The following is a 72,089-nucleotide window of genomic DNA, read 5'->3' on the forward strand; positions in this document are numbered from 1 at the left end:
AACCTCTCCAATCCTATCACTGCTGCGTTTATGCCCCTGTACACACGCTTGATTCTCTTTTGGAGACAGAGCAATCCATAGGTTTTAAGATACTTACTAGTCAGGTACATTCTTAGGCGTTTAATATGGGGTGTTGAGTCCATTTCGTTGAGCAAAGAGTAGCTCTTGTCTATTCCATATTTGGCTTAAGGAACTTTATCTGTGCTCATTTCAATCTCTGGTTTTATGCAGCACCCCAACTCACCTTTCCCCTTAAGCAAGCATAAGTTGCTTTTCTAAATTTGAGACCGTGTTCTGTTTTGTAATTCAGTTCCTGTGTAGCCAAGTTTACATTCCGTGTATTAGTGATATCTTATGATGTTTCTTTTTCGGTGTGACTTATTTCAGTTAGAATCATCATACCTGAATCCACTCATTGTGCTGCTAAGGGCCTGATGACATAGATTTCATTGCTGAGTGATATTGCTTTGTAAGTAAATACCACAACTTCTTTATCCATTTTTCACTTTCTGCGATGTTGAACTTGTACTGTAAACGAGGTTCTTGTAAACAGAGGCGTCCCAAACTTTGGGGTGGCTGTGTCTTTTTGATTTTAATTTCCCTAAGCTATAGGACCATAAGTGGAAGTGCCCTAGGCTCTGTTGCTTTGTTTTTTAGATGTTTCAGGAAACACCATACACTTCTCCCGAGTGTCTGTTGGCAATTTACATCCCGCCCATCAGCATAACAAGGCTCCCAGTTCTCCATGGCCTGTCCTGCCTTTCTGGATTTTACACTTTTTTCAGATGGCCCTTTTGACCGGGGGGAAGTGAGACTTCATTGTAGTGCAGATTTCCTTTGCAAGCTTGCTTGGTTGGCCAAAAAGGGCGTATGCATTTTTTCCTGAATATATTCAGGAACAAACGCATACGCCCTTTTTGGCCAAGTGCATCATTGTGGACGTTCTGCCTCTTTTCCTATGCTTTCAATGCAATTCCAGTCTGCCTCCTGAAATCGGTTTTCTGCAATTCTGCCCCGCTTTCAAGTCCTCTTGGCAGCCTTACTTCAGTATATTTTTGGACGATAGCTGTCATTTATAACTCTGCAGGTTTGTGAATTACAGTGCCCCTGAGCTCCTTTCTTCAACTCGCTTTCTTTTGAGCTGGCCGCAACACCGCAGGATGGCTTCAGGCCCTAATCTGGTTCCGGCACGGCACGCTGAGCCTTTGGTTAATTCCTCTTCCTGGTGGGAAATGAGAGTTAAATTTGCCCGTCCAGACACCTCCAGCTAGTCTCTCATTGGTTCTCGCTATTCCTGTTCATCTTCCGCAGAAATTGCAAACTGGGCCAAACAGGAGGTTAAAGGGACTGACTCTCCAAGTCGGGAGGGTGTTAGTAAAGCGTCTGGAATGTTGCACCCGAGTACCAGGGTACGAAAACTGAGACATATTTGAACACATCTCCCGATCACATGGTTGATCAGACTCTAGGTTCCACATGCATGTTTTAGCTGAAGGAAGAATACCTTAAACCTGGGTAGTTGAAACCCGTGGAATGGGTACCATGCAATATGACTTCAAAGGGTCTTCATTTGCTCAGCGAACCTCTCCAATCCTATCACTGCTGTGTTTATGCCCCTGTACACATGCTTGATTCTCTTTCGGAGACATAGCAATCCATAGGTTTTAAGATACTTACTAGTCAGGTACATTCTTTGGCATTTAATATGCGGTGTTGAGTCCATTTCGTTGAGCAAGAGGTAGCTCTTGTCTATTCCATATTTGGCTTAAGGAACTTTATCTGTGCTCATTTCAATCTCTGGTTTTATGCAGCACCCCAACTCACCTTTCCCCTTAAGCAAGCATAAGTTGGTTTTCTAAATTTGAGACCCTGTTCTGTTCTGTAATTCAGTTCCTGTGTAGCCAAGTTTACATTCCGTGTATTACTGATATCTTATGATGTTTCTTTTTCTGTGTGACTTATTTCAGTTAGAATCATCATACCTGAATCCACTCATTGTGCTGCTAAGGGCCTGATGACATAGATTTCATTGCTGAGTGATATTGCTTTGTAAGTAAATACCACAACTTCTTTATCCATTTTTCACTTTCTGCGATGTTGAACTTGTACTGTAAACGAGGTTCTTGTAAACAGAGGCGTCCCAAACTTTGGGGTGGCTGTGTCTTTTTGATTTTAATTTCCCTAAGCTATAGGACCATAAGTGGAAGTGCCCTAGGCTCTGTTGCTTTGTTTTTTAGATGTTTCAGGAAACACCATACACTTCTCCCGAGTGTCTGTTGGCAATTTACATCCCGCCCATCAGCATAACAAGGCTCCCAGTTCTCCATGGCCTGTCCTGCCTTTCTGGATTTTACACTTTTTTCAGATGGCCCTTTTGACCGGGGGGAAGTGAGACTTCATTGTAGTGCAGATTTCCTTTGCAAGCTTGCTTGGTTGGCCAAAAAGGGCGTATGCGTTTTTTCCTGAATATATTCAGGAAAAAACGCATACGCCCTTTTTGGCCAAGTGCATCATTGTGGACGTTCTGCCTCTTTTCCTATGCTTTCAATGCAATTCCAGTCTACCTCCTGAAATCGGTTTCCTGCAATTCTGCCCCGCTTTCAAGTCCTCTTGGCAGCCTTACTTCAGTATATTTTTGGACGATAGCTGTCATTTATAACTCTGCAGGTTTGTGAATTACAGTGCCCCTGAGCTCCTTTCTTCAACTCGCTTTCTTTTGAGCTGGCCGCAACACCGCAGGATGGCTTCAGGCCCTAATCTGGTTCCGGCACGGCACGCTGAGCCTTTGGTTAATTCCTCTTCCTGGTGGGAAATGAGAGTTAAATTTGCCCATCGAGACACCTCCAGCTAGTCTCTCATTGGTTCTCGCTATTCCTGTTCATCTTCCGCAGAAATTGCAAACTGGGCCAAACAGGAGGTTAAAGGGACTGACTCTCCAAGTCGGGAGGGTGTTAGTAAAGCGTCTGGAATGTTGCACCCGAGTACCAGGGTACGAAAACTGAGACATATTTGAACACGTCTCCCGATCACATGGCTGATCATACTCTAGGTTCCACATGCATGTTTTAGCTGAAGGAAGAATACCTTAAACCTGGGTAGTTGAAACCCGTGGAATGGGTACCATGCAATATGACTTCAAAGGGTCTTCATTTGCTCACCGAACCTCTCCAATCCTATCACTGCTGCATTTATGCCCCTGTACACATGCTTGATTCTCTTTCGGAGACATAGCAATCCATAGGTTTTAAGATACTTACTAGTCAGGTACATTCTGAGGCGTTTAATATGCGGTGTTGAGTCCATTTCGTTGAGCAAGGAGTAGCTCTTGTCTATTCCATATTTGGCTTAAGGAACTTTATCTGTGCTCATTTCAATCTCTGGTTTTATGCAGCACCCCAACTCACCTTTCCCCTTAAGCAAGCATAAGTTGGTTTTCTAAATTTGAGACCCTGTTCTGTTCTGTAATTCAGTTCCTGTGTAGCCAAGTTTACATTCCGTGTATTACTGATATCTTATGATGTTTCTTTTTCTGTGTGACTTATTTCAGTTAGAATCATCATACCTGAATCCACTCATTGTGCTGCTAAGGGCCTGATGACATAGATTTCATTGCTGAGTGATATTGCTTTGTAAGTAAATACCACAACTTCTTTATCCATTTTTCACTTTCTGCGATGTTGAACTTGTACTGTACACGAGGTTCTTGTAAACAGAGGCGTCCCAAACTTTGGGGTGGCTGTGTCTTTTTGATTTTAATTTCCCTAAGCTATAGGACCATAAGTGGAAGTGCCCTAGGCTCTGTTGCTTTGTTTTTTAGATGTTTCAGGAAACACCATACACTTCTCCCGAGTGTCTGTTGGCAATTTACATCCCGCCCATCAGCATAACAAGGCTCCCAGTTCTCCATGGCCTGTCCTGCCTTTCTGGATTTTACACTTTTTTCAGATGGCCCTTTTTACCGGGGGGAAGTGAGTCTTCATTGTAGTGCAGATTTCCTTTGCAAGCTTGCTTGGTTGGCCAAAAAGGGCGTATGCGTTTTTTCCTGAATATATTCAGGAAAAAACGCATACGCCCTTTTTGGCCAAGTGCATCATTGTGGACGTTCTGCCTCTTTTCCTATGCTTTCAATGCAATTCCAGTCTACCTCCTGAAATCGGTTTCCTGCAATTCTGCCCCGCTTTCAAGTCCTCTTGGCAGCCTTACTTCAGTATATTTTTGGACGATAGCTGTCATTTATAAGTCTGCAGGTTTGTGAATTACAGTGCCCCTGAGCTCCTTTCTTCAACTCGCTTTCTTGTGAGCTAGCCGCAACACCACAGGATGTCTTCAGGCCCTAATCTGGGTCCGGCACGGCACGCTGAACCTTTGGTTAATTCCTCTTCCTGGTGGGAAATGAGAGTTAAATTTGCCCGTCCAGACACCTCCAGCTAGTCTCTCATTGGTTCTCCCTATTCCTGTTCATCTTCCGCAGAAATTGCAAACTGGGCCAAACAAGAGGTTAAAGGCGCTGACTCTCCAAGTCGGGAGAGTTTTAGTAAAGCGTCTGGAATGTTGCACCCGAGTACCAGGGTACGAAAACTGAGACATATTTGAACACGTCTCCCAATCACATGGTTGATCATACTCTAGGTTCCACATGCATGTTTTAGCTGAAGGAAGAATACCTTAAACCTGGGTACTTGAAACCCATGGAATGGGTACCATGCAATATGACTTCAAAGGGTCTTCATTTGCTCACCGAACCTCTCCAATCCTATCACGGCTGCGTTTAAGCCCCTGTACACACGCTTCATTCTCTTTTGGAGACATAGCAATCCATAGGTTTTAAGATAGTTACTAGTCAGGTACATTCTTAGGCATTTAATATGGGGTGTTGAGTCCATTTCGTTGAGCAAGGAGTAGCTCTTGTCTATTCCATATTTGGCTTAAGGAATTTTATCTGTGCTCATTTCAATGTCTGGTTTTATGCAGCACCCCAACTCACCTTTCCCCTTAAGCAAGCATAAGTTGGTTTTCTAAATTTGAGACCCTGTTCTGTTTTGGAATTCAGTTCCTGTGTAGCCAAGTTTACATTCCGTGTATTACTGATATCTTATGATGTTTCTTTTTCGGTGTGACTTATTTCAGTTAGAATCATCGTACCTGAATCCAATCATTATGCTTCTACGGGCCTGATGACATAGATTTCATTGCTGAGTGATACTACATTGTACGTAATTACCACAAGTTCTGTATCCATTTTTCACTTTCTGTGATATTGAACTTGTACGGTAAACGAGGTTCTTGTAAACAGAGGCGTCCCAAACTTTGGGGTGGCTGTGTCTTTTTGATTTTAATTTCCCTAAGCTATAGGACCATAAGTGGAAGTGCCCTAGGCTCTGTTGCTTTGTGTTTTAGATGTTTCAGGAAACACCATACACTTCTCCCGAGTGTCTGTTTGCAATTTACATCCCGCCCATCAGCATAACAAGGCTCCCAGTTCTCCATGGCCTGTCCTGCCTTTCTGGATTTTACACATTTTTCAGATGGCCCTTTTGACCGGGGGGAAGTGAGACTTCATTGTAGTGCAGATTTCCTTTGCAAGCTTGCTTGGTTGGCCAAAAAGGGCGTATGCGTTTTTTCCTGAATATATTCAGGAAAAAACGCATACGCCCTTTTTGGCCAAGTGCATCATGGTGGACGTTCTGCCTCTTTTCCTATGCTTTCAATGCAATTCCAGTCTACCTCCTGAAATCGGTTTCCTGCAATTCTGCCCCGCTTTCAAGTCCTCTTGGCAGCCTTACTTCAGTATATTTTTGGACGATAGCTGTCATTTATAACTCTGCAGGTTTGTGAATTACAGTGCCCCTGAGCTCCTTTCTTCAACTCGCTTTCTTTTGAGCTGGCCGCAACACCGCAGGATGGCTTCAGGCCCTAATCTGGTTCCGGCACGGCACGCTGAGCCTTTGGTTATTTCCTCTTCCTGGTGGGAAATGAGAGTTAAATTTGCCCGTTCAGACACCTCCAGCTAGTCTCTGATTGGTTCTCGCTATTCCTGTTCATCTTCCACAGAAATTGCAAACTGGGCCAAACAGGAGGTTAAAGGCGCTGAATCTCCAAGTGGGGAGAGTGTTAGTAAAGCGTCTGGAATGTTGCAGCCGAGTACCAGGGTACGAAAACTGAGACATATTTGAACACGTTTCCCGATCACATGGTTGATCATACTCTGTGTTCCACATGCATGTTTTAGCTGAAGGAGGAATACCTTAAACCTGGGTAGTTGAAACCCGTGGAATGGGTACCATGCAATAAGACTTCAAAGGGTCTTCATTTGCTCACCGAACCTCTCCAATCCTATCACTGCTGCGTTTATGCCCCTGTACACATGCTTGATTCTCTTTCAGAGACATAGCAATCCATAGGTTTTAAGATACTTACTAGTCAGGTACATTCTTAGGCGTTTAATATGGGGTGTTGAGTCCATTTCGTTGAGCAAGGAGTAGCTCTTGTCTATTCCATATTTGGCTTAAGGAACTTTATCTGTGCTCATTTCAATCTCTGGTTTTATGCAGCACCCCAACTCACCTTTCCCCTTAAGCAAGCATAAGTTGGTTTTCTAAATTTGAGACCCTGTTCTGTTCTGTAATTCAGTTCCTGTGTAGCCAAGTTTACATTCCGTGTATTACTGATATCTTATGATGTTTCTTTTTCTGTGTGACTTATTTCAGTTAGAATCATCATACCTGAATCCACTCATTGTGCTGCTAAGGGCCTGATGACATAGATTTCATTGCTGAGTGATATTGCTTTGTAAGTAAATACCACAACTTCTTTATCCATTTTTCACTTTCTGCGATGTTGAACTTGTACTGTAAACGAGGTTCTTGTAAACAGAGGCGTCCCAAACTTTGGGGTGGCTGTGTCTTTTTGATTTTAATTTCCCTAAGCTATAGGACCATAAGTGGAAGTGCCCTAGGCTCTGTTGCCTTGTGTTTTAGATGTTTCAGGAAACACCATACACTTCTCCCGAGTGTCTGTTGGCAATTTACATCCCGCCCATCAGCATAACAAGGCTCCCAGTTCTCCATGGCCTGTCCTGCCTTTCTGGATTTTACACTTTTTTCAGATGGCCCTTTTGACCGGGGGGAAGTGAGACTTCATTGTAGTGCAGATTTCCTTTGCAAGCTTGCTTGGTTGGCCAAAAAGGGCGTATGCGTTTTTTCCTGAATATATTCAGGAACAAACGCATACGCCCTTTTTGGCCAAGTGCATCATGGTGGACGTTCTGCCTCTTTTCCTATGCTTTCAATGCAATTCCAGTCTACCTCCTGAAATCGGTTTCCTGCAATTCTGCCCCGCTTTCAAGTCCTCTTGGCAGCCTTACTTCAGTATATTTTTGGACGATAGCTGTCATTTATAACTCTGCAGGTTTGTGAATTACAGTGCCCCTGAGCTCCTTTCTTCAACTCGCTTTCTTTTGAGCTGGCCGCAACACCGCAGGATGGCTTCAGGCCCTAATCTGGTTCCGGCACGGCACGCTGAGCCTTTGGTTAATTCCTCTTCCTGGTGGGAAATGAGAGTTAAATTTGCCCGTCCAGACACCTCCAGCTAGTCTCTCATTGGTTCTCGCTATTCCTGTTCATCTTCCGCAGAAATTGCAAACTGGGCCAAACAGGAGGTTAAAGGGACTGAATCACCAAGTCGGGAGGGTGTTAGTAAAGCGTCTGGAATGTTGCACCCGAGTACCAGGGTACGAAAACTGAGACATATTTGAACACGTCTCCCGATCACATGGTTGATCATACTCTAGGTTCCACATGCATGTTTTAGCTGAAGGAAGAATACCTTAAACCTGGGTAGTTGAAACCCGTGGAATGGGTACCATGCAATATGACTTCAAAGGGTCTTCATTTGCTCACCGAACCTCTCCAATCCTATCACTGCTGCGTTTATGCCCCTGTACACATGCTTGATTCTCTTTCGGAGACATAGCAATCCATAGGTTTTAAGATACTTACTAGTCAGGTACATTCTTAGGCGTTTAATATGCGGTGTTGAGTCCATTTCGTTGAGCAAGGAGTAGCTCTTGTCTATTCCATATTTGGCTTAAGGAACTTTATCTGTGCTCATTTCAATGTCTGGTTTTATGCAGCACCCCAACTCACCTTTCCCCTTAAGCAAGCATAAGTTGGTTTTCTAAATTTGAGACCCTGTTCTGTTCTGTAATTCAGTTCCTGTGTAGCCAAGTTTACATTCCGTGTATTACTGATATCTTATGATGTTTCTTTTTCTGTGTGACTTATTTCAGTTAGAATCATCATACCTGAATCCACTCATTGTGCTGCTAAGGGCCTGATGACATAGATTTCATTGCTGAGTGATATTGCTTTGTAAGTAAATACCACAACTTCTTTATCCATTTTTCACTTTCTGCGATGTTGAACTTGTACTGTAAACGAGGTTCTTGTAAACAGAGGCGTCCCAAACTTTGGGGTGGCTGTGTCTTTTTGATTTTAATTTCCCTAAGCTATAGGACCATAAGTGGAAGTGCCCTAGGCTCTGTTGCTTTGTGTTTTAGATGTTTCAGGAAACACCATACACTTCTCCCGAGTGTCTGTTGGCAATTTACATCCCGCCCATCAGCATAACAAGGCTCCCAGTTCTCCATGGCCTGTCCTGCCTTTCTGGATTTTACACTTTTTTCAGATGGCCCTTTTGACCGGGGGGAAGTGAGACTTCATTGTAGTGCAGATTTCCTTTGCAAGCTTGCTTGGTTGGCCAAAAAGGGCGTATGCATTTTTTCCTGAATATATTCAGGAAAAAACGCATACGCCCTTTTTGGCCAAGTGCATCATTGTGGACGTTCTGCCTCTTTTCCTATGCTTTCAATGCAATTCCAGTCTACCTCCTGAAATCGGTTTTCTGCAATTCTGTCCCGCTTTCAAGTCCTCTTGGCAGCCTTACTTCAGTATATTTTTGGACGATAGCTGTCATTTATAACTCTGCAGGTTTGTGAATTACAGTGCCCCTGAGCTCCTTTCTTCAACTCGCTTTCTTTTGAGCTGGCCGCAACACCGCAGGATGGCTTCAGGCCCTAATCTGGTTCCGGCACGGCACGCTGAGCCTTTGGTTAATTCCTCTTCCTGGTGGGAAATGAGAGTTAAATTTGCCCGTCCAGACACCTCCAGCTAGTCTCTCATTGGTTCTCGCTATTCCTGTTCATCTTCCGCAGAAATTGCAAACTGGGCCAAACAGGAGGTTAAAGGGACTGACTCTCCAAGTCGGGAGAGTGTTAGTAAAGCGTCTGGAATGTTGCACCCGAGTACCAGGGGAGGAAAACTGAGACATATTTGAACACGTCTCCCGTTCACACGGTTGATCATACTCTGGGTTCCACATGCATGTTTTAGCTGAAGGAAGAATACCTTAAACCTGGAGAGTTGAGACCCGTGTAATGGGTACCATGCAATATGACTTCAAAGGGTCTTCATTTGCTCACCGAACCTCTCCAATCCTATCACTGCTGCTTTTATGCCCCTGTACACACGCTTGATCCTCTTTTGGAGACATAGCAATCCGTAGGTTTTAAGATACTTACTAGTCAGGTACATTCTTAGGCGTTTAATATGCGGTGTTGAGTCCATTTCGTTGAGCAAGGAGTAGCTCTTGTCTATTCCATATTTGGCTTAAGGAACTTTATCTGTGCTCATTTCAATCGCTGGTTTTATGCAGCACCCCAAATCACCTTTACCCTTAAGCAAGCATAAGTTGGTTTTCTAAATTTGAGACCCTGTTCTGTTTTGGAATTCAGTTCCTGTGTAGCCAAGTTTACATTCCGTGTATTACTGATATCTTATGATGTTTCTTTTCCTGTGTGACTTATTTCAGTTAGAATCATCATACCTGAATCCACTCATTGTGCTGCTAAGGGCCTGATGACATAGATTTCATTGCTGAGTGATATTGCTTTGTAAGTAAATACCACAACTTCTTTATCCATTTTTCACTTTCTGCGATGTTGAACTTGTACTGTAAACGAGGTTCTTGTAAACAGAGGCGTCCCAAACTTTGGGGTAGCTGTGTCTTTTTGATTTTAATTTCCCTAATCTATACGACCATAAGTTAAAGTGCCCTATGCTCTGTTGCTTTGTTTTTTAGATGTTTCAGGAAACACCATACACTTCTCCCGAGTGTCTGTTGGCAATTTACATCCCGCCCATCAGCATAACAAGGCTCCCAGTTCTCCATGGCCTGTCCTGCCTTTCTGGATTTTACACTTTTTTCAGATGGCCCTTTTGACCGGGGGGAAGTGAGACTTCATTGTAGTGCAGATTTCCTTTGCAAGCTTGCTTGGTTGGCCAAAAAGGGCGTATGCGTTTTTTCCTGAATATATTCAGGAAAAAACGCATACGCCCTTTTTGGCCAAGTGCATCATTGTGGACGTTCTGCCTCTTTTCCTATGCTTTCAATGCAATTCCAGTCTACCTCCTGAAATCGGTTTCCTGCAATTCTGCCCCGCTTTCAAGTCCTCTTGGCAGCCTTATTTCAGTATATTTTTGGACGATAGCTGTCATTTATAAGTCTGCAGGTTTGTGAATTACAGTGCCCCTGAGCTCCTTTCTTCAACTCGCTTTCTTTTGAGCTGGCCGCAACACCGCAGGATGGCTTCAGGCCCTAATCTGGTTCCGGCACGGCATGCTGAGCCTTTGGTTATTTCCTCTTCCTGGTGGGAAATGAGAGTTAAATTTGCCCGTCCAGACACCTCCAGCTAGTCTCTCATTGGTTCTCGCTATTCCTGTTCATCTTCCGCAGAAATTGCAAACTGGGCCAAACAGGAGGTTAAAGGCGCTGACTCTCCAAGTGGGGAGAGTGTTAGTAAAGCATCTGGAATGTTGCACCCGAGTACCAGGGGAGGAAAACTGAGACATATTTGAACACGTCTCCCATTCACACGGTTGATCATACTCTGGGTTCCACATGCATGTTTTAGCTGAAGGAAGAATACCTTAAACCTGGAGAGTTGAGACCCGTGTAATGGGTACCATGCAATATGATTTCAAAGGGTCTTCATTTGCTCACCGAACCTCTCCAATCCTATCACTGCTGCGTTTATGCCCCTGTACACACGCTTCATTCTCTTTTGGAGACATAGCAATCCATAGGTTTTAAGATACTTACTAGTCAGGTACATTCCTAGGCGTTTAATATGGGGTGTTGAGTCCATTTCGTTGAGCAAGGAGTAGCTCTTGTCTATTCCATATTTGGCTTAAGGAATTTTATCTGTGCTCATTTCAATGTCTGGTTTTATGCAGCACCCTAACTCACCTTTCCCCTTAAGCAAGCATAAGTTGGTTTTCTAAATTTGAGACCCTGTTCTGTTTTGGAATTCAGTTCCTCTGTAGCCAAGTTTACATTCCGTGTATTACTGATATCTTATGATGTTTCTTTTTCAGTGTGACTTATTACAGTTAGAATCATCGTACCTGAATCCACTCATTATGCTGCTACGGGCCTGATGACATAGATTTCATTGTTGAGTGATACTGCATTTTACGTAAGTACCACAAGTTCTTTATCCATTTTTCACTTTCTGTGATATTGAACTTGTACGGTAAACGAGGTTCTTGTAAACAGAGGCGTCCCAAACTTTGGGGTGGCTGTGTCTTTTTGATTTTAATTTCCCTAAGCTATAGGACCATAAGTGGAAGTGCCCTAGGCTCTGTTGCTTTGTTTTTTAGATGTTTCAGGAAACACCATACACTTCTCCCGAGTGTCTGTTGGCAATTTACATCCCGCCCATCAGCATAACAAGGCTCCCAGTTCTCCATGGCCTGTCCTGCCTTTCTGGATTTTACACTTTTTTCAGATGGCCCTTTTTACCGGGGGGAAGTGAGTCTTCATTGTAGTGCAGATTTCCTTTGCAAGCTTGCTTGGTTGGCCAAAAAGGGCGTATGCGTTTTTTCCTGAATATATTCAGGAAAAAACGCATACGCCCTTTTTGGCCAAGTGCATCATTGTGGACGTTCTGCCTCTTTTCCTATGCTTTCAATGCAATTCCAGTCTACCTCCTGAAATCGGTTTCCTGCAATTCTGCCCCGCTTTCAAGTCCTCTTGGCAGCCTTACTTCAGTATATTTTTGGACGATAGCTGTCATTTATAAGTCTGCAGGTTTGTGAATTACAGTGCCCCTGAGCTCCTTTCTTCAACTCGCTTTCTTGTGAGCTAGCCGCAACACCACAGGATGTCTTCAGGCCCTAATCTGGGTCCGGCACGGCACGCTGAACCTTTGGTTAATTCCTCTTCCTGGTGGGAAATGAGAGTTAAATTTGCCCGTCCAGACACCTCCAGCTAGTCTCTCATTGGTTCTCCCTATTCCTGTTCATCTTCCGCAGAAATTGCAAACTGGGCCAAACAAGAGGTTAAAGGCGCTGACTCTCCAAGTCGGGAGAGTTTTAGTAAAGCGTCTGGAATGTTGCACCCGAGTACCAGGGTACGAAAACTGAGACATATTTGAACACGTCTCCCGATCACATGGTTGATCATACTCTAGGTTCCACATGCATGTTTTAGCTGAAGGAAGAATACCTTAAACCTGGGTACTTGAAACCCATGGAATGGGTACCATGCAATATGACTTCAAAGGGTCTTCATTTGCTCACCGAACCTCTCCAATCCTATCACGGCTGCGTTTAAGCCCCTGTACACACGCTTCATTCTCTTTTGGAGACATAGCAATCCATAGGTTTTAAGATAGTTACTAGTCAGGTACATTCTTAGGCATTTAATATGGGGTGTTGAGTCCATTTCGTTGAGCAAGGAGTAGCTCTTGTCTATTCCATATTTGGCTTAAGGAATTTTATCTGTGCTCATTTCAATGTCTGGTTTTATGCAGCACCCCAACTCACCTTTCCCCTTAAGCAAGCATAAGTTGGTTTTCTAAATTTGAGACCCTGTTCTGTTTTGGAATTCAGTTCCTGTGTAGCCAAGTTTACATTCCGTGTATTACTGATATCTTATGATGTTTCTTTTTCGGTGTGACTTATTTCAGTTAGAATCATCGTACCTGAATCCAATCATTATGCTTCTACGGGCCTGATGACATAGATTTCATTGCTGAGTGATACTACATTGTACGTAATTACCACAAGTTCTGTATCCATTTTTCACTTTCTGTGATATTGAACTTGTACGGTAAACGAGGTTCTTGTAAACAGAGGCGTCCCAAACTTTGGGGTGGCTGTGTCTTTTTGATTTTAATTTCCCTAAGCTATAGGACCATAAGTGGAAGTGCCCTAGGCTCTGTTGCTTTGTGTTTTAGATGTTTCAGGAAACACCATACACTTCTCCCGAGTGTCTGTTTGCAATTTACATCCCGCCCATCAGCATAACAAGGCTCCCAGTTCTCCATGGCCTGTCCTGCCTTTCTGGATTTTACACATTTTTCAGATGGCCCTTTTGACCGGGGGGAAGTGAGACTTCATTGTAGTGCAGATTTCCTTTGCAAGCTTGCTTGGTTGGCCAAAAAGGGCGTATGCGTTTTTTCCTGAATATATTCAGGAAAAAACGCATACGCCCTTTTTGGCCAAGTGCATCATGGTGGACGTTCTGCCTCTTTTCCTATGCTTTCAATGCAATTCCAGTCTACCTCCTGAAATCGGTTTCCTGCAATTCTGCCCCGCTTTCAAGTCCTCTTGGCAGCCTTACTTCAGTATATTTTTGGACGATAGCTGTCATTTATAACTCTGCAGGTTTGTGAATTACAGTGCCCCTGAGCTCCTTTCTTCAACTCGCTTTCTTTTGAGCTGGCCGCAACACCGCAGGATGGCTTCAGGCCCTAATCTGGTTCCGGCACGGCACGCTGAGCCTTTGGTTATTTCCTCTTCCTGGTGGGAAATGAGAGTTAAATTTGCCCGTTCAGACACCTCCAGCTAGTCTCTGATTGGTTCTCGCTATTCCTGTTCATCTTCCACAGAAATTGCAAACTGGGCCAAACAGGAGGTTAAAGGGACTGAATCTCCAAGTGGGGAGAGTGTTAGTAAAGCGTCTGGAATGTTGCAGCCGAGTACCAGGGTACGAAAACTGAGACATATTTGAACACGTTTCCCGATCACATGGTTGATCATACTCTGGGTTCCACATGCATGTTTTAGCTGAAGGAGGAATACCTTAAACCTGGGTAGTTGAAACCCGTGGAATGGGTACCATGCAATAAGACTTCAAAGGGTCTTCATTTGCTCACCGAACCTCTCCAATCCTATCACTGCTGCGTTTATGCCCCTGTACACATGCTTGATTCTCTTTCAGAGACATAGCAATCCATAGGTTTTAAGATACTTACTAGTCAGGTACATTCTTAGGCGTTTAATATGGGGTGTTGAGTCCATTTCGTTGAGCAAGGAGTAGCTCTTGTCTATTCCATATTTGGCTTAAGGAATTTTATCTGTGCTCATTTCAATGTCTGGTTTTATGCAGCACCCCAACTCACCTTTCCCCTTAAGCAAGCATAAGTTGGTTTTCTAAATTTGAGACCCTGTTCTGTTCTGTAATTCAGTTCCTGTGTAGCCAAGTTTACATTCCGTGTATTACTGATATCTTATGATGTTTCTTTTTCTGTGTGACTTATTTCAGTTAGAATCATCATACCTGAATCCACTCATTGTGCTGCTAAGGGCCTGATGACATAGATTTCATTGCTGAGTGATATTGCTTTGTAAGTAAATACCACAACTTCTTTATCCATTTTTCACTTTCTGCGATGTTGAACTTGTACTGTAAACGAGGTTCTTGTAAACAGAGGCGTCCCAAACTTTGGGGTGGCTGTGTCTTTTTGATTTTAATTTCCCTAAGCTATAGGACCATAAGTGGAAGTGCCCTAGGCTCTGTTGCTTTGTGTTTTAGATGTTTCAGGAAACACCATACACTTCTCCCGAGTGTCTGTTGGCAATTTACATCCCGCCCATCAGCATAACAAGGCTCCCAGTTCTCCATGGCCTGTCCTGCCTTTCTGGATTTTACACTTTTTTCAGATGGCCCTTTTGACCGGGGGGAAGTGAGACTTCATTGTAGTGCAGATTTCCTTTGCAAGCTTGCTTGGTTGGCCAAAAAGGGCGTATGCATTTTTTCCTGAATATATTCAGGAAAAAACGCATACGCCCTTTTTGGCCAAGTGCATCATTGTGGACGTTCTGCCTCTTTTCCTATGCTTTCAATGCAATTCCAGTCTACCTCCTGAAATCGGTTTTCTGCAATTCTGTCCCGCTTTCAAGTCCTCTTGGCAGCCTTACTTCAGTATATTTTTGGACGATAGCTGTCATTTATAACTCTGCAGGTTTGTGAATTACAGTGCCCCTGAGCTCCTTTCTTCAACTCGCTTTCTTTTGAGCTGGCCGCAACACCGCAGGATGGCTTCAGGCCCTAATCTGGTTCCGGCACGGCACGCTGAGCCTTTGGTTAATTCCTCTTCCTGGTGGGAAATGAGAGTTAAATTTGCCCGTCCAGACACCTCCAGCTAGTCTCTCATTGGTTCTCGCTATTCCTGTTCATCTTCCGCAGAAATTGCAAACTGGGCCAAACAGGAGGTTAAAGGGACTGACTCTCCAAGTCGGGAGAGTGTTAGTAAAGCGTCTGGAATGTTGCACCCGAGTACCAGGGGAGGAAAACTGAGACATATTTGAACACGTCTCCCGTTCACACGGTTGATCATACTCTGGGTTCCACATGCATGTTTTAGCTGAAGGAAGAATACCTTAAACCTGGAGAGTTGAGACCCGTGTAATGGGTACCATGCAATATGACTTCAAAGGGTCTTCATTTGCTCACCGAACCTCTCCAATCCTATCACTGCTGCTTTTATGCCCCTGTACACACGCTTGATCCTCTTTTGGAGACATAGCAATCCGTAGGTTTTAAGATACTTACTAGTCAGGTACATTCTTAGGCGTTTAATATGCGGTGTTGAGTCCATTTCGTTGAGCAAGGAGTAGCTCTTGTCTATTCCATATTTGGCTTAAGGAACTTTATCTGTGCTCATTTCAATCGCTGGTTTTATGCAGCACCCCAAATCACCTTTACCCTTAAGCAAGCATAAGTTGGTTTTCTAAATTTGAGACCCTGTTCTGTTTTGGAATTCAGTTCCTGTGTAGCCAAGTTTACATTCCGTGTATTACTGATATCTTATGATGTTTCTTTTCCTGTGTGACTTATTTCAGTTAGAATCATCATACCTGAATCCACTCATTGTGCTGCTAAGGGCCTGATGACATAGATTTCATTGCTGAGTGATATTGCTTTGTAAGTAAATACCACAACTTCTTTATCCATTTTTCACTTTCTGCGATGTTGAACTTGTACTGTAAACGAGGTTCTTGTAAACAGAGGCGTCCCAAACTTTGGGGTAGCTGTGTCTTTTTGATTTTAATTTCCCTAATCTATACGACCATAAGTTAAAGTGCCCTATGCTCTGTTGCTTTGTTTTTTAGATGTTTCAGGAAACACCATACACTTCTCCCGAGTGTCTGTTGGCAATTTACATCCCGCCCATCAGCATAACAAGGCTCCCAGTTCTCCATGGCCTGTCCTGCCTTTCTGGATTTTACACTTTTTTCAGATGGCCCTTTTGACCGGGGGGAAGTGAGACTTCATTGTAGTGCAGATTTCCTTTGCAAGCTTGCTTGGTTGGCCAAAAAGGGCGTATGAGTTTTTTCCTGAATATATTCAGGAAAAAACGCATACGCCCTTTTTGGCCAAGTGCATCATTGTGGACGTTCTGCCTCTTTTCCTATGCTTTCAATGCAATTCCAGTCTACCTCCTGAAATCGGTTTCCTGCAATTCTGCCCCGCTTTCAAGTCCTCTTGGCAGCCTTATTTCAGTATATTTTTGGACGATAGCTGTCATTTATAAGTCTGCAGGTTTGTGAATTACAGTGCCCCTGAGCTCCTTTCTTCAACTCGCTTTCTTTTGAGCTGGCCGCAACACCGCAGGATGGCTTCAGGCCCTAATCTGGTTCCGGCACGGCATGCTGAGCCTTTGGTTATTTCCTCTTCCTGGTGGGAAATGAGAGTTAAATTTGCCCGTCCAGACACCTCCAGCTAGTCTCTCATTGGTTCTCGCTATTCCTGTTCATCTTCCGCAGAAATTGCAAACTGGGCCAAACAGGAGGTTAAAGGCGCTGACTCTCCAAGTGGGGAGAGTGTTAGTAAAGCATCTGGAATGTTGCACCCGAGTACCAGGGGAGGAAAACTGAGACATATTTGAACACGTCTCCCATTCACACGGTTGATCATACTCTGGGTTCCACATGCATGTTTTAGCTGAAGGAAGAATACCTTAAACCTGGAGAGTTGAGACCCGTGTAATGGGTACCATGCAATATGACTTCAAAGGGTCTTCATTTGCTCACCGAACCTCTCCAATCCTATCACTGCTGCGTTTATGCCCCTGTACACACGCTTCATTCTCTTTTGGAGACATAGCAATCCATAGGTTTTAAGATACTTACTAGTCAGGTACATTCCTAGGCGTTTAATATGGGGTGTTGAGTCCATTTCGTTGAGCAAGGAGTAGCTCTTGTCTATTCCATATTTGGCTTAAGGAATTTTATCTGTGCTCATTTCAATGTCTGGTTTTATGCAGCACCCTAACTCACCTTTCCCCTTAAGCAAGCATAAGTTGGTTTTCTAAATTTGAGACCCTGTTCTGTTTTGGAATTCAGTTCCTCTGTAGACAAGTTTACATTCCGTGTATTACTGATATCTTATGATGTTTCTTTTTCGGTGTGACTTATTACAGTTAGAATCATCGTACCTGAATCCACTCATTATGCTGCTACGGGCCTGTTGACATAGATTTCATTGTTGAGTGATACTGCATTTTACGTAAGTACCACAAGTTCTTTATCCATTTTTCACTTTCTGTGATATTGAACTTGTACGGTAAACGAGGTTCTTGTAAACAGAGGCGTCCCAAACTTTGGGGTGGCTGTGTCTTTTTGATTTTAATTTCCCTAAGCTATAGGACCATAAGTGGAAGTGCCCTAGGCTCTGTTGCTTTGTTTTTTAGATGTTTCAGGAAACACCATACACTTCTCCCGAGTGTCTGTTGGCAATTTACATCCCGCCCATCAGCATAACAAGGCTCCAAGTTCTCCATGGCCTGTCCTGCCTTTCTGGATTTTACACTTTTTACAGATGGCCCATTTGACCAGGGGGAAGTGAGTCTTCATTGTAGTGCAGATTTCCTTTGCAAGCTTGCTTGGTTGGCCAAAAAGGGCGTATGCGTTTTTTCCTGAATATATTCAGGAAAAAACGCATACGCCCTTTTTGGCCAAGTGCATCATTGTGGACGTTCTGCCTCTTTTCCTATGCTTTCAATGCAATTCCAGTCTACCTCCTGAAATCGGTTTCCTGCAATTCTGCCCCGCTTTCAAGTCCTCTTGGCAGCCTTACTTCAGTATATTTTTGGACGATAGCTGTCATTTATAACTCTGCAGGTTTGTGAATTACAGTGCCCCTGAGCTCCTTTCTTCAACTCGCTTTCTTGTGACCTGGCCGCAACACCACAGGATGTCTTCAGGCCCTAATCTGGTTCCGGCACGGCACGCTGAACCTTTGGTTAATTCCTCTTCCTGGTGGGAAATGAGAGTTAAATTTGCCCGTCCAGACACCTCCAGCTCGTCTCTCATTGGTTCTCCCTATTCCTGTTCATCTTCAGCAGAAATTGCAAACTGGGCCAAACAGGAGGTTAAAGGCGCTGACTCTCCAAGTCGGGAGAGTTTTAGTAAAGCGTCTGGAATGTTGCACCCGAGTACCAGGGTACGAAAACTGAGACATATTTGAACACATCTCCCGATCACATGGTTGATCATACTCTAGGTTCCACATGCATGTTTTAGCTGAAGGAAGAATACCTTAAACCTGGAGAGTTGAGACCCGTGTAATGGGTACCATGCAATATGAATTCAAAGGGTCTTCATTTGCTCACCGAACCTCTCCAATCCTATCACTGCTGCGTTTATGCCCCTGTACACACGCTTGATTCTCTTTTGGAGACAAAGCAATCCATAGGTTTTAAGATACTTACTAGTCAGGTACATTCTTAGGCGTTTAATATGGGGTGTTGAGTCCATTTCGTTGAGCAAGGAGTAGCTCTTGTCTATTCCATATTTGGCTTAAGGAACTTTATCTGTGCTCATTTCAATCTCTGGTTTTATGCAGCACCCCAACTCACCTTTCCCCTTAAGCAAGCATAAGTTGCTTTTCTAAATTTGAGACCGTGTTCTGTTTTGTAATTCAGTTCCTGTGTAGCCAAGTTTACATTCCATTTATTAGTGATATCTTATGATGTTTCTTTTTCGGTGTGACTTATTTCAGTTTGAATCATCGTATCTGAATCCACTCATTATGCTGCTACGGGCCTGATGACATAGATTTCATTGCTGAGTGATGCTGCATTGTACGTAAGTACCACAACTTCTTTATCCATTTTTCACTTTCTGCGATATTGAACTTGTACCGTAAACGAGGTTCTTGTAAACAGAGCTGTCCCAAACTTTGCGGTGGCTGTGTCTCTTTGATTTTAATTTCCCTAAGCTATAGGACCATAAGTGGAAGTGCCCTAGGCTCTGTTGCTTTGGTTTTTAGATGTTTCAGGAAACAACATACACTTCTCCCAAGTGGCTGTTGGAAATTTACATCCCGCCCATCAGCATAACAAGGCTCCCAGTTCTCCATGGCCTGTCCTGCCTTTCTGGATTTTACACTTTTTTCAGATGGCCCTTTTGACCGGGGGGAAGTGAGTCTTCATTGTAGTGCAGATTTCCTTTGCAAGCTTGCTTGGTTGGCCAAAAAGGGCGTATGCGTTTTTTCCTGAATATATTCAGGAAAAAACGCATACGCCCTTTTTGGCCAAGTGCATCATTGTGGACGTTCTGCCTCTTTTCCTATGCTTTCAATGCAATTCCAGTCTACCTCCTGAAATCAGTTTCCTGCAATTCTGCCCCGCTTTCAAGTCCTCTTGGCAGCCTTACTTCAGTATATTTTTGGACGATAGCTGTCATTTATAACTCTGCAGGTTTGTGAATTACAGTGCCCCTGAGCTCCTTTCTTCAACTCGCTTTCTTGTGACCTGGCCGCAACACTGCAGTATGGCTTCAGGCCCTAATATGGGTCCGGCACGGCACGCTGAACCTTTGGTTAATTCCTCTTCCTGGTGGGAAATGAGAGTTAAATTTGCCCGTCCAGACACCTCCAGCTAGTCTCTCATTGGTTCTCCCTATTCCTGTTCATCTTCCGCAGAAATTGCAAACTGGGCCAAACAAGAGGTTAAAGGCGCTGACTCTCCAAGTCGGGAGAGTTTTAGTAAAGCGTCTGGAATGTTGCACCCGAGTACCAGGGTACGAAAACTGAGACATATTTGAACACGTCTCCCGATCACATGGTTGATCATACTCTAGGTTCCACATGCATGTTTTAGCTGAAGGAAGAATACCTTAAACCTGGGTACTTGAAACCCATGGAATGGGTACCATGCAATATGACTTCAAAGGGTCTTCATTTGCTCACCGAACCTCTCCAATCCTATCACTGCTGCGTTTATGCCCCTGTACACATGCTTGATTCTCTTTCGGAGACATAGCAATCCATAGGTTTTAAGATACTTAGTAGTCAGGTACATTCTTAGGCGTTTAATATGCGGTGTTGAGTCCATTTCGTTGAGCAAGGAGTAGCTCTTTTCTATTCCGTATTTGGCTTAAGGAACTTTATCTGTGCTCATTTCAATCTCTGGTTTTATGCAGCACCCCAACTCACCTTTCCCCTTAAGCAAGCATAAGTTGGTTTTCTAAATTTGAGACCCTGTTCTGTTCTGTAATTCAGTTCCTGTGTAGCCAAGTTTACATTACGTGTATTACTGATATCTTATGATGTTTCTTTTTCTGTGTGACTTATTTCAGTTAGAATCATCATACCTGAATCCACTCATTGTGCTGCTAAGGGCCTGATGACATAGATTTCATTGCTGAGTGATATTGCTTTGTAAGTAAATACCACAACTTCTTTATCCATTTTTCACTTTCTGCGATGTTGAACTTGTACTGTAAACGAGGTTCTTGTAAACAGAGGCGTCCCAAACTTTGGGGTGGCTGTGTCTTTTTGATTTTAATTTCCCTAAGCTATAGGACCATAAGTGGAAGTGCCCTAGGCTCTGTTGCTTTGTTTTTTAGATGTTTCAGGAAACACCATACACTTCTCCCGAGTGTCTGTTGGCAATTTACATCCCGCCCATCAGCATAACAAGGCTCCCAGTTCTCCATGGCCTGTCCTGCCTTTCTGGATTTTACACTTTTTTCAGATGGCCCTTTTGACCGGGGGGAAGTGAGACTTCATTGTAGTGCAGATTTCCTTTGCAAGCTTGCTTGGTTGGCCAAAAAGGGCGTATGCGTTTTTTCCTGAATATATTCAGGAAAAAACGCATACGCCCTTTTTGGCCAAGTGCATCATTGTGGACGTTCTGCCTCTTTTCCTATGCTTTCAATGCAATTCCAGTCTGCCTCCTGAAATCGGTTTCCTGCAATTCTGCCCCGCTTTCAAGTCCTCTTGGCAGCCTTACTTCAGTATATTTTTGGACGATAGCTGTCATTTATAACTCTGCAGGTTTGTGAATTACAGTGCCCCTGAGCTCCTTTCTTCAACTCGCTTTCTTGTGACCTGGCCGCAACACCGCAGGATGGCTTCAGGCCCTAATCTGGTTCCGGCACGGCACGCTGAGCCTTTGGTTAATTCCTCTTCCTGGTGGGAAATGAGAGTTAAATTTGCCCGTCCAGACACCTCCAGCTAGTCTCTCATTGGTTCTCGCTATTCCTGTTCATCTTCCGCAGAAATTGCAAACTGGGCCAAACAGGAGGTTAAAGGGACTGACTCTCCAAGTCGGGAGGGTGTTAGTAAAGCGTCTGGAATGTTGCACCCGAGTACCAGGGTATGGAAAGTGAGACATATTTGAACACATCTCCCGATCACATGATTGATCATACTCTAGGTTCCACATGCATGTTTTAGCTGAAGGAAGAATACCTTAAACCTGGGTAGTTGAAACCCGTGGAATGGGTACCATGCAATATGACTTCAAAGGGTCTTCATTTGCTCACCGAACCTCTCCAATCCTATCACTGCTGCGTTTATGCCCCTGTACACATGCTTGATTCTCTTTCGGAGACATAGCAATCCATAGGTTTTAAGATACTTACTAGTCAGGTACATTCTTAGGCGTTTAATATGCGGTGTTGAGTCCATTTCGTTGAGCAAGGAGTAGCTCTTGTCTATTCCATATTTGGCTTAAGGAACTTTATCTGTGCTCATTTCAATCTCTGGTTTTATGCAGCACCCCAACTCACCTTTACCCTTAAGCAAGCATAAGTTGGTTTTCTAAATTTGAGACCCTGTTCTGTTCTGTAATTCAGTTCCTGTGTAGCCAAGTTTACATTCCGTGTATTACTGATATCTTATGATGTTTCTTTTTCTGTGTGACTTATTTCAGTTAGAATCATCATACCTGAATCCACTCATTGTGCTGCTAAGGGCCTGATGACATAGATTTCATTGCTGAGTGATATTGCTTTGTAAGTAAATACCACAACTTCTTTATCCATTTTTCACTTTCTGCGATGTTGAACTTGTACTGTACACGAGGTTCTTGTAAACAGAGGCGTCCCAAACTTTGGGGTGGCTGTGTCTTTTTGATTTTAATTTCCCTAAGCTATAGGACCATAAGTGGAAGTGCCCTAGGCTCTGTTGCTTTGTTTTTTAGATGTTTCAGGAAACACCATACACTTCTCCCGAGTGTCTGTTGGCAATTTACATCCCGCCCATCAGCATAACAAGGCTCCCAGTTCTCCATGGCCTGTCCTGCCTTTCTGGATTTTACACTTTTTTCAGATGGCCCTTTTGACCGGGGGGAAGTGAGACTTCATTGTAGTGCAGATTTCCTTTGCAAGCTTGCTTGGTTGGCCAAAAAGGGCGTATGCGTTTTTTCCTGAATATATTCAGGAAAAAACGCATACGCCCTTTTTGGCCAAGTGCATCATTGTGGACGTTCTGCCTCTTTTCCTATGCTTTCAATGCAATTCCAGTCTGCCTCCTGAAATCGGTTTCCTGCAATTCTGCCCCGCTTTCAAGTCCTCTTGGCAGCCTTACTTCAGTATATTTTTGGACGATAGCTGTCATTTATAACTCTGCAGGTTTGTGAATTACAGTGCCCCTGAGCTCCTTTCTTCAACTCGCTTTCTTTTGAGCTGGCCGCAACACCGCAGGATGGCTTCAGGCCCTAATCTGGTTCCGGCACGGCACGCTGAGCCTTTGGTTAATTCCTCTTCCTGGTGGGAAATGAGAGTTAAATTTGCCCGTCCAGACACCTCCAGCTAGTCTCTCATTGGTTCTCGCTATTCCTGTTCATCTTCCGCAGAAATTGCAAACTGGGCCAAACAGGAGGTTAAAGGGACTGACTCTCCAAGTCGGGAGGGTGTTAGTAAAGCGTCTGGAATGTTGCACCCGAGTACCAGGGTATGGAAAGTGAGACATATTTGAACACATCTCCCGATCACATGGTTGATCATACTCTAGGTTCCACATGCATGTTTTAGCTGAAGGAAGAATACCTTAAAACTGGGTAGTTGAAACCCGTGGAATGGGTACCATGCAATATGACTTCAAAGGGTCTTCATTTGCTCACCGAACCTCTCCAATCCTATCACTGCTGCGTTTATGCCCCTGTACACATGCTTGATTCTCTTTCGGAGACATAGCAATCCATAGGTTTTAAGATACTTACTAGTCAGGTACATTCTTAGGCGTTTAATATGCGGTGTTGAGTCCATTTCGTTGAGCAAGGAGTAGCTCTTGTCTATTCCATATTTGGCTTAAGGAACTTTATCTGTGCTCATTTCAATCTCTGGTTTTATGCAGCACCCCAACTCACCTTTCCCCTTAAGCAAGCATAAGTTGGTTTTCTAAATTTGAGACCCTGTTCTGTTCTGTAATTCAGTTCCTGTGTAGCCAAGTTTACATTCCGTGTATTACTGATATCTTATGATGTTTCTTTTTCTGTGTGACTTATTTCAGTTAGAATCATCATACCTGAATCCACTCATTGTGCTGCTAAGGGCCTGATGACATAGATTTCATTGCTGAGTGATATTGCTTTGTAAGTAAATACCACAACTTCTTTATCCATTTTTCACTTTCTGCGATGTTGAACTTGTACTGTACACGAGGTTCTTGTAAACAGAGACGTCCCAAACTTTGGGGTGGCTGTGTCTTTTTGATTTTAATTTCCCTAAGCTATAGGACCATAAGTGGAAGTGCCCTAGGCTCTGTTGCTTTGTTTTTTAGATGTTTCAGGAAACACCATACACTTCTCCCGAGTGTCTGTTGGCAATTTACATCCCGCCCATCAGCATAACAAGGCTCCCAGTTCTCCATGGCCTGTCCTGCCTTTCTGGATTTTACACTTTTTTCAGATGGCCCTTTTGACCGGGGGGAAGTGAGACTTCATTGTAGTGCAGATTTCCTTTGCAAGCTTGCTTGGTTGGCCAAAAAGGGCGTACGCGTTTTTTCCTGAATATATTCAGGAAAAAACGCGTATGCCCTTTTTGGCCAAGTGCATCATTGTGGACGTTCTGCCTCTTTTCCTATGCTTTCAATGCAATTCCAGTCTACCTCCTGAAATCGGTTTCCTGCAATTCTGCCCCGCTTTCAAGTCCTCTTGGCAGCCTTACTTCAGTATATTTTTGGACGATAGCTGTCATTTATAACTCTGCAGGTTTGTGAATTACAGTGCCCCTGAGCTCCTTTCTTCAACTCGCTTTCTTTTGAGCTGGCCGCAACACCGCAGGATGGCTTCAGGCCCTAATCTGGTTCCGGCACGGCACGCTGAGCCTTTGGTTAATTCCTCTTCCTGGTGGGAAATGAGAGTTAAATTTGCCCGTCCAGACACCTCCAGCTAGTCTCTCATTGGTTCTCACTATTCCTGTTCATCTTCCGCAGAAATTGCAAACTGGGCCAAACAGGAGGTTAAAGGGACTGACTCTCCAAGTCGGGAGGGTGTTAGTAAAGCGTCTGGAATGTTGCACCCGAGTACCAGGGTACGAAAACTGAGACATATTTGAACACGTCTCCCGATCACATGGTTGATCATACTCTAGGTTCCACATGCATGTTTTAGCTGAAGGAAGAATACCTTAAAACTGGGTAGTTGAAACCCGTGGAATGGGTACCATGCAATATGACTTCAAAGGGTCTTCATTTGCTCACCGAACCTCTCCAATCCTATCACTGCTGCGTTTATGCCCCTGTACACATGCTTGATTCTCTTTTGGAGACATAGCAATCCATAGGTTTTAAGATACTGACTAGTCAGGTACATTCTTAGGCATTTAATATGCGGTGTTGAGTCCATTTCGTTGAGCAAGGAGTAGCTCTTGTCTATTCCATATTTGGCTTAAGGAACTTTATCTGTGCTCATTTCAATCTCTGGTTTTATGCAGCACCCCAACTCACCTTTCCCCTTAAGCAAGCATAAGTTGGTTTTCTAAATTTGAGACCCTGTTCTGTTCTGTAATTCAGTTCCTGTGTAGCCAAGTTTACATTCCGTGTATTACTGATATCTTATGATGTTTCTTTTTCTGTGTGACTTATTTCAGTTAGAATCATCATACCTGAATCCACTCATTGTGCTGCTAAGGGCCTGATGACATAGATTTCATTGCTGAGTGATATTGCTTTGTAAGTAAATACCACAACTTCTTTATCCATTTTTCACTTTCTGCGATGTTGAACTTGTACTGTACACGAGGTTCTTGTAAACAGAGGCGTCCCAAACTTTGGGGTGGCTGTGTCTTTTTGATTTTAATTTCCCTAAGCTATAGGACCATAAGTGGAAGTGCCCTAGGCTCTGTTGCTTTGTTTTTTAGATGTTTCAGGAAACACCATACACTTCTCCCGAGTGTCTGTTGGCAATTTACATCCCGCCCAACAGCATAACAAGGCTCCCAGTTCTCCATGGCCTGTCCTGCCTTTCTGGATTTTACACTTTTTTCAGATGGCCCTTTTGACCGGGGGGAAGTGAGACTTCATTGTAGTGCAGATTTCCTTTGCAAGCTTGCTTGGTTGGCCAAAAAGGGCGTATGCGTTTTTTCCTGAATATATTCAGGAAAAAACGCATACGCCCTTTTTGGCCAAGTGCATCATTGTGGACGTTCTGCCTCTTTTCCTATGCTTTCAATGCAATTCCAGTCTGCCTCCTGAAATCGGTTTCCTGCAATTCTGCCCCGCTTTCAAGTCCTCTTGGCAGCCTTACTTCAGTATATTTTTGGACGATAGCTGTCATTTATAACTCTGCAGGTTTGTGAATTACAGTGCCCCTGAGCTCCTTTCTTCAACTCGCTTTCTTTTGAGCTGGCCGCAACACCGCAGGATGGCTTCAGGCCCTAATCTGGTTCCGGCACGGCACGCTGAGCCTTTGGTTAATTCCTCTTCCTGGTGGGAAATGAGAGTTAAATTTGCCCGTCCAGACACCTCCAGCTAGTCTCTCATTGGTTCTCGCTATTCCTGTTCATCTTCCGCAGAAATTGCAAACTGGGCCAAACAGGAGGTTAAAGGGACTGACTCTCCAAGTCGCGAGGGTGTTAGTAAAGCATCTGGAATGTTGCACCCGAGTACCAGGGTACGAAAACTGAGACATATTTGAACACGTCTCCCGATCACATGGTTGATCATACTCTAGGTTCCACATGCATGTTTTAGCTGAAGGAAGAATACCTTAAACCTGGGTAGTTGAAACCCGTGGAATGGGTACCATGCAATATGACTTCAAAGGGTCTTCATTTGCTCACCGAACCTCTCCAATCCTATCACTGCTGCGTTTATGCCCCTGTACACATGCTTGATTCTCTTTCGGAGACATAGCAATCCATAGGTTTTAAGATACTTACTAGTCAGGTACATTCTTAGGCATTTAATATGCGGTGTTGAGTCCATTTCGTTGAGCAAGGAGTAGCTCTTGTCTATTCCATATTTGGCTTAAGGAACTTTATCTGTGCTCATTTCAATGTCTGGTTTTATGCAGCACCCCAACTCACCTTTCCCCTTAAGCAAGCATAAGTTGGTTTTCTAAATTTGAGACCCTGTTCTGTTCTGTAATTCAGTTCCTGTGTAGCCAAGTTTACATTCCGTGTATTACTGATATCTTATGATGTTTCTTTTTCTGTGTGACTTATTTCAGTTAGAATCATCATACCTGAATCCACTCATTGTGCTGCTAAGGGCCTGATGACATAGATTTCATTGCTGAGTGATATTGCTTTGTAAGTAAATACCACAACTTCTTTATCCATTTTTCACTTTCTGCGATGTTGAACTTGTACTGTACACGAGGTTCTTGTAAACAGAGGCGTCCCAAACTTTGGGGTGGCTGTGTCTTTTTGATTTTAATTTCCCTAAGCTATAGGACCATAAGTGGAAGTGCCCTAGGCTCTGTTGCTTTGTTTTTTAGATGTTTCAGGAAACACCATACACTTCTCCCGAGTGTCTGTTGGCAATTTACATCCCGCCCATCAGCATAACAAGGCTCCCAGTTCTCCATGGCCTGTCCTGCCTTTCTGGATTTTACACTTTTTTCAGATGGCCCTTTTGACCGGGGGGAAGTGAGACTTCATTGTAGTGCAGATTTCCTTTGCAAGCTTGCTTGGTTGGCCAAAAAGGGCGTATGCGTTTTTTCCTGAATATATTCAGGAAAAAACGCATACGCCCTTTTTGGCCAAGTGCATCATTGTGGACGTTCTGCCTCTTTTCCTATGCTTTCAATGCAATTCCAGTCTGCCTCCTGAAATCGGTTTCCTGCAATTCTGCCCCGCTTTCAAGTCCTCTTGGCAGCCTTACTTCAGTATATTTTTGGACGATAGCTGTCATTTATAACTCTGCAGGTTTGTGAATTACAGTGCCCCTGAGCTCCTTTCTTCAACTCGCTTTCTTTTGAGCTGGCCGCAACACCGCAGGATGGCTTCAGGCCCTAATCTGGTTCCGGCACGGCACGCTGAGCCTTTGGTTAATTCCTCTTCCTGGTGGGAAATGAGAGTTAAATTTGCCCGTCCAGACACCTCCAGCTAGTCTCTCATTGGTTCTCGCTATTCCTGTTCATCTTCCGCAGAAATTGCAAACTGGGCCAAACAGGAGGTTAAAGGGACTGACTCTCCAAGTCGGGAGGGTGTTAGTAAAGCGTCTGGAATGTTGCACCCGAGTACCAGGGTACGAAAACTGAGACATATTTGAACACGTCTCCCGATCACATGGTTGATCATACTCTAGGTTCCACATGCATGTTTTACCTGAAGGAAGAATACCTTAAACCTGGGTAGTTGAAACCCGTGGAATGGGTACCATGCAATATGACTTCAAAGGGTCTTCATTTGCTCACCGAACCTCTCCAATCCTATCACTGCTGCGTTTATGCCCCTGTACACATGCTTGATTCTCTTTCGGAGACATAGCAATCCATAGGTTTTAAGATACTTACTAGTCAGGTACATTCTTAGGCATTTAATATGCGGTGTTGAGTCCATTTCGTTGAGCAAGGAGTAGCTCTAGTCTATTCCATATTTGGCTTAAGGAACTTTATCTGTGCTCATTTCAATCTCTGGTTTTATGCAGCACCCCAACTCACCTTTCCCCTTAAGCAAGCATAAGTTGGTTTTCTAAATTTGAGACCCTGTTCTGTTCTGTAATTCAGTTCCTGTGTAGCCAAGTTTACATTCCGTGTATTACTGATATCTTATGATGTTTCTTTTTCTGTGTGACTTATTTCAGTTAGAATCATCATACCTGAATCCACTCATTGTGCTGCTAAGGGCCTGATGACATAGATTTCATTGCTGAGTGATATTGCTTTGTAAGTAAATACCACAACTTCTTTATCCATTTTTCACTTTCTGCGATGTTGAACTTGTACTGTACACGAGGTTCTTGTAAACAGAGGCGTCCCAAACTTTGGGGTGGCTGTGTCTTTTTGATTTTAATTTCCCTAAGCTATAGGACCATAAGTGGAAGTGCCCTAGGCTCTGTTGCTTTGTTTTTTAGATGTTTCAGGAAACACCATACACTTCTCCCGAGTGTCTGTTGGCAATTTACATCCCGCCCATCAGCATAACAAGGCTCCCAGTTCTCCATGGCCTGTCCTGCCTTTCTGGATTTTACACTTTTTTCAGATGGCCCTTTTGACCGGGGGGAAGTGAGACTTCATTGTAGTGCAGATTTCCTTTGCAAGCTTGCTTGGTTGGCCAAAAAGGGCGTATGCGTTTTTTCCTGAATATATTCAGGAAAAAACGCATACGCCCTTTTTGGCCAAGTGCATCATTGTGGACGTTCTGCCTCTTTTCCTATGCTTTCAATGCAATTCCAGTCTGCCTCCTGAAATCGGTTTCCTGCAATTCTGCCCCGCTTTCAAGTCCTCTTGGCAGCCTTACTTCAGTATATTTTTGGACGATAGCTGTCATTTATAACTCTGCAGGTTTGTGAATTACAGTGCCCCTGAGCTCCTTTCTTCAACTCGCTTTCTTTTGAGCTGGCCGCAACACCGCAGGATGGCTTCAGGCCCTAATCTGGTTCCGGCACGGCACGCTGAGCCTTTGGTTAATTCCTCTTCCTGGTGGGAAATGAGAGTTAAATTTGCCCGTCCAGACACCTCCAGCTAGTCTCTCATTGGTTCTCACTATTCCTGTTCATCTTCCGCAGAAATTGCAAACTGGGCCAAACAGGAGGTTAAAGGGACTGACTCTCCAAGTCGGGAGGGTGTTAGTAAAGCGTCTGGAATGTTGCACCCGAGTACCAGGGTACGAAAACTGAGACATATTTGAACACGTCTCCCGATCACATGGTTGATCATACTCTAGGTTCCACATGCATGTTTTACCTGAAGGAAGAATACCTTAAAACTGGGTAGTTGAAACCCGTGGAATGGGTACCATGCAATATGACTTCAAAGGGTCTTCATTTGCTCACCAAACCTCTCCAATCCTATCACTGCTGCGTTTATGCCCCTGTACACATGCTTGATTCTCTTTTGGAGACATAGCAATCCATAGGTTTTAAGATACTGACTAGTCAGGTACATTCTTAGGCATTTAATATGCGGTGTTGAGTCCATTTCGTTGAGCAAGGAGTAGCTCTTGTCTATTCCATATTTGGCTTAAGGAACTTTATCTGTGCTCATTTCAATCTCTGGTTTTATGCAGCACCCCAACTCACCTTTCCCCTTAAGCAAGCATAAGTTGGTTTTCTAAATTTGAAACCCTGTTCTGTTCTGTAATTCAGTTCCTGTGTAGCCAAGTTTACATTCCGTGTATTACTGATATCTTATGATGTTTCTTTTTCTGTGTGACTTATTTCAGTTAGAATCATCATACCTGAATCCACTCATTGTGCTGCTAAGGGCCTGATGACATAGATTTCATTGCTGAGTGATATTGCTTTGTAAGTAAATACCACAACTTCTTTATCCATTTTTCACTTTCTGCGATGTTGAACTTGTACTGTACACGAGGTTCTTGTAAACAGAGGCGTCCCAAACTTTGGGGTGGCTGTGTCTTTTTGATTTTAATTTCCCTAAGCTATAGGACCATAAGTGGAAGTGCCCTAGGCTCTGTTGCTTTGTTTTTTAGATGTTTCAGGAAACACCATACACTTCTCCCGAGTGTCTGTTGGCAATTTACATCCCGCCCATCAGCATAACAAGGCTCCCAGTTCTCCATGGCCTGTCCTGCCTTTCTGGATTTTACACTTTTTTCAGATGGCCCTTTTGACCGGGGGGAAGTGAGACTTCATTGTAGTGCAGATTTCCTTTGCAAGCTTGCTTGGTTGGCCAAAAAGGGCGTATGCGTTTTTTCCTGAATATATTCAGGAAAAAACGCATACGCCCTTTTTGGCCAAGTGCATCATTGTGGACGTTCTGCCTCTTTTCCTATGCTTTCAATGCAATTCCAGTCTGCCTCCTGAAATCGGTTTCCTGCAATTCTGCCCCGCTTTCAAGTCCTCTTGGCAGCCTTACTTCAGTATATTTTTGGACGATAGCTGTCATTTATAACTCTGCAGGTTTGTGAATTACAGTGCCCCTGAGCTCCTTTCTTCAACTCGCTTTCTTTTGAGCTGGCCGCAACACCGCAGGATGGCTTCAGGCCCTAATCTGGTTCCGGCACGGCACGCTGAGCCTTTGGTTAATTCCTCTTCCTGGTGGGAAATGAGAGTTAAATTTGCCCGTCCAGACACCTCCAGCTAGTCTCTCATTGGTTCTCGCTATTCCTGTTCATCTTCCGCAGAAATTGCAAACTGGGCCAAACAGGAGGTTAAAGGGACTGACTCTCCAAGTCGCGAGGGTGTTAGTAAAGCATCTGGAATGTTGCACCCGAGTACCAGGGTACGAAAACTGAGACATATTTGAACACGTCTCCCGATCACATGGTTGATCATACTCTAGGTTCCACATGCATGTTTTAGCTGAAGGAAGAATACCTTAAACCTGGGTAGTTGAAACCCGTGGAATGGGTACCATGCAATATGACTTCAAAGGGTCTTCATTTGCTCACCGAACCTCTCCAATCCTATCACTGCTGCGTTTATGCCCCTGTACACATGCTTGATTCTCTTTCGGAGACATAGCAATCCATAGGTTTTAAGATACTTACTAGTCAGGTACATTCTTAGGCATTTAATATGCGGTGTTGAGTCCATTTCGTTGAGCAAGGAGTAGCTCTTGTCTATTCCATATTTGGCTTAAGGAACTTTATCTGTGCTCATTTCAATCTCTGGTTTTATGCAGCACCCCAACTCACCTTTCCCCTTAAGCAAGCATAAGTTGGTTTTCTAAATTTGAGACCCTGTTCTGTTCTGTAATTCAGTTCCTGTGTAGCCAAGTTTACATTCCGTGTATTACTGATATCTTATGATGTTTCTTTTTCTGTGTGACTTATTTCAGTTAGAATCATCATACCTGAATCCACTCATTGTGCTGCTAAGGGCCTGATGACATAGATTTCATTGCTGAGTGATATTGCTTTGTAAGTAAATACCACAACTTCTTTATCCATTTTTCACTTTCTGCGATGTTGAACTTGTACTGTACACGAGGTTCTTGTAAACAGAGGCGTCCCAAACTTTGGGGTGGCTGTGTCTTTTTGATTTTAATTTCCCTAAGCTATAGGACCATAAGTGGAAGTGCCCTAGGCTCTGTTGCTTTGTTTTTTAGATGTTTCAGGAAACACCATACACTTCTCCCGAGTGTCTGTTGGCAATTTACATCCCGCCCATCAGCATAACAAGGCTCCCAGTTCTCCATGGCCTGTCCTGCCTTTCTGGATTTTACACTTTTTTCAGATGGCCCTTTTGACCGGGGGGAAGTGAGACTTCATTGTAGTGCAGATTTCCTTTGCAAGCTTGCTTGGTTGGCCAAAAAGGGCGTATGCGTTTTTTCCTGAATATATTCAGGAAAAAACGCATACGCCCTTTTTGGCCAAGTGCATCATTGTGGACGTTCTGCCTCTTTTCCTATGCTTTCAATGCAATTCCAGTCTGCCTCCTGAAATCGGTTTCCTGCAATTCTGCCCCGCTTTCAAGTCCTCTTGGCAGCCTTACTTCAGTATATTTTTGGACGATAGCTGTCATTTATAACTCTGCAGGTTTGTGAATTACAGTGCCCCTGAGCTCCTTTCTTCAACTCGCTTTCTTTTGAGCTGGCCGCAACACCGCAGGATGGCTTCAGGCCCTAATCTGGTTCCGGCACGGCACGCTGAGCCTTTGGTTAATTCCTCTTCCTGGTGGGAAATGAGAGTTAAATTTGCCCGTCCAGACACCTCCAGCTAGTCTCTCATTGGTTCTCGCTATTCCTGTTCATCTTCCGCAGAAATTGCAAACTGGGCCAAACAGGAGGTTAAAGGGACTGACTCTCCAAGTCGGGAGGGTGTTAGTAAAGCATCTGGAATGTTGCACCCGAGTACCAGGGTACGAAAACTGAGACATATTTGAACACGTCTCCCGATCACATGGTTGATCATACTCTAGGTTCCACATGCATGTTTTAGCTGAAGGAAGAATACCTTAAACCTGGGTAGTTGAAACCCGTGGAATGGGTACCATGCAATATGACTTCAAAGGGTCTTCATTTGCTCACCGAACCTCTCCAATCCTATCACTGCTGCGTTTATGCCCCTGTACACATGCTTGATTCTCTTTCGGAGACATAGCAATCCATAGGTTTTAAGATACTTACTAGTCAGGTACATTCTTAGGCATTTAATATGCGGTGTTGAGTCCATTTCGTTGAGCAAGAGGTAGCTCTAGTCTATTCCATATTTGGCTTAAGGAACTTTATCTGTGCTCATTTCAATCTCTGGTTTTATGCAGCACCCCAACTCACCTTTCCCCTTAAGCAAGCATAAGTTGGTTTTCTAAATTTGAGACCCTGTTCTGTTCTGTAATTCAGTTCCTGTGTAGCCAAGTTTACATTCCGTGTATTACTGATATCTTATGATGTTTCTTTTTCTGTGTGACTTATTTCAGTTAGAATCATCATACCTGAATCCACTCATTGTGCTGCTAAGGGCCTGATGACATAGATTTCATTGCTGAGTGATATTGCTTTGTAAGTAAATACCACAACTTCTTTATCCATTTTTCACTTTCTGCGATGTTGAACTTGTACTGTACACGAGGTTCTTGTAAACAGAGGCGTCCCAAACTTTGGGGTGGCTGTGTCTTTTTGATTTTAATTTCCCTAAGCTATAGGACCATAAGTGGAAGTGCCCTAGGCTCTGTTGCTTTGTTTTTTAGATGTTTCAGGAAACACCATACACTTCTCCCGAGTGTCTGTTGGCAATTTACATCCCGCCCATCAGCATAACAAGGCTCCCAGTTCTCCATGGCCTGTCCTGCCTTTCTGGATTTTACACTTTTTTCAGATGGCCCTTTTGACCGGGGGGAAGTGAGACTTCATTGTAGTGCAGATTTCCTTTGCAAGCTTGCTTGGTTGGCCAAAAAGGGCGTATGCGTTTTTTCCTGAATATATTCAGGAAAAAACGCATACGCCCTTTTTGGCCAAGTGCATCATTGTGGACGTTCTGCCTCTTTTCCTATGCTTTCAATGCAATTCCAGTCTGCCTCCTGAAATCGGTTTCCTGCAATTCTGCCCCGCTTTCAAGTCCTCTTGGCAGCCTTACTTCAGTATATTTTTGGACGATAGCTGTCATTTATAACTCTGCAGGTTTGTGAATTACAGTGCCCCTGAGCTCCTTTCTTCAACTCGCTTTCTTTTGAGCTGGCCGCAACACCGCAGGATGGCTTCAGGCCCTAATCTGGTTCCGGCACGGCACGCTGAGCCTTTGGTTAATTCCTCTTCCTGGTGGGAAATGAGAGTTAAATTTGCCCGTCCAGACACCTCCAGCTAGTCTCTCATGTTTTCTCGCTATTCCTGTTCATCTTCCGCAGAAATTGCAAACTGGGCCAAACAGGAGGTTAAAGGGACTGACTCTCCAAGTCGCGAGGGTGTTAGTAAAGCATCTGGAATGTTGCACCCGAGTACCAGGGTACGAAAACTGAGACATATTTGAACACGTCTCCCGATCACATGGTTGATCATACTCTAGGTTCCACATGCATGTTTTAGCTGAAGGAAGAATACCTTAAACCTGGGTAGTTGAAACCCGTGGAATGGGTACCATGCAATATGACTTCAAAGGGTCTTCATTTGCTCACCGAACCTCTCCAATCCTATCACTGCTGCGTTTATGCCCCTGTACACATGCTTGATTCTCTTTCGGAGACATAGCAATCCATAGGTTTTAAGATACTTACTAGTCAGGTACATTCTTAGGCATTTAATATGCGGTGTTGAGTCCATTTCGTTGAGCAAGAGGTAGCTCTAGTCTATTCCATATTTGGCTTAAGGAACTTTATCTGTGCTCATTTCAATCTCTGGTTTTATGCAGCACCCCAACTCACCTTTCCCCTTAAGCAAGCATAAGTTGGTTTTCTAAATTTGAGACCCTGTTCTGTTCTGTAATTCAGTTCCTGTGTAGCCAAGTTTACATTCCGTGTATTACTGATATCTTATGATGTTTCTTTTTCTGTGTGACTTATTTCAGTTAGAATCATCATACCTGAATCCACTCATTGTGCTGCTAAGGGCCTGATGACATAGATTTCATTGCTGAGTGATATTGCTTTGTAAGTAAATACCACAACTTCTTTATCCATTTTTCACTTTCTGCGATGTTGAACTTGTACTGTACACGAGGTTCTTGTAAACAGAGGCGTCCCAAACTTTGGGGTGGCTGTGTCTTTTTGATTTTAATTTCCCTAAGCTATAGGACCATAAGTGGAAGTGCCCTAGGCTCTGTTGCTTTGTTTTTTAGATGTTTCAGGAAACACCATACACTTCTCCCGAGTGTCTGTTGGCAATTTACATCCCGCCCATCAACATAACAAGGCTCCCAGTTCTCCATGGCCTGTCCTGCCTTTCTGGATTTTACACTTTTTTCAGATGGCCCTTTTGACCGGGGGGAAGTGAGACTTCATTGTAGTGCAGATTTCCTTTGCAAGCTTGCTTGGTTGGCCAAAAAGGGCGTATGCGTTTTTTCCTGAATATATTCAGGAAAAAACGCATACGCCCTTTTTGGCCAAGTGCATCATTGTGGACGTTCTGCCTCTTTTCCTATGCTTTCAATGCAATTCCAGTCTGCCTCCTGAAATCGGTTTCCTGCAATTCTGCCCCGCTTTCAAGTCCTCTTGGCAGCCTTACTTCAGTATATTTTTGGACGATAGCTGTCATTTATAACTCTGCAGGTTTGTGAATTACAGTGCCCCTGAGCTCCTTTCTTCAACTCGCTTTCTTTTGAGCTGGCCGCAACACCGCAGGATGGCTTCAGGCCCTAATCTGGTTCCGGCACGGCACGCTGAGCCTTTGGTTAATTCCTCTTCCTGGTGGGAAATGAGAGTTAAATTTGCCCGTCCAGACACCTCCAGCTAGTCTCTCATTGGTTCTCGCTATTCCTGTTCATCTTCCGCAGAAATTGCAAACTGGGCCAAACAGGAGGTTAAAGGGACTGACTCTCCAAGTCGGGAGGGTGTTAGTAAAGCGTCTGGAATGTTGCACCCGAGTACCAGGGTACGAAAACTGAGACATATTTGAACACGTCTCCCGATCACATGGTTGATCATACTCTAGGTTCCACATGCATGTTTTAGCTGAAGGAAGAATACCTTAAACCTGGGTAGTTGAAACCCGTGGAATGGGTACCATGCAATATGACTTCAAAGGGTCTTCATTTGCTCACCGAACCTCTCCAATCCTATCACTGCTGCGTTTATGCCCCTGTACACATGCTTGATTCTCTTTCGGAGACATAGCAATCCATAGGTTTTAAGATACTTACTAGTCAGGTACATTCTTAGGCATTTAATATGCGGTGTTGAGTCCATTTCGTTGAGCAAGAGGTAGCTCTTGTCTATTCCATATTTGGCTTAAGGAACTTTATCTGTGCTCATTTCAATCTCTGGTTTTATGCAGCACCCCAACTCACCTTTACCCTTAAGGAAGCATAAGTTGGTTTTCTAAATTTGAGACCCTGTTCTGTTCTGTAATTCAGTTCCTGTGTAGCCAAGTTTACATTCCGTGTATTACTGATATCTTATGATGTTTCTTTTTCTGTGTGACTTATTTCAGTTAGAATCATCATACCTGAATCCACTCATTGTGCTGCTAAGGGCCTGATGACATAGATTTCATTGCTGAGTGATATTGCTTTGTAAGTAAATACCACAACTTCTTTATCCATTTTTCACTTTCTGCGATGTTGAACTTGTACTGTACACGAGGTTCTTGTAAACAGAGGCGTCCCAAACTTTGGGGTGGCTGTGTCTTTTTGATTTTAATTTCCCTAAGCTATAGGACCATAAGTGGAAGTGCCCTAGGCTCTGTTGCTTTGTTTTTTAGATGTTTCAGGAAACACCATACACTTCTCCCGAGTGTCTGTTGGCAATTTACATCCCGCCCATCAGCATAACAAGGCTCCCAGTTCTCCATGGCCTGTCCTGCCTTTCTGGATTTTACACTTTTTTCAGATGGCCCTTTTGACCGGGGGGAAGTGAGACTTCATTGTAGTGCAGATTTCCTTTGCAAGCTTGCTTGGTTGGCCAAAAAGGGCGTATGCGTTTTTTCCTGAATATATTCAGGAAAAAACGCATACGCCCTTTTTGGCCAAGTGCATCATTGTGGACGTTCTGCCTCTTTTCCTATGCTTTCAATGCAATTCCAGTCTGCCTCCTGAAATCGGTTTCCTGCAATTCTGCCCCGCTTTCAAGTCCTCTTGGCAGCCTTACTTCAGTATATTTTTGGACGATAGCTGTCATTTATAACTCTGCAGGTTTGTGAATTACAGTGCCCCTGAGCTCCTTTCTTCAACTCGCTTTCTTTTGAGCTGGCCGCAACACCGCAGGATGGCTTCAGGCCCTAATCTGGTTCCGGCACGGCACGCTGAGCCTTTGGTTAATTCCTCTTCCTGGTGGGAAATGAGAGTTAAATTTGCCCGTCCAGACACCTCCAGCTAGTCTCTCATTGGTTCTCGCTATTCCTGTTCATCTTCCGCAGAAATTGCAAACTGGGCCAAACAGGAGGTTAAAGGGACTGACTCTCCAAGTCGCGAGGGTGTTAGTAAAGCATCTGGAATGTTGCACCCGAGTACCAGGGTACGAAAACTGAGACATATTTGAACACGTCTCCCGATCACATGGTTGATCATACTCTAGGTTCCACATGCATGTTTTAGCTGAAGGAAGAATACCTTAAACCTGGGTAGTTGAAACCCGTGGAATGGGTACCATGCAATATGACTTCAAAGGGTCTTCATTTGCTCACCGAACCTCTCCAATCCTATCACTGCTGCGTTTATGCCCCTGTACACATGCTTGATTCTCTTTCGGAGACATAGCAATCCATAGGTTTTAAGATACTTACTAGTCAGGTACATTCTTAGGCATTTAATATGCGGTGTTGAGTCCATTTCGTTGAGCAAGAGGTAGCTCTAGTCTATTCCATATTTGGCTTAAGGAACTTTATCTGTGCTCATTTCAATCTCTGGTTTTATGCAGCACCCCAACTCACCTTTCCCCTTAAGCAAGCATAAGTTGGTTTTCTAAATTTGAGACCCTGTTCTGTTCTGTAATTCAGTTCCTGTGTAGCCAAGTTTACATTCCGTGTATTACTGATATCTTATGATGTTTCTTTTTCTGTGTGACTTATTTCAGTTAGAATCATCATACCTGAATCCACTCATTGTGCTGCTAAGGGCCTGATGACATAGATTTCATTGCTGAGTGATATTGCTTTGTAAGTAAATACCACAACTTCTTTATCCATTTTTCACTTTCTGCGATGTTGAACTTGTACTGTACACGAGGTTCTTGTAAACAGAGGCGTCCCAAACTTTGGGGTGGCTGTGTCTTTTTGATTTTAATTTCCCTAAGCTATAGGACCATAAGTGGAAGTGCCCTAGGCTCTGTTGCTTTGTTTTTTAGATGTTTCAGGAAACACCATACACTTCTCCCGAGTGTCTGTTGGCAATTTACATCCCGCCCATCAGCATAACAAGGCTCCCAGTTGTCCATGGCCTGTCCTGCCTTTCTGGATTTTACACTTTTTTCAGATGGCCCTTTTGACCGGGGGGAAGTGAGACTTCATTGTAGTGCAGATTTCCTTTGCAAGCTTGCTTGGTTGGCCAAAAAGGGCGTATGCGTTTTTTCCTGAATATATTCAGGAAAAAACGCATACGCCCTTTTTGGCCAAGTGCATCATTGTGGACGTTCTGCCTCTTTTCCTATGCTTTCAATGCAATTCCAGTCTGCCTCCTGAAATCGGTTTCCTGCAATTCTGCCCTGCTTTCAAGTCCTCTTGGCAGCCTTACTTCAGTATATTTTTGGACGATAGCTGTCATTTATAACTCTGCAGGTTTGTGAATTACAGTGCCCCTGAGCTCCTTTCTTCAACTCGCTTTCTTTTGAGCTGGCCGCAACACCGCAGGATGGCTTCAGGCCCTAATCTGGTTCCGGCACGGCACGCTGAGCCTTTGGTTAATTCCTCTTCCTGGTGGGAAATGAGAGTTAAATTTGCCCGTCCAGACACCTCCAGCTAGTCTCTCATTGGTTCTCGCTATTCCTGTTCATCTTCCGCAGAAATTGCAAACTGGGCCAAACAGGAGGTTAAAGGGACTGACTCTCCAAGTCGGGAGGGTGTTAGTAAAGCGTCTGGAATGTTGCACCCGAGTACCAGGGTACGAAAACTGAGACATATTTGAACACGTCTCCCGATCACATGGTTGATCATACTCTAGGTTCCACATGCATGTTTTAGCTGAAGGAAGAATACCTTAAACCTGGGTAGTTGAAACCCGTGGAATGGGTACCATGCAATATGACTTCAAAGGGTCTTCATTTGCTCACCGAACCTCTCCAATCCTATCACTGCTGCGTTTATGCCCCTGTACACATGCTTGATTCTCTTTCGGAGACATAGCAATCCATAGGTTTTAAGATACTTACTAGTCAGGTACATTCTTAGGCATTTAATATGCGGTGTTGAGTCCATTTCGTTGAGCAAGAGGTAGCTCTTGTCTATTCCATATTTGGCTTAAGGAACTTTATCTGTGCTCATTTCAATCTCTGGTTTTATGCAGCACCCCAACTCACCTTTACCCTTAAGGAAGCATAAGTTGGTTTTCTAAATTTGAGACCCTGTTCTGTTCTGTAATTCAGTTCCTGTGTAGCCAAGTTTACATTCCGTGTATTACTGATATCTTATGATGTTTCTTTTTCTGTGTGACTTATTTCAGTTAGAATCATCATACCTGAATCCACTCGTTGTGCTGCTAAGGGCCTGATGACATAGATTTCATTGCTGAGTGATATTGCTTTGTAAGTAAATACCACAACTTCTTTATCCATTTTTCACTTTCTGCGATGTTGAACTTGTACTGTAAACGAGGTTCTTGTAAACAGAGGCGTCCCAAACTTTGGGGTGGCTGTGTCTTTTTGATTTTAATTTCCCTAAGCTATAGGACCATAAGTGGAAGTGCCCTAGGCTCTGTTGCTTTGTTTTTTAGATGTTTCAGGAAACACCATACACTTCTCCCGAGTGTCTGTTGGCAATTTACATCCCGCCCATCAGCATAACAAGGCTCCCAGTTCTCCATGGCCTGTCCTGCCTTTCTGGATTTTACACTTTTTTCAGATGGCCCTTTTGACCGGGGGGAAGTGAGACTTCATTGTAGTGCAGATTTCCTTTGCAAGCTTGCTTGGTTGGCCAAAAAGGGCGTATGCGTTTTTTCCTGAATATATTCAGGAAAAAACGCATACGCCCTTTTTGGCCAAGTGCATCATTGTGGACGTTCTGCCTCTTTTCCTATGCTTTCAATGCAATTCCAGTCTGCCTCCTGAAATCGGTTTCCTGCAATTCTGCCCCGCTTTCAAGTCCTCTTGGCAGCCTTACTTCAGTATATTTTTGGACGATAGCTGTCATTTATAACTCTGCAGGTTTGTGAATTACAGTGCCCCTGAGCTCCTTTCTTCAACTCGCTTTCTTTTGAGCTGGCCGCAACACCGCAGGATGGCTTCAGGCCCTAATCTGGTTCCGGCACGGCACGCTGAGCCTTTGGTTAATTCCTCTTCCTGGTGGGAAATGAGAGTTAAATTTGCCCGTCCAGACACCTCCAGCTAGTCTCTCATTGGTTCTCGCTATTCCTGTTCATCTTCCGCAGAAATTGCAAACTGGGCCAAACAGGAGGTTAAAGGGACTGACTCTCCAAGTCGGGAGGGTGTTAGTAAAGCGTCTGGAATGTTGCACCCGAGTACCAGGGTATGAAAACTGAGACATATTTGAACACGTCTCCCGATCACATGGTTGATCATACTCTAGGTTCCACATGCATGTTTTAGCTGAAGGAAGAATACCTTAAACCTGGGTAGTTGAAACCCGTGGAATGGGTACCATGCAATATGACTTCAAAGGGTCTTCATTTGCTCACCGAACCTCTCCAATCCTATCACTGCTGCGTTTATGCCCCTGTACACATGCTTGATTCTCTTTCAGAGACATAGCAATCCATAGGTTTTAAGATACTTACTAGTCAGGTACATTCTTAGGCATTTAATATGCGGTGTTGAGTCCATTTCGTTGAGCAAGGAGTAGCTCTTGTCTATTCCATATTTGGCTTAAGGAACTTTATCTGTGCTCATTTCAATCTCTGGTTTTATGCAGCACCCCAACTCACCTTTACCCTTAAGCAAGCATAAGTTGGTTTTCTAAATTTGAGACCCTGTTCTGTTCTGTAATTCAGTTCCTGTGTAGCCAAGTTTACATTCCGTGTATTACTGATATCTTATGATGTTTCTTTTTCTGTGTGACTTATTTCAGTTAGAATCATCATACCTGAATCCACTCATTGTGCTGCTAAGGGCCTGATGACATAGATTTCATTGCTGAGTGATATTGCTTTGTAAGTAAATACCACAACTTCTTTATCCATTTTTCACTTTCTGCGATGTTGAACTTGTACTGTAAACGAGGTTCTTGTAAACAGAGGCGTCCCAAACTTTGGGGTGGCTGTGTCTTTTTGATTTTAATTTCCCTAAGCTATAGGACCATAAGTGGAAGTGCCCTAGGCTCTGTTGCTTTGTTTTTTAGATGTTTCAGGAAACACCATACACTTCTCCCGAGTGTCTGTTGGCAATTTACATCCCGCCCATCAGCATAACAAGACTCCCAGTTCTCCATGGCCTGTCCTGCCTTTCTGGATTTTACACTTTTTTCAGATGGCCCTTTTGACCGGGGGGAAGTGAGACTTCATTGTAGTGCAGATTTCCTTTGCAAGCTTGCTTGGTTGGCCAAAAAGGGCGTATGCGTTTTTTCCTGAATATATTCAGGAAAAAACGCATACGCCCTTTTTGGCCAAGTGCATCATTGTGGACGTTCTGCCTCTTTTCCTATGCTTTCAATGCAATTCCAGTCTGCCTCCTGAAATCGGTTTCCTGCAATTCTGCCCCGCTTTCAAGTCCTCTTGGCAGCCTTACTTCAGTATATTTTTGGACGATAGCTGTCATTTATAACTCTGCAGGTTTGTGAATTACAGTGCCCCTGAGCTCCTTTCTTCAACTCGCTTTCTTTTGAGCTGGCCGCAACACCGCAGGATGGCTTCAGGCCCTAATCTGGTTCCGGCACGGCACGCTGAGCCTTTGGTTAATTCCTCTTCCTGGTGGGAAATGAGAGTTAAATTTGCCCGTCCAGACACCTCCAGCTAGTCTCTCATTGGTTCTCGCTATTCCTGTTCATCTTCCGCAGAAATTGCAAACTGGGCCAAACAGGAGGTTAAAGGGACTGACTCTCCAAGTCGGGAGGGTGTTAGTAAAGCGTCTGGAATGTTGCACCCGAGTACCAGGGTATGAAAACTGAGACATATTTGAACACGTCTCCCGATCACATGGTTGATCATACTCTAGGTTCCACATGCATGTTTTAGCTGAAGGAAGAATACCTTAAACCTGGGTAGTTGAAACCCGTGGAATGGGTACCATGCAATATGACTTCAAAGGGTCTTCATTTGCTCACCGAACCTCTCCAATCCTATCACTGCTGCGTTTATGCCCCTGTACACATGCTTGATTCTCTTTCAGAGACATAGCAATCCATAGGTTTTAAGATACTTACTAGTCAGGTACATTCTTAGGCATTTAATATGCGGTGTTGAGTCCATTTCGTTGAGCAAGGAGTAGCTCTTGTCTATTCCATATTTGGCTTAAGGAACTTTATCTGTGCTCATTTCAATCTCTGGTTTTATGCAGCACCCCAACTCACCTTTACCCTTAAGCAAGCATAAGTTGGTTTTCTAAATTTGAGACCCTGTTCTGTTCTGTAATTCAGTTCCTGTGTAGCCAAGTTTACATTCCGTGTATTACTGATATCTTATGATGTTTCTTTTTCTGTGTGACTTATTTCAGTTAGAATCATCATACCTGAATCCACTCATTGTGCTGCTAAGGGCCTGATGACATAGATTTCATTGCTGAGTGATATTGCTTTGTAAGTAAATACCACAACTTCTTTATCCATTTTTCACTTTCTGCGATGTTGAACTTGTACTGTAAACGAGGTTCTTGTAAACAGAGGCGTCCCAAACTTTGGGGTGGCTGTGTCTTTTTGATTTTAATTTCCCTAAGCTATAGGACCATAAGTGGAAGTGCCCTAGGCTCTGTTGCTTTGTTTTTTAGATGTTTCAGGAAACACCATACACTTCTCCCGAGTGTCTGTTGGCAATTTACATCCCGCCCATCAGCATAACAAGACTCCCAGTTCTCCATGGCCTGTCCTGCCTTTCTGGATTTTACACTTTTTTCAGATGGCCCTTTTGACCGGGGGGAAGTGAGACTTCATTGTAGTGCAGATTTCCTTTGCAAGCTTGCTTGGTTGGCCAAAAAGGGCGTATGCGTTTTTTCCTGAATATATTCAGGAAAAAACGCATACGCCCTTTTTGGCCAAGTGCATCATTGTGGACGTTCTGCCTCTTTTCCTATGCTTTCAATGCAATTCCAGTCTGCCTCCTGAAATCGGTTTCCTGCAATTCTGCCCCGCTTTCAAGTCCTCTTGGCAGCCTTACTTCAGTATATTTTTGGACGATAGCTGTCATTTATAACTCTGCAGGTTTGTGAATTACAGTGCCCCTGAGCTCCTTTCTTCAACTCGCTTTCTTTTGAGCTGGCCGCAACACCGCAGGATGGCTTCAGGCCCTAATCTGGTTCCGGCACGGCACGCTGAGCCTTTGGTTATTTCCTCTTCCTGGTGGGAAATGAGAGTTAAATTTGCCCGTCCAGACACCTCCAGCTAGTCTCTCATTGGTTCTCGCTATTCCTGTTCATCTTCCGCAGAAATTGCAAACTGGGCCAAACAGGAGGTTAAAGGGACTGACTCTCCAAGTCGGGAGGGTGTTAGTAAAGCGTCTGGAATGTTGCACCCGAGTACCAGGGTACGAAAACTGAGACATATTTGAACACGTCTCCCGATCACATGGTTGATCATACTCTAGGTTCCACATGCATGTTTTAGCTGAAGGAAGAATACCTTAAACCTGGGTAGTTGAAACCCGTGGAATGGGTACCATGCAATATGACTTCAAAGGGTCTTCATTTGCTCACCGAACCTCTCCAATCCTATCACTGCTGCGTTTATGCCCCTGTACACATGCTTGATTCTCTTTCGGAGACATAGCAATCCATAGGTTTTAAGATACTTACTAGTCAGGTACATTCTTAGGCATTTAATATGCGGTGTTGAGTCCATTTCGTTGAGCAAGGAGTAGCTCTTGTCTATTCCATATTTGGCTTAAGGAACTTTATCTGTGCTCATTTCAATCTCTGGTTTTATGCAGCACCCCAACTCACCTTTCCCCTTAAGCAAGCATAAGTTGGTTTTCTAAATTTGAGACCCTGTTCTGTTCTGTAATTCAGTTCCTGTGTAGCCAAGTTTACATTCCGTGTATTACTGATATCTTATGATGTTTCTTTTTCTGTGTGACTTATTTCAGTTAGAATCATCATACCTGAATCCACTCATTGTGCTGCTAAGGGCCTGATGACATAGATTTCATTGCTGAGTGATATTGCTTTGTAAGTAAATACCACAACTTCTTTATCCATTTTTCACTTTCTGCGATGTTGAACTTGTACTGTAAACGAGGTTCTTGTAAACAGAGGCGTCCCAAACTTTGGGGTGGCTGTGTCTTTTTGATTTTAATTTCCCTAAGCTATAGGACCATAAGTGGAAGTGCCCTAGGCTCTGTTGCTTTGTTTTTTAGATGTTTCAGGAAACACCATACACTTCTCCCGAGTGTCTGTTGGCAATTTACATCCCGCCCATCAGCATAACAAGGCTCCCAGTTCTCCATGGCCTGTCCTGCCTTTCTGGATTTTACACTTTTTTCAGATGGCCCTTTTGACCGGGGGGAAGTGAGACTTCATTGTAGTGCAGATTTCCTTTGCAAGCTTGCTTGGTTGGCCAAAAAGGGCGTATGCGTTTTTTCCTGAATATATTCAGGAAAAAACGCATACGCCCTTTTTGGCCAAGTGCATCATTGTGGACGTTCTGCCTCTTTTCCTATGCTTTCAATGCAATTCCAGTCTGCCTCCTGAAATCGGTTTCCTGCAATTCTGCCCCGCTTTCAAGTCCTCTTGGCAGCCTTACTTCAGTATATTTTTGGACGATAGCTGTCATTTATAACTCTGCAGGTTTGTGAATTACAGTGCCCCTGAGCTCCTTTCTTCAACTCGCTTTCTTTTGAGCTGGCCGCAACACCGCAGGATGGCTTCAGGCCCTAATCTGGTTCCGGCACGGCACGCTGAGCCTTTGGTTAATTCCTCTTCCTGGTGGGAAATGAGAGTTAAATTTGCCCGTCCAGACACCTCCAGCTAGTCTCTCATTGGTTCTCACTATTCCTGTTCATCTTCCGCAGAAATTGCAAACTGGGCCAAACAGGAGGTTAAAGGGACTGACTCTCCAAGTCGGGAGGGTGTTAGTAAAGCGTCTGGAATGTTGCACCCGAGTACCAGGGTACGAAAACTGAGACATATTTGAACACGTCTCCCGATCACATGGTTGATCATACTCTAGGTTCCACATGCATGTTTTAGCTGAAGGAAGAATACCTTAAACCTGGGTAGTTGAAACCCGTGGAATGGGTACCATGCAATATGACTTCAAAGGGTCTTCATTTGCTCACCGAACCTCTCCAATCCTATCACTGCTGCGTTTATGCCCCTGTACACATGCTTGATTCTCTTTCGGAGACATAGCAATCCATAGGTTTTAAGATACTTACTAGTCAGGTACATTCTTAGGCATTTAATATGCGGTGTTGAGTCCATTTCGTTGAGCAAGGAGTAGCTCTTGTCTATTCCATATTTGGCTTAAGGAACTTTATCTGTGCTCATTTCAATCTCTGGTTTTATGCAGCACCCCAACTCACCTTTCCCCTTAAGCAAGCATAAGTTGGTTTTCTAAATTTGAGACCCTGTTCTGTTCTGTAATTCAGTTCCTGTGTAGCCAAGTTTACATTCCGTGTATTACTGATATCTTATGATGTTTCTTTTTCTGTGTGACTTATTTCAGTTAGAATCATCATACCTGAATCCACTCATTGTGCTGCTAAGGGCCTGATGACATAGATTTCATTGCTGAGTGATATTGCTTTGTAAGTAAATACCACAACTTCTTTATCCATTTTTCACTTTCTGCGATGTTGAACTTGTACTGTACACGAGGTTCTTGTAAACAGAGGCGTCCCAAACTTTGGGGTGGCTGTGTCTTTTTGATTTTAATTTCCCTAAGCTATAGGACCATAAGTGGAAGTGCCCTAGGCTCTGTTGCTTTGTTTTTTAGATGTTTCAGGAAACACCATACACTTCTCCCGAGTGTCTGTTGGCAATTTACATCCCGCCCATCAGCATAACAAGGCTCCCAGTTCTCCATGGCCTGTCCTGCCTTTCTGGATTTTACACTTTTTTCAGATGGCCCTTTTGACCGGGGGGAAGTGAGACTTCATTGTAGTGCAGATTTCCTTTGCAAGCTTGCTTGGTTGGCCAAAAAGGGCGTATGCGTTTTTTCCTGAATATATTCAGGAAAAAACGCATACGCCCTTTTTGGCCAAGTGCATCATTGTGGACGTTCTGCCTCTTTTCCTATGCTTTCAATGCAATTCCAGTCTGCCTCCTGAAATCGGTTTCCTGCAATTCTGCCCCGCTTTCAAGTCCTCTTGGCAGCCTTACTTCAGTATATTTTTGGACGATAGCTGTCATTTATAAGTCTGCAGGTTTGTGAATTACAGTGCCCCTGAGCTCCTTTCTTCAACTCGCTTTCTTTTGAGCTGGCCGCAACACCGCAGGATGGCTTCAGGCCCTAATCTGGTTCCGGCACGGCACGCTGAGCCTTTGGTTAATTCCTCTTCCTGGTGGGAAATGAGAGTTAAATTTGCCCGTCCAGACACCTCCAGCTAGTCTCTCATTGGTTCTCGCTATTCCTGTTCATCTTCCGCAGAAATTGCAAACTGGGCCAAACAGGAGGTTAAAGGGACTGACTCTCCAAGTCGGGAGGGTGTTAGTAAAGCGTCTGGAATGTTGCACCCGAGTACCAGGGTACGAAAACTGAGACATATTTGAACACGTCTCCCGATCACATGGTTGATCATACTCTAGGTTCCACATGCATGTTTTAGCTGAAGGAAGAATACCTTAAACCTGGGTAGTTGAAACCCGTGGAATGGGTACCATGCAATATGACTTCAAAGGGTCTTCATTTGCTCACCGAACCTCTCCAATCCTATCACTGCTGCGTTTATGCCCCTGTACACATGCTTGATTCTCTTTCGGAGACATAGCAATCCATAGGTTTTAAGATACTTACTAGTCAGGTACATTCTTAGGCATTTAATATGCGGTGTTGAGTCCATTTCGTTGAGCAAGAGGTAGCTCTTGTCTATTCCATATTTGGCTTAAGGAACTTTATCTGTGCTCATTTCAATCTCTGGTTTTATGCAGCACCCCAACTCACCTTTACCCTTAAGCAAGCATAAGTTGGTTTTCTAAATTTGAGACCCTGTTCTGTTCTGTAATTCAGTTCCTGTGTAGCCAAGTTTACATTCCGTGTATTACTGATATCTTATGATGTTTCTTTTTCTGTGTGACTTATTTCAGTTAGAATCATCATACCTGAATCCACTCGTTGTGCTGCTAAGGGCCTGATGACATAGATTTCATTGCTGAGTGATATTGCTTTGTAAGTAAATACCACAACTTCTTTATCCATTTTTCACTTTCTGCGATGTTGAACTTGTACTGTAAACGAGGTTCTTGTAAACAGAGGCGTCCCAAACTTTGGGGTGGCTGTGTCTTTTTGATTTTAATTTCCCTAAGCTATAGGACCATAAGTGGAAGTGCCCTAGGCTCTGTTGCTTTGTTTTTTAGATGTTTCAGGAAACACCATACACTTCTCCCGAGTGTCTGTTGGCAATTTACATCCCGCCCATCAGCATAACAAGGCTCCCAGTTCTCCATGGCCTGTCCTGCCTTTCTGGATTTTACACTTTTTTCAGATGGCCCTTTTGACCGGGGGGAAGTGAGACTTCATTGTAGTGCAGATTTCCTTTGCAAGCTTGCTTGGTTGGCCAAAAAGGGCGTATGCGTTTTTTCCTGAATATATTCAGGAAAAAACGCATATGCCCTTTTTGGCCAAGTGCATCATTGTGGACGTTCTGCCTCTTTTCCTATGCTTTCAATGCAATTCCAGTCTGCCTCCTGAAATCGGTTTCCTGCAATTCTGCCCCGCTTTCAAGTCCTCTTGGCAGCCTTACTTCAGTATATTTTTGGACGATAGCTGTCATTTATAACTCTGCAGGTTTGTGAATTACAGTGCCCCTGAGCTCCTTTCTTCAACTCGCTTTCTTTTGAGCTGGCCGCAACACCGCAGGATGGCTTCAGGCCCTAATCTGGTTCCGGCACGGCACGCTGAGCCTTTGGTTATTTCCTCTTCCTGGTGGGAAATGAGAGTTAAATTTGCCCGTCCAGACACCTCCAGCTAGTCTCTCATTGGTTCTCGCTATTCCTGTTCATCTTCCGCAGAAATTGCAAACTGGGCCAAACAGGAGGTTAAAGGGACTGACTCTCCAAGTCGGGAGGGTGTTAGTAAAGCGTCTGGAATGTTGCACCCGAGTACCAGGGTACGAAAACTGAGACATATTTGAACACGTCTCCCGATCACATGGTTGATCATACTCTAGGTTCCACATGCATGTTTTAGCTGAAGGAAGAATACCTTAAACCTGGGTAGTTGAAACCCGTGGAATGGGTACCATGCAATATGACTTCAAAGGGTCTTCATTTGCTCACCGAACCTCTCCAATCCTATCACTGCTGCGTTTATGCCCCTGTACACATGCTTGATTCTCTTTCGGAGACATAGCAATCCATAGGTTTTAAGATACTTACTAGTCAGGTACATTCTTAGGCATTTAATATGCGGTGTTGAGTCCATTTCGTTGAGCAAGGAGTAGCTCTTGTCTATTCCATATTTGGCTTAAGGAACTTTATCTGTGCTCATTTCAATCTCTGGTTTTATGCAGCACCCCAACTCACCTTTCCCCTTAAGCAAGCATAAGTTGGTTTTCTAAATTTGAGACCCTGTTCTGTTCTGTAATTCAGTTCCTGTGTAGCCAAGTTTACATTCCGTGTATTACTGATATCTTATGATGTTTCTTTTTCTGTGTGACTTATTTCAGTTAGAATCATCATACCCGAATCCACTCATTGTGCTGCTAAGGGCCTGATGACATAGATTTCATTGCTGAGTGATATTGCTTTGTAAGTAAATACCACAACTTCTTTATCCATTTTTCACTTTCTGCGATGTTGAACTTGTACTGTAAACGAGGTTCTTGTAAACAGAGGCGTCCCAAACTTTGGGGTGGCTGTGTCTTTTTGATTTTAATTTCCCTAAGCTATAGGACCATAAGTGGAAGTGCCCTAGGCTCTGTTGCTTTGTTTTTTAGATGTTTCAGGAAACACCATACACTTCTCCCGAGTGTCTGTTGGCAATTTACATCCCGCCCATCAGCATAACAAGGCTCCCAGTTCTCCATGGCCTGTCCTGCCTTTCTGGATTTTACACTTTTTTCAGATGGCCCTTTTGACCGGGGGGAAGTGAGACTTCATTGTAGTGCAGATTTCCTTTGCAAGCTTGCTTGGTTGGCCAAAAAGGGCGTATGCGTTTTTTCCTGAATATATTCAGGAAAAAACGCATACGCCCTTTTTGGCCAAGTGCATCATTGTGGACGTTCTGCCTCTTTTCCTATGCTTTCAGTGCAATTCCAGTCTGCCTCCTGAAATCGGTTTCCTGCAATTCTGCCCCGCTTTCAAGTCCTCTTGGCAGCCTTACTTCAGTATATTTTTGGACGATAGCTGTCATTTATAACTCTGCAGGTTTGTGAATTACAGTGCCCCTGAGCTCCTTTCTTCAACTCGCTTTCTTTTGAGCTGGCCGCAACACCGCAGGATGGCTTCAGGCCCTAATCTGGTTCCGGCACGGCACGCTGAGCCTTTGGTTAATTCCTCTTCCTGGTGGGAAATGAGAGTTAAATTTGCCCGTCCAGACACCTCCAGCTAGTCTCTCATTGGTTCTCGCTATTCCTGTTCATCTTCCGCAGAAATTGCAAACTGGGCCAAACAGGAGGTTAAAGGGACTGACTCTCCAAGTCGGGAGGGTGTTAGTAAAGCGTCTGGAATGTTGCACCCGAGTACCAGGGTACGAAAACTGAGACATATTTGAACACGTCTCCCGATCACATGGTTGATCATACTCTAGGTTCCACATGCATGTTTTAGCTGAAGGAAGAATACCTTAAACCTGGGTAGTTGAAACCCGTGGAATGGGTACCATGCAATATGACTTCAAAGGGTCTTCATTTGCTCACCGAACCTCTCCAATCCTATCACTGCTGCGTTTATGCCCCTGTACACATGCTTGATTCTCTTTCGGAGACATAGCAATCCATAGGTTTTAAGATACTTACTAGTCAGGTACATTCTTAGGCATTTAATATGCGGTGTTGAGTCCATTTCGTTGAGCAAGAGGTAGCTCTTGTCTATTCCATATTTGGCTTAAGGAACTTTATCTGTGCTCATTTCAATCTCTGGTTTTATGCAGCACCCCAACTCACCTTTACCCTTAAGGAAGCATAAGTTGGTTTTCTAAATTTGAGACCCTGTTCTGTTCTGTAATTCAGTTCCTGTGTAGCCAAGTTTACATTCCGTGTATTACTGATATCTTATGATGTTTCTTTTTCTGTGTGACTTATTTCAGTTAGAATCATCATACCTGAATCCACTCATTGTGCTGCTAAGGGCCTGATGACATAGATTTCATTGCTGAATGATATTGCTTTGTAAGTAAATACCACAACTTCTTTATCCATTTTTCACTTTCTGCGATGTTGAACTTGTACTGTAAACGAGGTTCTTGTAAACAGAGGCGTCCCAAACTTTGGGGTGGCTGTGTCTTTTTGATTTTAATTTCCCTAAGCTATAGGACCATAAGTGGAAGTGCCCTAGGCTCTGTTGCTTTGTTTTTTAGATGTTTCAGGAAACACCATACACTTCTCCCGAGTGTCTGTTGGCAATTTACATCCCGCCCATCAGCATAACAAGGCTCCCAGTTCTCCATGGCCTGTCCTGCCTTTCTGGATTTTACACTTTTTTCAGATGGCCCTTTTGACCGGGGGGAAGTGAGACTTCATTGTAGTGCAGATTTCCTTTGCAAGCTTGCTTGGTTGGCCAAAAAGGGCGTATGCGTTTTTTCCTGAATATATTCAGGAAAAAACGCATACGCCCTTTTTGGCCAAGTGCATCATTGTGGACGTTCTGCCTCTTTTCCTATGCTTTCAATGCAATTCCAGTCTGCCTCCTGAAATCGGTTTCCTGCAATTCTGCCCCGCTTTCAAGTCCTCTTGGCAGCCTTACTTCAGTATATTTTTGGACGATAGCTGTCATTTATAACTCTGCAGGTTTGTGAATTACAGTGCCCCTGAGCTCCTTTCTTCAACTCGCTTTCTTTTGAGCTGGCCGCAACACCGCAGGATGGCTTCAGGCCCTAATCTGGTTCCGGCACGGCACGCTGAGCCTTTGGTTAATTCCTCTTCCTGGTGGGAAATGAGAGTTAAATTTGCCCGTCCAGACACCTCCAGCTAGTCTCTCATTGGTTCTCGCTATTCCTGTTCATCTTCCGCAGAAATTGCAAACTGGGCCAAACAGGAGGTTAAAGGGACTGACTCTCCAAGTCGGGAGGGTGTTAGTAAAGCGTCTGGAATGTTGCACCCGAGTACCAGGGTACGAAAACTGAGACATATTTGAACACGTCTCCCGATCACATGGTTGATCATACTCTAGGTTCCACATGCATGTTTTAGCTGAAGGAAGAATACCTTAAACCTGGGTAGTTGAAACCCGTGGAATGGGTACCATGCAATATGACTTCAAAGGGTCTTCATTTGCTCACCGAACCTCTCCAATCCTATCACTGCTGCGTTTATGCCCCTGTACACATGCTTGATTCTCTTTCAGAGACATAGCAATCCATAGGTTTTAAGATACTTACTAGTCAGGTACATTCTTAGGCATTTAATATGCGGTGTTGAGTCCATTTCGTTGAGCAAGGAGTAGCTCTTGTCTATTCCATATTTGGCTTAAGGAACTTTATCTGTGCTCATTTCAATCTCTGGTTTTATGCAGCACCCCAACTCACCTTTACCCTTAAGCAAGCATAAGTTGGTTTTCTAAATTTGAGACCCTGTTCTGTTCTGTAATTCAGTTCCTGTGTAGCCAAGTTTACATTCCGTGTATTACTGATATCTTATGATGTTTCTTTTTCTGTGTGACTTATTTCAGTTAGAATCATCATACCTGAATCCACTCGTTGTGCTGCTAAGGGCCTGATGACATAGATTTCATTGCTGAGTGATATTGCTTTGTAAGTAAATACCACAACTTCTTTATCCATTTTTCACTTTCTGCGATGTTGAACTTGTACTGTAAACGAGGTTCTTGTAAACAGAGGCGTCCCAAACTTTGGGGTGGCTGTGTCTTTTTGATTTTAATTTCCCTAAGCTATAGGACCATAAGTGGAAGTGCCCTAGGCTCTGTTGCTTTGTTTTTTAGATGTTTCAGGAAACACCATACACTTCTCCCGAGTGTCTGTTGGCAATTTACATCCCGCCCATCAGCATAACAAGGCTCCCAGTTCTCCATGGCCTGTCCTGCCTTTCTGGATTTTACACTTTTTTCAGATGGCCCTTTTGACCGGGGGGAAGTGAGACTTCATTGTAGTGCAGATTTCCTTTGCAAGCTTGCTTGGTTGGCCAAAAAGGGCGTATGCGTTTTTTCCTGAATATATTCAGGAAAAAACGCATATGCCCTTTTTGGCCAAGTGCATCATTGTGGACGTTCTGCCTCTTTTCCTATGCTTTCAATGCAATTCCAGTCTGCCTCCTGAAATCGGTTTCCTGCAATTCTGCCCCGCTTTCAAGTCCTCTTGGCAGCCTTACTTCAGTATATTTTTGGACGATAGCTGTCATTTATAACTCTGCAGGTTTGTGAATTACAGTGCCCCTGAGCTCCTTTCTTCAACTCGCTTTCTTTTGAGCTGGCCGCAACACCGCAGGATGGCTTCAGGCCCTAATCTGGTTCCGGCACGGCACGCTGAGCCTTTGGTTATTTCCTCTTCCTGGTGGGAAATGAGAGTTAAATTTGCCCGTCCAGACACCTCCAGCTAGTCTCTCATTGGTTCTCGCTATTCCTGTTCATCTTCCGCAGAAATTGCAAACTGGGCCAAACAGGAGGTTAAAGGGACTGACTCTCCAAGTCGGGAGGGTGTTAGTAAAGCGTCTGGAATGTTGCACCCGAGTACCAGGGTACGAAAACTGAGACATATTTGAACACGTCTCCCGATCACATGGTTGATCATACTCTAGGTTCCACATGCATGTTTTAGCTGAAGGAAGAATACCTTAAACCTGGGTAGTTGAAACCCGTGGAATGGGTACCATGCAATATGACTTCAAAGGGTCTTCATTTGCTCACCGAACCTCTCCAATCCTATCACTGCTGCGTTTATGCCCCTGTACACATGCTTGATTCTCTTTCGGAGACATAGCAATCCATAGGTTTTAAGATACTTACTAGTCAGGTACATTCTTAGGCATTTAATATGCGGTGTTGAGTCCATTTCGTTGAGCAAGGAGTAGCTCTTGTCTATTCCATATTTGGCTTAAGGAACTTTATCTGTGCTCATTTCAATCTCTGGTTTTATGCAGCACCCCAACTCACCTTTCCCCTTAAGCAAGCATAAGTTGGTTTTCTAAATTTGAGACCCTGTTCTGTTCTGTAATTCAGTTCCTGTGTAGCCAAGTTTACATTCCGTGTATTACTGATATCTTATGATGTTTCTTTTTCTGTGTGACTTATTTCAGTTAGAATCATCATACCCGAATCCACTCATTGTGCTGCTAAGGGCCTGATGACATAGATTTCATTGCTGAGTGATATTGCTTTGTAAGTAAATACCACAACTTCTTTATCCATTTTTCACTTTCTGCGATGTTGAACTTGTACTGTAAACGAGGTTCTTGTAAACAGAGGCGTCCCAAACTTTGGGGTGGCTGTGTCTTTTTGATTTTAATTTCCCTAAGCTATAGGACCATAAGTGGAAGTGCCCTAGGCTCTGTTGCTTTGTTTTTTAGATGTTTCAGGAAACACCATACACTTCTCCCGAGTGTCTGTTGGCAATTTACATCCCGCCCATCAGCATAACAAGGCTCCCAGTTCTCCATGGCCTGTCCTGCCTTTCTGGATTTTACACTTTTTTCAGATGGCCCTTTTGACCGGGGGGAAGTGAGACTTCATTGTAGTGCAGATTTCCTTTGCAAGCTTGCTTGGTTGGCCAAAAAGGGCGTATGCGTTTTTTCCTGAATATATTCAGGAAAAAACGCATACGCCCTTTTTGGCCAAGTGCATCATTGTGGACGTTCTGCCTCTTTTCCTATGCTTTCAGTGCAATTCCAGTCTGCCTCCTGAAATCGGTTTCCTGCAATTCTGCCCCGCTTTCAAGTCCTCTTGGCAGCCTTACTTCAGTATATTTTTGGACGATAGCTGTCATTTATAACTCTGCAGGTTTGTGAATTACAGTGCCCCTGAGCTCCTTTCTTCAACTCGCTTTCTTTTGAGCTGGCCGCAACACCGCAGGATGGCTTCAGGCCCTAATCTGGTTCCGGCACGGCACGCTGAGCCTTTGGTTAATTCCTCTTCCTGGTGGGAAATGAGAGTTAAATTTGCCCGTCCAGACACCTCCAGCTAGTCTCTCATTGGTTCTCGCTATTCCTGTTCATCTTCCGCAGAAATTGCAAACTGGGCCAAACAGGAGGTTAAAGGGACTGACTCTCCAAGTCGGGAGGGTGTTAGTAAAGCGTCTGGAATGTTGCACCCGAGTACCAGGGTACGAAAACTGAGACATATTTGAACACGTCTCCCGATCACATGGTTGATCATACTCTAGGTTCCACATGCATGTTTTAGCTGAAGGAAGAATACCTTAAACCTGGGTAGTTGAAACCCGTGGAATGGGTACCATGCAATATGACTTCAAAGGGTCTTCATTTGCTCACCGAACCTCTCCAATCCTATCACTGCTGCGTTTATGCCCCTGTACACATGCTTGATTCTCTTTCGGAGACATAGCAATCCATAGGTTTTAAGATACTTACTAGTCAGGTACATACTTAGGCATTTAATATGCGGTGTTGAGTCCATTTCGTTGAGCAAGAGGTAGCTCTTGTCTATTCCATATTTGGCTTAAGGAACTTTATCTGTGCTCATTTCAATCTCTGGTTTTATGCAGCACCCCAACTCACCTTTACCCTTAAGGAAGCATAAGTTGGTTTTCTAAATTTGAGACCCTGTTCTGTTCTGTAATTCAGTTCCTGTGTAGCCAAGTTTACATTCCGTGTATTACTGATATCTTATGATGTTTCTTTTTCTGTGTGACTTATTTCAGTTAGAATCATCATACCTGAATCCACTCATTGTGCTGCTAAGGGCCTGATGACATAGATTTCATTGCTGAATGATATTGCTTTGTAAGTAAATACCACAACTTCTTTATCCATTTTTCACTTTCTGCGATGTTGAACTTGTACTGTAAACGAGGTTCTTGTAAACAGAGGCGTCCCAAACTTTGGGGTGGCTGTGTCTTTTTGATTTTAATTTCCCTAAGCTATAGGACCATAAGTGGAAGTGCCCTAGGCTCTGTTGCTTTGTTTTTTAGATGTTTCAGGAAACACCATACACTTCTCCCGAGTGTCTGTTGGCAATTTACATCCCGCCCATCAGCATAACAAGGCTCCCAGTTCTCCATGGCCTGTCCTGCCTTTCTGGATTTTACACTTTTTTCAGATGGCCCTTTTGACCGGGGGGAAGTGAGACTTCATTGTAGTGCAGATTTCCTTTGCAAGCTTGCTTGGTTGGCCAAAAAGGGCGTATGCGTTTTTTCCTGAATATATTCAGGAAAAAACGCATACGCCCTTTTTGGCCAAGTGCATCATTGTGGACGTTCTGCCTCTTTTCCTATGCTTTCAATGCAATTCCAGTCTGCCTCCTGAAATCGGTTTCCTGCAATTCTGCCCCGCTTTCAAGTCCTCTTGGCAGCCTTACTTCAGTATATTTTTGGACGATAGCTGTCATTTATAACTCTGCAGGTTTGTGAATTACAGTGCCCCTGAGCTCCTTTCTTCAACTCGCTTTCTTTTGAGCTGGCCGCAACACCGCAGGATGGCTTCAGGCCCTAATCTGGTTCCGGCACGGCACGCTGAGCCTTTGGTTAATTCCTCTTCCTGGTGGGAAATGAGAGTTAAATTTGCCCGTCCAGACACCTCCAGCTAGTCTCTCATTGGTTCTCGCTATTCCTGTTCATCTTCCGCAGAAATTGCAAACTGGGCCAAACAGGAGGTTAAAGGGACTGACTCTCCAAGTCGGGAGGGTGTTAGTAAAGCGTCTGGAATGTTGCACCCGAGTACCAGGGTACGAAAACTGAGACATATTTGAACACGTCTCCCGATCACATGGTTGATCATACTCTAGGTTCCACATGCATGTTTTAGCTGAAGGAAGAATACCTTAAACCTGGGTAGTTGAAACCCGTGGAATGGGTACCATGCAATATGACTTCAAAGGGTCTTCATTTGCTCACCGAACCTCTCCAATCCTATCACTGCTGCGTTTATGCCCCTGTACACATGCTTGATTCTCTTTCAGAGACATAGCAATCCATAGGTTTTAAGATACTTACTAGTCAGGTACATTCTTAGGCATTTAATATGCGGTGTTGAGTCCATTTCGTTGAGCAAGGAGTAGCTCTTGTCTATTCCATATTTGGCTTAAGGAACTTTATCTGTGCTCATTTCAATCTCTGGTTTTATGCAGCACCCCAACTCACCTTTCCCCTTAAGCAAGCATAAGTTGGTTTTCTAAATTTGAGACCCTGTTCTGTTCTGTAATTCAGTTCCTGTGTAGCCAAGTTTACATTCCGTGTATTACTGATATCTTATGATGTTTCTTTTTCTGTGTGACTTATTTCAGTTAGAATCATCATACCTGAATCCACTCATTGTGCTGCTAAGGGCCTGATGACATAGATTTCATTGCTGAGTGATATTGCTTTGTAAGTAAATACCACAACTTCTTTATCCATTTTTCACTTTCTGCGATGTTGAACTTGTACTGTACACGAGGTTCTTGTAAACAGAGGCGTCCCAAACTTTGGGGTGGCTGTGTCTTTTTGATTTTAATTTCCCTAAGCTATAGGACCATAAGTGGAAGTGCCCTAGGCTCTGTTGCTTTGTTTTTTAGATGTTTCAGGAAACACCATACACTTCTCCCGAGTGTCTGTTGGCAATTTACATCCCGCCCATCAGCATAACAAGGCTCCCAGTTCTCCATGGCCTGTCCTGCCTTTCTGGATTTTACACTTTTTTCAGATGGCCCTTTTGACTGGGGGGAAGTGAGACTTCATTGTAGTGCAGATTTCCTTTGCAAGCTTGCTTGGTTGGCCAAAAAGGGCGTATGCGTTTTTTCCTGAATATATTCAGGAAAAAACGCATACGCCCTTTTTGGCCAAGTGCATCATTGTGGACGTTCTGCCTCTTTTCCTATGCTTTCAATGCAATTCCAGTCTGCCTCCTGAAATCGGTTTCCTGCAATTCTGCCCCGCTTTCAAGTCCTCTTGGCAGCCTTACTTCAGTATATTTTTGGACGATAGCTGTCATTTATAACTCTGCAGGTTTGTGAATTACAGTGCCCCTGAGCTCCTTTCTTCAACTCGCTTTCTTTTGAGCTGGCCGCAACACCGCAGGATGGCTTCAGGCCCTAATCTGGTTCCGGCACGGCACGCTGAGCCTTTGGTTAATTCCTCTTCCTGGTGGGAAATGAGAGTTAAATTTGCCCGTCCAGACACCTCCAGCTAGTCTCTCATTGGTTCTCGCTATTCCTGTTCATCTTCCGCAGAAATTGCAAACTGGGCCAAACAGGAGGTTAAAGGGACTGACTCTCCAAGTCGGGAGGGTGTTAGTAAAGCGTCTGGAATGTTGCACCCGAGTACCAGGGTACGAAAACTGAGACATATTTGAACACGTCTCCCGATCACATGGTTGATCATACTCTAGGTTCCACATGCATGTTTTAGCTGAAGGAAGAATACCTTAAACCTGGGTAGTTGAAACCCGTGGAATGGGTACCATGCAATATGACTTCAAAGGGTCTTCATTTGCTCACCGAACCTCTCCAATCCTATCACTGCTGCGTTTATGCCCCTGTACACATGCTTGATTCTCTTTCGGAGACATAGCAATCCATAGGTTTTAAGATACTTACTAGTCAGGTACATTCTTAGGCATTTAATATGCGGTGTTGAGTCCATTTCGTTGAGCAAGAGGTAGCTCTTGTCTATTCCATATTTGGCTTAAGGAACTTTATCTGTGCTCATTTCAATCTCTGGTTTTATGCAGCACCCCAACTCACCTTTACCCTTAAGGAAGCATAAGTTGGTTTTCTAAATTTGAGACCCTGTTCTGTTCTGTAATTCAGTTCCTGTGTAGCCAAGTTTACATTCCGTGTATTACTGATATCTTATGATGTTTCTTTTTCTGTGTGACTTATTTCAGTTAGAATCATCATACCTGAATCCACTCATTGTGCTGCTAAGGGCCTGATGACATAGATTTCATTGCTGAGTGATATTGCTTTGTAAGTAAATACCACAACTTCTTTATCCATTTTTCACTTTCTGCGATGTTGAACTTGTACTGTACACGAGGTTCTTGTAAACAGAGGCGTCCCAAACTTTGGGGTGGCTGTGTCTTTTTGATTTTAATTTCCCTAAGCTATAGGACCATAAGTGGAAGTGCCCTAGGCTCTGTTGCTTTGTTTTTTAGATGTTTCAGGAAACACCATACACTTCTCCCGAGTGTCTGTTGGCAATTTACATCCCGCCCATCAGCATAACAAGGCTCCCAGTTCTCCATGGCCTGTCCTGCCTTTCTGGATTTTACACTTTTTTCAGATGGCCCTTTTGACCGGGGGGAAGTGAGACTTCATTGTAGTGCAGATTTCCTTTGCAAGCTTGCTTGGTTGGCCAAAAAGGGCGTATGCGTTTTTTCCTGAATATATTCAGGAAAAAACGCATACGCCCTTTTTGGCCAAGTGCATCATTGTGGACGTTCTGCCTCTTTTCCTATGCTTTCAATGCAATTCCAGTCTGCCTCCTGAAATCGGTTTCCTGCAATTCTGCCCCGCTTTCAAGTCCTCTTGGCAGCCTTACTTCAGTATATTTTTGGACGATAGCTGTCATTTATAACTCTGCAGGTTTGTGAATTACAGTGCCCCTGAGCTCCTTTCTTCAACTCGCTTTCTTTTGAGCTGGCCGCAACACCGCAGGATGGCTTCAGGCCCTAATCTGGTTCCGGCACGGCACGCTGAGCCTTTGGTTAATTCCTCTTCCTGGTGGGAAATGAGAGTTAAATTTGCCCGTCCAGACACCTCCAGCTAGTCTCTCATTGGTTCTCGCTATTCCTGTTCATCTTCCGCAGAAATTGCAAACTGGGCCAAACAGGAGGTTAAAGGGACTGACTCTCCAAGTCGGGAGGGTGTTAGTAAAGCGTCTGGAATGTTGCACCCGAGTACCAGGGTACGAAAACTGAGACATATTTGAACACGTCTCCCGATCACATGGTTGATCATACTCTAGGTTCCACATGCATGTTTTAGCTGAAGGAAGAATACCTTAAACCTGGGTAGTTGAAACCCGTGGAATGGGTACCATGCAATATGACTTCAAAGGGTCTTCATTTGCTCACCGAACCTCTCCAATCCTATCACTGCTGCGTTTATGCCCCTGTACACATGCTTGATTCTCTTTCAGAGACATAGCAATCCATAGGTTTTAAGATACTTACTAGTCAGGTACATTCTTAGGCATTTAATATGCGGTGTTGAGTCCATTTCGTTGAGCAAGGAGTAGCTCTTGTCTATTCCATATTTGGCTTAAGGAACTTTATCTGTGCTCATTTCAATCTCTGGTTTTATGCAGCACCCCAACTCACCTTTCCCCTTAAGCAAGCATAAGTTGGTTTTCTAAATTTGAGACCCTGTTCTGTTCTGTAATTCAGTTCCTGTGTAGCCAAGTTTACATTCCGTGTATTACTGATATCTTATGATGTTTCTTTTTCTGTGTGACTTATTTCAGTTAGAATCATCATACCTGAATCCACTCATTGTGCTGCTAAGGGCCTGATGACATAGATTTCATTGCTGAGTGATATTGCTTTGTAAGTAAATACCACAACTTCTTTATCCATTTTTCACTTTCTGCGATGTTGAACTTGTACTGTACACGAGGTTCTTGTAAACAGAGGCGTCCCAAACTTTGGGGTGGCTGTGTCTTTTTGATTTTAATTTCCCTAAGCTATAGGACCATAAGTGGAAGTGCCCTAGGCTCTGTTGCTTTGTTTTTTAGATGTTTCAGGAAACACCATACACTTCTCCCGAGTGTCTGTTGGCAATTTACATCCCGCCCATCAGCATAACAAGGCTCCCAGTTCTCCATGGCCTGTCCTGCCTTTCTGGATTTTACACTTTTTTCAGATGGCCCTTTTGACCGGGGGGAAGTGAGACTTCATTGTAGTGCAGATTTCCTTTGCAAGCTTGCTTGGTTGGCCAAAAAGGGCGTATGCGTTTTTTCCTGAATATATTCAGGAAAAAACGCATACGCCCTTTTTGGCCAAGTGCATCATTGTGGACGTTCTGCCTCTTTTCCTATGCTTTCAATGCAATTCCAGTCTGCCTCCTGAAATCGGTTTCCTGCAATTCTGCCCCGCTTTCAAGTCCTCTTGGCAGCCTTACTTCAGTATATTTTTGGACGATAGCTGTCATTTATAACTCTGCAGGTTTGTGAATTACAGTGCCCCTGAGCTCCTTTCTTCAACTCGCTTTCTTTTGAGCTGGCCGCAACACCGCAGGATGGCTTCAGGCCCTAATCTGGTTCCGGCACGGCACGCTGAGCCTTTGGTTAATTCCTCTTCCTGGTGGGAAATGAGAGTTAAATTTGCCCGTCCAGACACCTCCAGCTAGTCTCTCATTGGTTCTCGCTATTCCTGTTCATCTTCCGCAGAAATTGCAAACTGGGCCAAACAGGAGGTTAAAGGGACTGACTCTCCAAGTCGGGAGGGTGTTAGTAAAGCGTCTGGAATGTTGCACCCGAGTACCAGGGTACGAAAACTGAGACATATTTGAACACGTCTCCCGATCACATGGTTGATCATACTCTAGGTTCCACATGCATGTTTTAGCTGAAGGAAGAATACCTTAAACCTGGGTAGTTGAAACCCGTGGAATGGGTACCATGCAATATGACTTCAAAGGGTCTTCATTTGCTCACCGAACCTCTCCAATCCTATCACTGCTGCGTTTATGCCCCTGTACACATGCTTGATTCTCTTTCGGAGACATAGCAATCCATAGGTTTTAAGATACTTACTAGTCAGGTACATTCTTAGGCATTTAATATGCGGTGTTGAGTCCATTTCGTTGAGCAAGAGGTAGCTCTTGTCTATTCCATATTTGGCTTAAGGAACTTTATCTGTGCTCATTTCAATCTCTGGTTTTATGCAGCACCCCAACTCACCTTTACCCTTAAGGAAGCATAAGTTGGTTTTCTAAATTTGAGACCCTGTTCTGTTCTGTAATTCAGTTCCTGTGTAGCCAAGTTTACATTCCGTGTATTACTGATATCTTATGATGTTTCTTTTTCTGTGTGACTTATTTCAGTTAGAATCATCATACCTGAATCCACTCATTGTGCTGCTAAGGGCCTGATGACATAGATTTCATTGCTGAGTGATATTGCTTTGTAAGTAAATACCACAACTTCTTTATCCATTTTTCACTTTCTGCGATGTTGAACTTGTACTGTACACGAGGTTCTTGTAAACAGAGGCGTCCCAAACTTTGGGGTGGCTGTGTCTTTTTGATTTTAATTTCCCTAAGCTATAGGACCATAAGTGGAAGTGCCCTAGGCTCTGTTGCTTTGTTTTTTAGATGTTTCAGGAAACACCATACACTTCTCCCGAGTGTCTGTTGGCAATTTACATCCCGCCCATCAGCATAACAAGGCTCCCAGTTCTCCATGGCCTGTCCTGCCTTTCTGGATTTTACACTTTTTTCAGATGGCCCTTTTGACCGGGGGGAAGTGAGACTTCATTGTAGTGCAGATTTCCTTTGCAAGCTTGCTTGGTTGGCCAAAAAGGGCGTATGCGTTTTTTCCTGAATATATTCAGGAAAAAACGCATACGCCCTTTTTGGCCAAGTGCATCATTGTGGACGTTCTGCCTCTTTTCCTATGCTTTCAATGCAATTCCAGTCTGCCTCCTGAAATCGGTTTCCTGCAATTCTGCCCCGCTTTCAAGTCCTCTTGGCAGCCTTACTTCAGTATATTTTTGGACGATAGCTGTCATTTATAACTCTGCAGGTTTGTGAATTACAGTGCCCCTGAGCTCCTTTCTTCAACTCGCTTTCTTTTGAGCTGGCCGCAACACCGCAGGATGGCTTCAGGCCCTAATCTGGTTCCGGCACGGCACGCTGAGCCTTTGGTTAATTCCTCTTCCTGGTGGGAAATGAGAGTTAAATTTGCCCGTCCAGACACCTCCAGCTAGTCTCTCATTGGTTCTCGCTATTCCTGTTCATCTTCCGCAGAAATTGCAAACTGGGCCAAACAGGAGGTTAAAGGGACTGACTCTCCAAGTCGGGAGGGTGTTAGTAAAGCGTCTGGAATGTTGCACCCGAGTACCAGGGTACGAAAACTGAGACATATTTGAACACGTCTCCCGATCACATGGTTGATCATACTCTAGGTTCCACATGCATGTTTTAGCTGAAGGAAGAATACCTTAAACCTGGGTAGTTGAAACCCGTGGAATGGGTACCATGCAATATGACTTCAAAGGGTCTTCATTTGCTCACCGAACCTCTCCAATCCTATCACTGCTGCGTTTATGCCCCTGTACACATGCTTGATTCTCTTTCGGAGACATAGCAATCCATAGGTTTTAAGATACTTACTAGTCAGGTACATTCTTAGGCATTTAATATGCGGTGTTGAGTCCATTTCGTTGAGCAAGAGGTAGCTCTTGTCTATTCCATATTTGGCTTAAGGAACTTTATCTGTGCTCATTTCAATCTCTGGTTTTATGCAGCACCCCAACTCACCTTTACCCTTAAGGAAGCATAAGTTGGTTTTCTAAATTTGAGACCCTGTTCTGTTCTGTAATTCAGTTCCTGTGTAGCCAAGTTTACATTCCGTGTATTACTGATATCTTATGATGTTTCTTTTTCTGTGTGACTTATTTCAGTTAGAATCATCATACCTGAATCCACTCATTGTGCTGCTAAGGGCCTGATGACATAGATTTCATTGCTGAGTGATATTGCTTTGTAAGTAAATACCACAACTTCTTTATCCATTTTTCACTTTCTGCGATGTTGAACTTGTACTGTAAACGAGGTTCTTGTAAACAGAGGCGTCCCAAACTTTGGGGTGGCTGTGTCTTTTTGATTTTAATTTCCCTAAGCTATAGGACCATAAGTGGAAGTGCCCTAGGCTCTGTTGCTTTGTTTTTTAGATGTTTCAGGAAACACCATACACTTCTCCCGAGTGTCTGTTGGCAATTTACATCCCGCCCATCAGCATAACAAGGCTCCCAGTTCTCCATGGCCTGTCCTGCCTTTCTGGATTTTACACTTTTTTCAGATGGCCCTTTTGACCGGGGGGAAGTGAGACTTCATTGTAGTGCAGATTTCCTTTGCAAGCTTGCTTGGTTGGCCAAAAAGGGCGTATGCGTTTTTTCCTGAATATATTCAGGAAAAAACGCATACGCCCTTTTTGGCCAAGTGCATCATTGTGGACGTTCTGCCTCTTTTCCTATGCTTTCAATGCAATTCCAGTCTGCCTCCTGAAATCGGTTTCCTGCAATTCTGCCCCGCTTTCAAGTCCTCTTGGCAGCCTTACTTCAGTATATTTTTGGACGATAGCTGTCATTTATAAGTCTGCAGGTTTGTGAATTACAGTGCCCCTGAGCTCCTTTCTTCAACTCGCTTTCTTTTGAGCTGGCCGCAACACCGCAGGATGGCTTCAGGCCCTAATCTGGTTCCGGCACGGCACGCTGAGCCTTTGGTTAATTCCTCTTCCTGGTGGGAAATGAGAGTTAAATTTGCCCGTCCAGACACCTCCAGCTAGTCTCTCATTGGTTCTCGCTATTCCTGTTCATCTTCCGCAGAAATTGCAAACTGGGCCAAACAGGAGGTTAAAGGGACTGACTCTCCAAGTCGGGAGGGTGTTAGTAAAGCGTCTGGAATGTTGCACCCGAGTACCAGGGTACGAAAACTGAGACATATTTGAACACGTCTCCCGATCACATGGTTGATCATACTCTAGGTTCCACATGCATGTTTTAGCTGAAGGAAGAATACCTTAAACCTGGGTAGTTGAAACCCGTGGAATGGGTACCATGCAATATGACTTCAAAGGGTCTTCATTTGCTCACCGAACCTCTCCAATCCTATCACTGCTGCGTTTATGCCCCTGTACACATGCTTGATTCTCTTTCGGAGACATAGCAATCCATAGGTTTTAAGATACTTACTAGTCAGGTACATTCTTAGGCATTTAATATGCGGTGTTGAGTCCATTTCGTTGAGCAAGGAGTAGCTCTTGTCTATTCCATATTTGGCTTAAGGAACTTTATCTGTGCTCATTTCAATCTCTGGTTTTATGCAGCACCCCAACTCACCTTTCCCCTTAAGCAAGCATAAGTTGGTTTTCTAAATTTGAGACCCTGTTCTGTTCTGTAATTCAGTTCCTGTGTAGCCAAGTTTACATTCCGTGTATTACTGATATCTTATGATGTTTCTTTTTCTGTGTGACTTATTTCAGTTAGAATCATCATACCTGAATCCACTCATTGTGCTGCTAAGGGCCTGATGACATAGATTTCATTGCTGAGTGATATTGCTTTGTAAGTAAATACCACAACTTCTTTACCCATTTTTCACTTTCTGCGATGTTGAACTTGTACTGTAAACGAGGTTCTTGTAAACAGAGGCGTCCCAAACTTTGGGGTGGCTGTGTCTTTTTGATTTTAATTTCCCTAAGCTATAGGACCATAAGTGGAAGTGCCCTAGGCTCTGTTGCTTTGTTTTTTAGATGTTTCAGGAAACACCATACACTTCTCCCGAGTGTCTGTTGGCAATTTACATCCCGCCCATCAGCATAACAATGCTCCCAGTTCTCCATGGCCTGTCCTGTCTTTCTGGATTTTACACTTTTTTCAGATGGCCCTTTTGACCGGGGGGAAGTGAGACTTCATTGTAGTGCAGATTTCCTTTGCAAGCTTGCTTGGTTGGCCAAAAAGGGCGTATGCGTTTTTTCCTGAATATATTCAGGAAAAAACGCATACGCCCTTTTTGGCCAAGTGCATCATTGTGGACGTTCTGCCTCTTTTCCTATGCTTTCAATGCAATTCCAGTCTACCTCCTGAAATCGGTTTCCTGCAATTCTGCCCCGCTTTCAAGTCCTCTTGGCAGCCTTACTTCAGTATATTTTTGGACGATAGCTGTCATTTATAACTCTGCAGGTTTGTGAATTACAGTGCCCCTGAGCTCCTTTCTTCAACTCGCTTTCTTTTGAGCTGGCCGCAACACCGCAGGATGGCTTCAGGCCCTAATCTGGTTCCGGCACGGCACGCTGAGCCTTTGGTTAATTCCTCTTCCTGGTGGGAAATGAGAGTTAAATTTCCCGTCCAGACACCTCCAGCTAGTCTCTCATTGGTTCTCGCTATTCCTGTTCATCTTCCGCAGAAATTGCAAACTGGGCCAAACAGGAGGTTAAAGGGACTGACTCTCCAAGTCGGGAGGGTGTTAGTAAAGCGTCTGGAATGTTGCACCCGAGTACCAGGGTACGAAAACTGAGACATATTTGAACACGTCTCCCGATCACATGGTTGATCATACTCTAGGTTCCACATGCATGTTTTAGCTGAAGGAAGAATACCTTAAACCTGGGTAGTTGAAACCCGTGGAATGGGTACCATGCAATATGACTTCAAAGGGTCTTCATTTGCTCACCGAACCTCTCCAATCCTATCACTGCTGCGTTTATGCCCCTGTACACATGCTTGATTCTCTTTCGGAGACATAGCAATCCATAGGTTTTAAGATACTTACTAGTCAGGTACATTCTTAGGCATTTAATATGCGGTGTTGAGTCCATTTCGTTGAGCAAGGAGTAGCTCTTGTCTATTCCATATTTGGCTTAAGGAACTTTATCTGTGTTCATTTCAATCTCTGTTTTTATGCAGCACCCCAACTCACCTTTCCCCTTAAGCAAGCATAAGTTGGTTTTCTAAATTTGAGACCCTGTTCTGTTCCGTAATACAGTTCCTGTGTAGCCAAGTTTACATTCCGTGTATTACTGATATCTTATGATGTTTCTTTTTCTGTGTGACTTATTTCAGTTAGAATCATCATACCTGAATCCACTCATTGTGCTGCTAAGGGCCTGATGACATAGATTTCATTGCTGAGTGATATTGCTTTGTAAGTAAATACCACAACTTCTTTATCCATTTTTCACTTTCTGCGATGTTGAACTTGTACTGTAAACGAGGTTCTTGTAAACAGAGGCGTCCCAAACTTTGGGGTGGCTGTGTCTTTTTGATTTTAATTTCCCTAAGCTATAGGACCATAAGTGGAAGTGCCCTAGGCTCTGTTGCTTTGTTTTTTAGATGTTTCAGGAAACACCATACACTTCTCCCGAGTGTCTGTTGGCAATTTACATCCCGCCCATCAGCATAACAAGGCTCCCAGTTCTCCATGGCCTGTCCTGCCTTTCTGGATTTTACACTTTTTTCAGATGGCCCTTTTGACCGGGGGGAAGTGAGACTTCATTGTAGTGCAGATTTCCTTTGCAAGCTTGCTTGGTTGGCCAAAAAGGGCGTATGCGTTTCTTCCTGAATATATTCAGGAAAAAACGCATACGCCCTTTTTGGCCAAGTGCATCATTGAGGACGTTCTGCCTCTTTTCCTATGCTTTCAATGCAATTCCAGTCTGCCTCCTGAAATCGGTTTCCTGCAATTCTGCCCCGCTTTCAAGTCCTCTTGGCAGCCTTACTTCAGTATATTTTTGGACGATAGCTGTCATTTATAACTCTGCAGGTTTGTGAATTACAGTGCCCCTGAGCTCCTTTCTTCAACTCGCTTTCTTTTGAGCTGGCCGCAACACCGCAGGATGGCTTCAGGCCCTAATCTGGTTCCGGCACGGCACGCTGAGCCTTTGGTTAATTCCTCTTCCTGGTGGGAAATGAGAGTTAAATTTGCCCGTCCAGACACCTCCAGCTAGTCTCTCATTGGTTCTCGCTATTCCTGTTCATCTTCCGCAGAAATTGCAAACTGGGCCAAACAGGAGGTTAAAGGGACTGACTCTCCAAGTCGGGAGGGTGTTAGTAAAGCGTCTGGAATGTTGCACCCGAGTACCAGGGTACGAAAACTGAGACATATTTGAACACGTCTCCCGATCACATGGTTGATCATACTCTAGGTTCCACATGCATGTTTTAGCTGAAGGAAGAATACCTTAAACCTGGGTAGTTGAAACCCGTGGAATGGGTACCATGCAATATGACTTCAAAGGGTCTTCATTTGCTCACCGAACCTCTCCAATCCTATCACTGCTGCGTTTATGCCCCTGTACACATGCTTGATTCTCTTTCGGAGACATAGCAATCCATAGGTTTTAAGATACTTACTAGTCAGGTACATTCTTAGGCATTTAATATGCGGTGTTGAGTCCATTTCGTTGAGCAAGGAGTAGCTCTTGTCTATTCCATATTTGGCTTAAGGAACTTTATCTGTGTTCATTTCAATCTCTGGTTTTATGCAGCACCCCAACTCACCTTTCCCCTTAAGCAAGCATAAGTTGGTTTTCTAAATTTGAGACCCTGTTCTGTTCTGTAATACAGTTCCTGTGTAGCCAAGTTTACATTCCGTGTATTACTGATATCTTATGATGTTTCTTTTTCTGTGTGACTTATTTCAGTTAGAATCATCATACCTGAATCCACTCATTGTGCTGCTAAGGGCCTGATGACATAGATTTCATTGCTGAGTGATATTGCTTTGTAAGTAAATACCACAACTTCTTTATCCATTTTTCACTTTCTGCGATGTTGAACTTGTACTGTACACGAGGTTCTTGTAAACAGAGACGTCCCAAACTTTGGGGTGGCTGTGTCTTTTTGATTTTAATTTCCCTAAGCTATAGGACCATAAGTGGAAGTGCCCTAGGCTCTGTTGCTTTGTTTTTTAGATGTTTCAGGAAACACCATACACTTCTCCCGAGTGTCTGTTGGCAATTTACATCCCGCCCATCAGCATAACAAGGCTCCCAGTTCTCCATGGCCTGTCCTGCCTTTCTGGATTTTACACTTTTTTCAGATGTCCCTTTTGACCGGGGGGGAAGTGAGACTTCATTGTAGTGCAGATTTCCTTTGCATGCTTGCTTGGTTGGCCAAAAAGGGCGTATGCGTTTTTTCCTGAATATATTCAGGAAAAAACGCATACGCCCTTTTTGGCCAAGTGCATCATTGTGGACGTTCTGCCTCTTTTCCTATGCTTTCAATGCAATTCCAGTCTGCCTCCTGAAATCGGTTTCCTGCAATTCTGCCCCGCTTTCAAGTCCTCTTGGCCGCCTTACTTCAGTATATTTTTGGACGATAGCTGTCATTTATAACTCTGCAGGTTTGTGAATTACAGTGTCCCTGAGCTCCTTTCTTCAACTCGCTTTCTTTTGAGCTGGCCGCAACACCGCAGGATGGCTTCAGGCCCTAATCTGGTTCCGGCACGGCACGCTGAGCCTTTGGTTAATTCCTCTTCCTGGTGGGAAATGAGAGTTAAATTTGCCCGTCCAGACACCTCCAGCTAGTCTCTCATTGGTTCTCGCTATTCCTGTTCATCTTCCGCAGAAATTGCAAACTGGGCCAAACAGGAGGTTAAAGGGACTGACTCTCCAAGTCGGGAGGGTGTTAGTAAAGCGTCTGGAATGTTGCACCCGAGTACCAGGGTACGAAAACTGAGACATATTTGAACACGTCTCCCGATCACATGGTTGATCATACTCTAGGTTCCACATGCATGTTTTAGCTGAAGGAAGAATACCTTAAACCTGGGTAGTTGAAACCCGTGGAATGGGTACCATGCAATATGACTTCAAAGGGTCTTCATTTGCTCACCGAACCTCTCCAATCCTATCACTGCTGCGTTTATGCCCCTGTACACATGCTTGATTCTCTTTCGGAGACATAGCAATCCATAGGTTTTAAGATACTTACTAGTCAGGTACATTCTTAGGCATTTAATATGCGGTGTTGAGTCCATTTCGTTGAGCAAGGAGTAGCTCTTGTCTATTCCATATTTGGCTTAAGGAACTTTATCTGTGTTCATTTCAATCTCTGGTTTTATGCAGCACCCCAACTCACCTTTCCCCTTAAGCAAGCATAAGTTGGTTTTCTAAATTTGAGACCCTGTTCTGTTCTGTAATACAGTTCCTGTGTAGCCAAGTTTACATTCCGTGTATTACTGATATCTTATGATGTTTCTTTTTCTGTGTGACTTATTTCAGTTAGAATCATCATACCTGAATCCACTCATTGTGCTGCTAAGGGCCTGATGACATAGATTTCATTGCTGAGTGATATTGCTTTGTAAGTAAATACCACAACTTCTTTATCCATTTTTCACTTTCTGCGATGTTGAACTTGTACTGTACACGAGGTTCTTGTAAACAGAGGCGTCCCAAACTTTGGGGTGGCTGTGTCTTTTTGATTTTAATTTCCCTAAGCTATAGGACCATAAGTGGAAGTGCCCTAGGCTCTGTTGCTTTGTTTTTTAGATGTTTCAGGAAACACCATACACTTCTCCCGAGTGTCTGTTGGCAATTTACATCCCGCCCATCAGCATAACAAGGCTCCCAGTTCTCCATGGCCTGTCCTGTCTTTGTGGATTTTACACTTTTTTCAGATGGCCCTTTTGACCGGGGGGAAGTGAGACTTCATTGTAGTGCAGATTTCCTTTGCAAGCTTGCTTGGTTGGCCAAAAAGGGCGTATGCGTTTTTTCCTGAATATATTCAGGAAAAAACGCATACGCCCTTTTTGGCCAAGTGCATCATTGTGGACGTTCTGCCTCTTTTCCTATGCTTTCAATGCAATTCCAGTCTACCTCCTGAAATCGGTTTCCTGCAATTCTGCCCCGCTTTCAAGTCCTCTTGGCAGCCTTACTTCAGTATATTTTTGGACGATAGCTGTCATTTATAACTCTGCAGGTTTGTGAATTACAGTGCCCCTGAGCTCCTTTCTTCAACTCGCTTTCTTTTGAGCTGGCCGCAACACCGCAGGATGGCTTCAGGCCCTAATCTGGTTCCGGCACGGCACGCTGAGCCTTTGGTTAATTCCTCTTCCTGGTGGGAAATGAGAGTTAAATTTGCCCGTCCAGACACCTCCAGCTAGTCTCTCATTGGTTCTCGCTATTCCTGTTCATCTTCCGCAGAAATTGCAAACTGGGCCAAACAGGAGGTTAAAGGGACTGACTCTCCAAGTCGGGAGGGTGTTAGTAAAGCGTCTGGAATGTTGCACCCGAGTACCAGGGTACGAAAACTGAGACATATTTGAACACGTCTCCCGATCACATGGTTGATCATACTCTAGGTTCCACATGCATGTTTTAGCTGAAGGAAGAATACCTTAAACTTGGGTAGTTGAAACCCGTGGAATGGGTACCATGCAATATGACTTCAAAGGGTCTTCATTTGCTCACCGAACCTCTCCAATCCTATCACTGCTGCGTTTATGCCCCTGTACACATGCTTGATTCTCTTTCGGAGACATAGCAATCCATAGGTTTTAAGATACTTAGTAGTCAGGTACATTCTTAGGCATTTAATATGCGGTGTTGAGTCCATTTCGTTGAGCAAGGAGTAGCTCTTGTCTATTCCATATTTGGCTTAAGGAACTTTATCTGTGCTCATTTCAATCTCTGGTTTTATGCAGCACCCCAACTCACCTTTCCCCTTAAGCAAGCATAAGTTGGTTTTCTAAATTTGAGACCCTGTTCTGTTCTGTAATTCAGTTCCTGTGTAGCCAAGTTTACATTCCGTGTATTACTGATATCTTATGATGTTTCTTTTTCTGTGTGACTTATTTCAGTTAGAATCATCATACCTGAATCCCCTCATTGTGCTGCTAAGGGCCTGATGACATAGATTTCATTGCTGAGTGATATTGCTTTGTAAGTAAATACCACAACTTCTTTATCCATTTTTCACTTTCTGCGATGTTGAACTTGTACTGTACACGAGGTTCTTGTAAACAGAGACGTCCCAAACTTTGGGGTGGCTGTGTCTTTTTGATTTTAATTTCCCTAAGCTATAGGACCATAAGTGGAAGTGCCCTAGGCTCTGTTGCTTTGTTTTTTAGATGTTTCAGGAAACACCATACACTTCTCCCGAGTGTCTGTTGGCAATTTACATCCCGCCCATCAGCATAACAAGGCTCCCAGTTCTCCATGGCCTGTCCTGCCTTTCTGGATTTTACACTTTTTTCAGATGGCCCTTTTGACCGGGGGGAAGTGAGACTTCATTGTAGTGCAGATTTCCTTTGCAAGCTTGCTTGGTTGGCCAAAAAGGGCGTATGCGTTTTTTCCTGAATATATTCAGGAAAAAACGCATACGCCCTTTTTGGCCAAGTGCATCATTGTGGACGTTCTGCCTCTTTTCCTATGCTTTCAATGCAATTCCAGTCTGCCTCCT

Source organism: Pseudorca crassidens, chromosome 4 (assembly GCF_039906515.1).
Source record: "Pseudorca crassidens isolate mPseCra1 chromosome 4, mPseCra1.hap1, whole genome shotgun sequence".
Taxonomy (NCBI): domain Eukaryota; kingdom Metazoa; phylum Chordata; class Mammalia; order Artiodactyla; family Delphinidae; genus Pseudorca; species Pseudorca crassidens.